The sequence below is a fragment of the Phoenix dactylifera genome, chromosome 18 (genome assembly GCF_051530095.1).
Source record: "Phoenix dactylifera cultivar Ajwa chromosome 18, Ajwa_hap1_PhDact_Kaust_v1.1, whole genome shotgun sequence".
In the NCBI taxonomy this organism is placed as follows: domain Eukaryota; kingdom Viridiplantae; phylum Streptophyta; class Magnoliopsida; order Arecales; family Arecaceae; genus Phoenix; species Phoenix dactylifera.
In genome coordinates, this window is record NC_143207.1 from 20,169,647 (window position 1) to 20,241,735 (window position 72,089).

General features: G+C 39.2%; 4 protein-coding genes and 1 long non-coding RNA gene across 14 annotated transcripts; 3 read left to right on the forward strand and 2 right to left on the reverse strand.

Moving 5' to 3' along the window:
• The first annotated feature begins 604 nt into the window (after window positions 1-604).
• Window positions 605-7,371, forward strand: LOC103713772 (uncharacterized). Its single transcript, XR_015974591.1, has 4 exons — window positions 605-744; window positions 831-886; window positions 6,920-6,961; window positions 7,087-7,371. It is a non-coding gene; the product is annotated as an uncharacterized LOC103713772 (long non-coding RNA).
• Window positions 7,372-8,382: 1,011 nt separating this feature from the next.
• On the reverse strand, window positions 8,383-23,150 carry LOC103713771 (uncharacterized). Its single transcript, XM_008800796.6, has 2 exons — window positions 22,780-23,150; window positions 8,383-8,904 (listed from the first exon to the last, which is right to left on the reverse strand). Exons 1-2 carry the CDS (start codon window positions 22,990-22,992, stop codon window positions 8,713-8,715), a joined length of 405 nt encoding a protein of 134 aa, XP_008799018.3. The 5' UTR covers window positions 22,993-23,150; the 3' UTR covers window positions 8,383-8,712.
• Window positions 23,151-24,714: 1,564 nt separating this feature from the next.
• Window positions 24,715-42,578, forward strand: LOC103713770 (crossover junction endonuclease EME1B-like). Of its 9 annotated transcripts, none has more exons than XM_088714135.1 (12): window positions 24,715-25,222; window positions 27,179-27,489; window positions 27,604-27,680; window positions 31,227-31,406; window positions 31,498-31,651; window positions 31,735-31,844; window positions 33,560-33,735; window positions 34,789-34,852; window positions 34,941-35,059; window positions 37,446-37,535; window positions 41,935-42,064; window positions 42,137-42,578. In XM_088714135.1, exons 2-12 carry the CDS (start codon window positions 27,288-27,290, stop codon window positions 42,308-42,310), a joined length of 1,476 nt encoding a protein of 491 aa, XP_088570261.1. In that variant the 5' UTR covers window positions 24,715-25,222; window positions 27,179-27,287; the 3' UTR covers window positions 42,311-42,578. The 9 variants fall into 9 exon arrangements, with proteins under 9 accessions (XP_088570261.1, XP_088570262.1, XP_088570256.1 ...); XM_088714136.1 differs by having other exon boundaries at window positions 41,950-42,064; XM_088714130.1 differs by having other exon boundaries at window positions 27,205-27,489; window positions 31,224-31,406; window positions 41,950-42,064.
• A 3,193-nt stretch (window positions 42,579-45,771) lies between these two features.
• Window positions 45,772-46,583, forward strand: LOC108511535 (uncharacterized). The gene has a single exon (XM_017844428.5). The coding sequence runs from the start codon at window positions 45,772-45,774 to the stop codon at window positions 46,039-46,041; it is 270 nt and encodes an 89-aa protein (XP_017699917.1). The 3' UTR covers window positions 46,042-46,583.
• Window positions 46,584-47,685: 1,102 nt separating this feature from the next.
• Window positions 47,686-68,622, reverse strand: LOC103713800 (putative serine/threonine-protein kinase At1g54610). Of its 2 annotated transcripts, none has more exons than XM_008800826.6 (7): window positions 67,941-68,622; window positions 66,189-66,473; window positions 65,206-65,523; window positions 63,617-63,838; window positions 53,406-53,503; window positions 52,246-52,354; window positions 47,686-48,163 (listed from the first exon to the last, which is right to left on the reverse strand). In XM_008800826.6, exons 1-7 carry the CDS (start codon window positions 68,424-68,426, stop codon window positions 47,816-47,818), a joined length of 1,866 nt encoding a protein of 621 aa, XP_008799048.4. In that variant the 5' UTR covers window positions 68,427-68,622; the 3' UTR covers window positions 47,686-47,815. The 2 variants fall into 2 exon arrangements, with proteins under 2 accessions (XP_008799048.4, XP_026663006.1); XM_026807205.4 differs by having other exon boundaries at window positions 48,028-48,163; window positions 52,209-52,354.
• Window positions 68,623-72,089: the final 3,467 nt, after the last annotated feature.

Sequence of the window (72,089 nt, forward strand, 5' to 3'; positions counted from 1 at the left end):
GATTGTAACAAATGATTGTGAAAATATTTGATCTGTCTCTTGACTTTAATTCCATTTAACTCCACGTTTTCTTTTACTTTTACATTTTTATAAGTCATAGTCATACTGACCTTGCCAACCTCATATGATTGCACTTATTGGAGATGAATAGGTGATTCTAAAATATATATAGTCCTATAAACTATGCAAACTGAAGGTCTACATGATTTGATATGTATAAAGCATAATTCAGTGGGATCATATGATGCAAGGATGATAAACTAGCAAAAGAATATGGTGCAAGGTATTGCATGATACTTAATCTTGATCAAGATTCTAAAATGTTAACTAAACCCGAACCAAAGATGGAATTCGGATGGTTTTCGATTGTTTTTTATGTAGATTGCAGCAGTGATCCACAGAGGCATGACTGCTGGCTCATTAATAAGGTTACAACTTACAAGTGACAACCATAGGCTGGAAATGGATCAGCGATGTTGGGCTCAGCAGTGTAGTTCTGGTCCATCACGGAAGCCAGATGAAGCCCAACGTGACAGAGGCCTGTTAGCCCAGCCAACACATCACACACATGACACATCTCCAGAATCCGTCGCCCCTTCCCCTGGCCCTATATAAGGAACGGCGTTATGAGCGAAGGTAAAGGCGCTCCGTCTCTGTCGCCCCTTCCTTGCTTTCGGTTGACGGACGTTAGGGTTGGGCTTCTTCCCTTCTCCTCCGATCCAGCAGCCATGTCGTCGAAGCAAGGTTAGGGTTTCGCTCTCTCTCTGGCCCCATCTTTCTTTTTTTTCTTTGGGGATTTGGAATTGACGTGGTTCTTATCGTTGTTTCAGGTGGAAAGGCGAAACCTTTGAAGCAACCAAAGGCTGAGAAGAAAGAATACGACGAGGTATGCTGGCTTCCATTGTAAATCTGATTCCGTGCTGTCGTTGTCTTCTGTTTGGTTCTTAAGATGATTATTAATTATTTATTTTTTTTGTTTTACTTGATTGCCTATGATATCTTCTTAAAACGACAAAACCTTGAACGATGTCTTGATCTAGTATGTCTTCTCGGGACTTCGTTCCCCATGGAAAAGGGGAAGAGGGGATTCCTGAAGGATTGGTGCTTTTCGTAATTTGTGCATATGTTATTGTCGAAGACTTCGTCTTTTGACAATTTTGGAGATTTTTTTTATTCTTTTTGGCGCTAAAATAAGTGTCAGTTGGGCAGAAATGGCAAACTTAAACTGTCATGGAAACAGTGCACTTCCTATTTATCCTAGGTTTGATTTCCAGATTTAATTTTTTGATTGCTCATAAACTTGAAAGATTGGACTTACTCCGAGTATGCGCATCTCTCTCTGTGCATCTAATATAATGCCGGGTCACTGTTCTTCCTGGACTGGAGTGGTTTTGCTTCTTTCCTTGGGCTCTTCTGCAATTGGCTTGGAAGAGAAAGAAGGACACCTGAGTCTAGGGCTTTTTTTATTTTAGTCATATAGTTCGTGATGGTCTTCTAATAATTTTAGAAGTCATTTCTATGCCATTTGGAGCCAATATAGGTGTTCAATGAGGTTGAGATAGTAAAAATAAATTGTCATGACGGGGACATATTATGTCCCATCGACATGTTCAGGATTCTTATTCAAGAATTATGAATTTTTCAAGGCAAAACTAGTTGTAAGACCGAACAAACTCTTCATGAGGAAGTTGAGAATATACGATGCAGATCCAGTTTGACTATCCATACCATTGAACTTTTTTAGCATCTGACTTTTGGGCATGAGATAGAGTTAGATATGGTTATCAACCATAACCGTGCTATTTTCTCCAAGCTAGATTGTATTGAATGTTATGGTGGCCAAGAAATGCATTGTTACTAAGCTAAACATGCTTTGCAATTTACATAATGTCTAGAATTAGGCGATCAAGGAGTTCCTCTATAAAGTGTCGTATAGCTTTGCACAATTGATTTCATTTGTTATTTCTTTTGGTCAATAGGGTAAGCGCAGACAATCCTATCATTAATTGGCGGACTACATACTTTGGTTGGGAGATAGAATTCTTTAAGGTGAAAAGGCTTTTTTGGGGTAAGGTAGATTATAAAAAGAATGTCAAAGTGAAATAGGTCTATTGAATGTCTTCAGGGTTGTCTGTAGACTGTAGATGGTGAGCTTTGGACAATGGTGTTGCTCTTCATCCTCTAGTATTGATGGCAAGAGAGCAATTCAAGGAAGAGGTGGTTTGTGCATTGGGATGTGGGATGTTGACGTCCCCCACCAACCAGTGTCGCATGCTTCTCTTTTGTGTTTTGTTTAGACGAGTGTTGTCTGGGTGTAGGCAAGGTCTGCCATACCAACTCATATGTCCCATGCTGATTATACCATATTGTACTAGTACAGTACCAAGGGTTGGTTCAGTATATGAGTTGAATTGGTCCAAACTGGTTTGAATCAAATGTAGCCATCTCATACTCTCCGGAACTGACCCATATCATCCAATTTCGGGCAGTACCGTAGTTGGGAGAGAAAAAAGTGCTGAGAGTTTGTCTCAATATGAGGTACATACTATATTGTATCGATCATAGTACCAAACTGATAACGTGAAGGTATGGTTTTGGGTATCAGTTCTGCGGACCATTTGTGTGGGCCTTTGCAGGATGCACTCTGTTTCTCTGGGCTAGGCTTTGGTGTCTTGCTCCACTTGATTGATAGTTTCTGTCATGGGTTGTTATGTTGCCCCATGTATGTGGACTTGTGCTTGTGTCCTTTATGGTTTGGGGTGGTTGGTAGCTGGGCTCTGCCCTCTCCAGCTACTTGGCCTTGGCCTGTGCTCAAGGCAGTGAGGGAGGCCTTGGCATGTACTAGGGGGCCTATTTCGGCCATTGTTTAAATCCAAAAATAAACAAAGAAAAAATGAAATAGGTCTAATGAAAAATTTTAAACCAAGAAAACAAAATATCATTATTACTTTTATTTTTTTAGGCATAGTTCTTCATGACAATTATTTAAGCTGACTGTTACCCTTTAGATTATGTACCCTGTTTTTAGCCCCTTTTAGGGTCCTTGGTTCAGTTTAATTGCCACTTGGTTGATTGAAGTGACTACTTTTGACCATTGAGTGGGCAACTTTCATTTGAAGTGCTTTATACTCCCTTCTTTTCAAGGAGATCTAGACTGGCAAGTATGAAATCTATATTTAACTGATAAGGAAGAAAATGATGAAGTTGAGTCTTCAGATGGTTCTTCCTAATTTGTCCCTTGATTATATGTCATTTCTATTTTGTTGTACTGTTTTTCTGAACAATATCGAAGTCGTGCTTCACTCTAATGGCAATTGATGTGTATCTGATCTAGTTGACTGGAAGGACTTGAAATTGATCATGGTGAAAACATGGCTGTTCTTGCAGCAAAAAAAAAACATGGCTGTTCATAGTGGAATCAAAATTTTCTACATAAAATCTGAAAAATATTGCATGCCTCTACCTTATTTTTAGATCTGAAGTAAATTGTTGATCTTTTAGCCCATTGCAAGATCGATATCTGTATTAAATTGTTTCAGAAGGAAATGTTCGGTGTGGAAGCACATATTGGATATCTCAAGAAGGTGATGCAACCTGAAATGTATTAGTTGCTTGATTTGATTTCATTTATAAGATGATGGATGAGTGATGCAATGACCTTCATAATTTCTTGGCGGTTTTGTAGAAGAATGACTTACTTTCAGGCATCGAGTGAAGAAACTATTGAAGATTTGAGCATGGGCAACCTGTTTGCCTTTTCATCACATAGAAGATGACATGAGGACTTAAGATTGACCATCCAAAGATCCGTTGATGAGAGGTCACAAAATCCCTTCAATCAAATGTTGATTTTGCAGTTTGGTTGTGAAAGGTCTACCTATGAAGTCTGCAAGCACCTATCACAAGGTCTACTTGTTGGTTTGGATGTACAATTTATGTATCGTGTGATCACATCTTCCAAGACTAAATTAGCCTTGCCTAAAGTTGATCAGATCTGTCATATTATCAGATTCAGAATAACTAGTACATCTATTTGCCATATCATCTGCAAGGGAGAAAAGAAAAGTTATTTTGGATGATGCCATGTGATTTTGCCAATCCAATAGCAGAGCATAAAATAAGGGACGATTTTTCGAGATGAGATCCATGGAGTAGAAACAAGTTGACATCCTAGGTTTTGAAATGGTTTGACTAGATAATTTTAGGGTCACTTTTTTCTGCTTTGTAGCTGTCCTTGGCTCCAAGTTTATGAACCTTACATGTTTCTTTATGTGATGAAAAGAAAAGGTTTTGCAAGCTAGGAGCTGGGGGATTAATTGTAAGTTTACATTTGCTTGATGCTCAAATGTTTTGGGATTAGAAATTTATTGTAGTCTGTAAGTTGTGGAGGTAATAGCCTGTCCAAGTCAACCAAGACTAGGATAATCAGTGTTCCATGACCTAGCCGAATCAACCATGTTGACCTGCCTAACCTGCAACCCGAGAGCCTTGGCAAGTCGGATCGGTAATGACCGAAATTTGGAGAAAATTCCCGACGGGTCGACCTGGTTGACCTGCCCCGACCCGCAACCTAAGAGCCTTGATGTGTCGGATCAGTAACGACCTGGAATTTGGAAGAACAATATGGGGTCGAACGGTTGAACCATTTGACCCAGCCGTGTTAAATGGTTGGGTAGTTTGACCAATCTTGTCGAATGGTTAACCATTCGACCCAGCTGGGTCAACGCGGTTTGACTCATTCAGGTCTGGATAAAAGCCTAAAAAGAAAACTAAAGCTTTAACATAGCAGCCCCTCTCCCAGCCACCAGGATACTTTCACTGTCTTATTATAAGAATTTATTATACCTATATATTTTTTAATTTACTGTGTTACAATATTTATTTATTTATTTTCTGTATGATGTTATGATCATTAGGTAGACTTGCAATCAACCTGTGGTCAAATCGCTGACCTATGACCTGGCAACCAAAATGGGCTTTTTCCAGGTCAACGGGTTTTGAATATTGGTGATAACTACATGAAGGGGTCACTATCACCATGGTTTTAGATGAGAAGAATTCTGTGTTCCCTTTCTATGATCACAGCCTAGAGGTATATGGGCAATGGGATGATTGAGCACAAGAAGATAGAGATAGTAGAAGAGTGAGACAGAGAAGAGAAAGGAAAAGAAAGAAGAAACAAGAAGGAAATTATGAGAAAGAAAAGTGGAACTACTGCCAGGGCTGACTCTGGCTGGACCTCCTCTCTCTGATCTCGCATCATATTGTCCTTTCATGTCTTCCATATCTGTCTGGGGTTTATGTAAATTCTCATTTGCTAATCGACTTGATTTTGGGGTTTGGAAAACAAGAGTTGAACTGAAATGTACATCATTTCATAAAGGGCAGAGTGACTTGCTAGATTTCAGACGATGCCCTAGATAGATCATTATAATCTTGTAGTTAGTTATGGGTAACTGATGACACAAGCTTCTTATGTTCTCTAGTTTCTGCTAAACCCCTCCCCACTTCCTTCCCCTGTCCCTTGCCCTCACCTTCCCCCACCCCTAAAATCAAATGAAGACCACGATTCTTGCTTTATTGTTGGTGCTGTCGCTGTTGCTGCTGTCGCAGATGGCTGACCAAAAACACAGGGTTCATTAAACCCCATAAAATCATAGGAATATAGACCTGGATACTTACAGAATCACTCGAGTGTCGACTGTTGTTGTTCCCAAACTTTATGCACATCAGAGTAGTAGGTTGTGCACCTCTCTTAGTTCTCAAACAGTGCACCTCACTAGGCAATAGGACATTAATTTGTTTGCTGGAATAGGTTATGGCTCAAACCAAAACACCCAGGACTCTTGCTGATTCTCGATCCAAATGGTGGACCAAAATCCCTTGAGGACTTTCATTAAACCTCATGAAATAGATAATATGAAATAGATAATAAGAATGTAACCCTGACACTCATAGAATCACTCTAGAATGTAGAATTATTTTGTGATGGTTTTTGAACTTTTCTTCCTTCCAATGTTTATGCTTTTAGGGAAATGGATGTGTTTTGAGCCTATTGTGCCAATGAAAATTCTACCAATGTGATTGTGCTTTCTCTGCGCACGCATGTGCACAAACAGAGATGAGGCATCATTAACCGTTAAATTCTGCAGGGTGAGAGCCTTAAAGAATTTTGGAACACATACCATCTGTTCTTGGCTCTCCTATTGTGATCCTTTTTGGGTTCTATTAAAATTGTCAAATTTGATTTGCGGTGATTTGCTGCAGTCATATTGAGTGATCTTAGACCGGATTCTCGAGAGAGGAAAAAAAGTTGAAGGTATATTTAGTTGATAAATATCAAACCTACATTGAGTTATAGGTTACATCAGATGATGGTCAATTCTGCTTTGCTGCTCTTCATTTGTTGAGTAGATGTATTTGCAGGTGTTCATGCTTCATTCTATGTGCCTACATAATGTTGTTGGTTCAGGTAGAAAACTTTGCTGATGAGATACTTGGTTTAGTTGCTAATGTCAAAGTGATGACAAATTTCCTGTGAGGGTCATTTTGGTCTTGTAATCAAAGTGCGAAATTGTTTGTGTTATTGCAGCAGGACTCAATTTACAGGTTGTCTTTATGAAACCTTCGGTCATTAAGATTTTTTATTGCGCACTGGGTTGATATGTAATTTGTTGTTAAACATAAGCAGATGAGGAAGAATCAGTGTTTTTGGTGGAATACACATTGTTCTGATAATATGTTTGGCTGGTTTAATCATTCCGTAGTTTCAGAAAGTTAGGCCATGTAGATTTCTCTGCTTCTGGAGCAACATTCTTGCTCTTAGTTGGCACAATTTGCTGTTTTTATCTATCTGTTTGTTTCGGCCCAGATGTCTGTATTGAATTTTTCTTCTCTTTTTTTTTCCTGCTTTCTTTAGGCGGATCGTGCAAATCTTCAGAAGAAGAAAGAAGAGGAAAAGGTAATGGCATTCTACCATTTGATGTGCACTGATTTCTCTTCTTCCTTGCCCACCGGAAAGAACAGGTAATTGATTTGGCATCATTGTTTTTCCTCTCTCTTTTGTTTCCTCTTTTCCCCAAGCAGGCACTGAAGGAAATGAGGGCCAAGGCATCTCAGAAGGGAGCATTTGGAGGCGCAGGTCTCAAGAAGAGCGGAAAGAAATAAGATCTGTTCCCTCGTCATGTAATATGCAACAATGCTAGTACCCGATTATCTTCTCTAAGATGTGTGTGGCTGATACGACCTGTGAGGAGGTGACTCATGTTTCTGTGGAAAATTTGCAATAACATTAAATTCTAAAGATTGGCTTCGTCCGATATGTAATATTGCGGAGACCGTAGTATTATCAAATCTTTTGTTTTCCAAGCAGATCGACAGACTTTACCACCAAAAGAAAGAAAGTGAGAAACCAAATCAAAGAGATATTCCTCCAGGATTGGTTTAGAAGCCTCGCACGTTTTATACAAGTGCCAGACGATGTATGGACATGAGGCTATATGCTCTTTCTTCTTAGCAGCCTACTCGACAAAGCTCATGGTCAGAATCGAATCGAAACTGTGCTGCTTTTCCATGACCGAAGATGACGTCTTTATTGCTATAGGATTGGTAGGTATTCAGATATATATTGGCTCAGCTAGTTGCATTTAATAGCATGGATGGTAAAACGTATGATAGCTGAGAATCTGGTGGTCTTAATAGCAGAGCGTGGTTGCTTGGGTTTGTGTCTGCTTGAAAGTCATGCATGGTTGGAAACAACTCTTTGGTAACATGTTGCCAACAACTATGGAGTTGCGTTTGCTAAAAATTTTACCCAGCTAGGTATTTTCTGTATGACTGAAACCTGGAAAATCACCTGCGAACATGACATAACCATCACAGGTTATTTCATGTACTAATAATATTAGGTAACCAAGCATCATCTAAATCACTCACTCTGAAGCCAACACCCTCCCCCTCCCAACCCCACCCCCAACAACACACACATACATGTGCACGCACAAAAGCTTTCATTTTTGCTAGACAACCGTGTCTGTCAGCATTAGGAGATCGCAAATATGGCATAAACTGACATCCAAAAAACAGAAATTGGCTTACCTGTTGAGATCTATCATTTTTACTATCGTACTGTGAGTTCTTAAATAGCTCGATGTCAAAACCGACACACACACAATAAGCAATCTCCTTTCTATATATCTCGGTCAACATGCATAGCCCAATGCAAGTATCTCAATATTTCTGAGGGTAAGCAAAAATATCAATCACTTTTGAAGTTCAGCCTTCCACATTAAACTGTGATAAACCAACAGCATGATTCATTTAGGTATCGGTCTCCACCTGAGATTGCTGTGATTTGACTGTACCTGATCAGTTGTTGCACAGTTATTGTAAGCAGAATATATTCACTACCGTCTGTTATGGTAGCAGCCCTTTTAACACAACTCGTAATGACAAAAAGAAAATTTAAACTGAAAAAAAAATCAACATCATCGATCTAATCTATAAAGATACATCTTTAGTCAACCAGCATAACCTCAAAATTTTGATATTAATATACTTTCACCCACAATAATAGCCAACAATTGCCGAAAGTCGGCAACTAGATGGCTGGCTAGTGCAAGGGTGCGGATGTAGCATTCCCCTCCGATTGACATTTGAAGTAACCTTCCTCACAAACTGACTCTATTGCTGGGCACCAATATCCTATTATTTCTAAGGCTGCTGCTCCGGTTTATCAGGATCTTCCTTATCAGGATCTTCCTCTTCTTCCTCTTTCTTTTCTTCTTCCTCTTCCTCATCCTCTTCAGGAGGGTCTGCCGGCAAGGGAGGTGGCAATGGAGTTTTCATTGGGCTAAATTGGGGGAATATATCGGGTCTCCTTCCAGGCTTTGGCCTTTCCCACTCCTGCATTATGTATTCAAACAAATAGATGATTGTCCATCCCATGAACGAACAAAACATTGTAGAAGGTAATAAAGAATCAATTTTGTTTATACAAAGTACACATAAAAATGTTGTTAGACTTGAAACAATAACTTGTTTGATTAGCACCTTTGCACCTTGAGCCAACAAAGTTCAGGATATGAGTGTTTTCCATTAAATTGTCTCATGAAATGATAACATTCTGGCATGTCAGCTTAATCACATAGATCTGGGTTTACTGAGCAAATTAACAGATTCCAAACCCATGTACTTTCAGCATTACTAGAGAAGCCAAAGTTTAGCTGCATCATTCAAGGTTACCTGAAGTAATCCTAAGTTCTGCAATGAAGTAGCATAAACAGAAAAGGCTGCCCAAACAAATCGCTTTCTTGATTGGCACACTGAGCCAACGAAGTTGATATAAGCATTTTCCATTAAATTGTATCATGAAAAGATAGACATTCTGACATGTCAGCACAATCACAGAGAGCTGGGTACTAGCAAATTAACAGACCACAGACTCATGGACATTCAGCATTACTGGAGAAGTCGAAGTTTAGCTGTATCATTCAAGGTTAAGATGCCTCTCTCTGAAGTGGTCCTAAGTTCTCCAGAGAAGCAGCAGAAATAGCAATGGCGCCCCTTTATGAAGCATTACCCTCCATCCTATATACTATATATATTATCTCTTTCTTAGAAATATATAGCACATCACAGTCACAATCACAATCATCTAGCCATTCCCTAACGACTTAGGATCGGCACTATGGATTCTTATTTGCTAGGTATTTGGTGGGGACACAAACCACCGTTTCCAGCATGTATACAGGCGTCGCCGGCGTGCATAGCACTTTGACCACCCTAGTTTTATTTTCATGCGTATTTTCATTTATTTCTTATGTATTTTCGTATTTTATTAGTTGCTGGCTTGTTTGATTGTATTTAGCTAGTGTAGTGGCCCATGATGTCGTTGGATCATGGGTAGTTACATGATCTCATTTGTGGGGATCATGGGTAGTTGTATTGGGGCTATATATGGCACCCCCTTATCTACTGTTGGGCAGAATATTTTGGATTAAAAAAGGACTTTTGCTTTGGCATCTGGTGGACTCCAGACTCCTCCCTCCTCCTTCCCCTTCTTAATTTCTTCTCTAAATTAGCTGTCCCGCATCAGTTTGGTATCAGAGCCAGCCAGGGCTTTGCCTCTGTGCCAACGCCCTGATCCTGTCAGTCTATTTCCTTCCTGACTCCCTCTCGGTACACCAGTAGCCGTCCTAATCCCCAAAGACCTGGTGTATGGACAGGCTGCCCCTGCTTCGTATGCCGCACGAGTTCTTCACGGAAGACTTTGCACCACGGACGCCGGAGCATGATGAGTGCCGACGACCAGCGCGCAGTGTGAAGAAGAGGAAGAGTCTTACGTCTCTGTTCACCTCCCTCTCGATCGGCTATCACCAGAAGGAGCAAGGAGAAATTTCTTCTCCTCTGATCTCTCCAACCAGTCAGGGGGTTTGTAACCAATTGCCATCCACTGCAGCAGGTCACAGGGACCACTTGACAACCGTAGCCGCAGAGCCCGGTACCACCTCCCGAAACCGCCGGGAGGTTGCAGAAACACCAGTTAACGGGTAAGTCCCTCACCCGTTACCAGTTCATTAGCCGGATCCGCCCCAAAAAAAAAAAAAAAAAAAAAAGGTCACATGACTCTCACGTGAGCCTCGCACGTGATTTCACACGTGACCGCCCCAGACGCAGCACGTGACTTGCACGTGCTGTTCAAGCAAAAAAAAAAAAAAAAAAAAAAAGAAGAAAGATACCAGATCGTACCTGTTGCTCGACGGAGAAGAACCCTAGATCTAGGGTTTCGCCACCACTGCCGCCGTCGACGCTTCGCTGCCACGCCTCCACCGCCACTGTCGCCGCTCCCTGTTGCTGCCGCCGAGCCGCCTCTCCCTTCCGCAGCCAGGTCCTTCTCGCTCGCCGCCGCTGCTTTCCTCTGCGACCACGCACCGCTGCTTCAATCACACCGCCACCCTCCCCTTTCCCCCTCTTTCATCTTCTCCGTTTCCTCAACCCTCGAGTTCTCCCATTTTTTCTCCCTTTCATCTCACCAAGACCCCTTCTTCTTCTGTGCCGCCACCTCCGACTTCCGCTGCCGACTCCATCCTCCGCCTTCGCCGACCCCCTCGCTCCCCAGAACGAGGGATCCACCCTCCGACATCGCTCCTTCCCTTTCCGACTCACCCGGTGTCTCCCTCAACTCCCCTCCCGATCACACAGAGGGATCCGAAGGACCGAAGCCATCCAGAAGCTTCGGGTCCCTTCTGCATTCGGGCGAGTGGGCCGGTTCAGCGCCTTGCGGGCCCAGCTAATCTTTCGGGTGAGTGGGCCGGTTCAGCGTCTTGCGGACCCAGCTAATCCTCTGGCCCAGTATCTTGCGGGCCCAGCTTTCAAGCCCTGCACCTGGATCCAGACCCTGCCGTGAGTTGGACTTCTACAACGACGCTGCAGTCAGCCATCTTCCAGCAGCATTTTCTACAAATCGTCGGGTTCCGGTTCTGCATTCTACATTTTGACATCCAAACTCATTCACTGATTCAGATCTGCAAGAAGAGGTCGTATCTTTCCTTTAAATAATTATTTTTCAGCCTTTCCCTATAAACTAGCTTATCTTTAGATTATTATTGTTTCACTTCATGTTGTCGGTTTGAGATAGGACCTTACTTTTAAAAAAGCCTATGCCCCTTGAAAACACATATTGAGCCTTACAAATTATTTTCAAATCCTCGAAAGGCAACTAGAAAATTTTACTTGAATCTGGTGAAACCCAAATCAATTTGAAGGACCCCACTTTCATTAGATTAACCTGCAAAGAATTTTGCATGATCCAAACCAAGGTTAGCAGTACCTAAGGTCCTGATATTTTGTTATTACCTGTGCTAATTCGAAGGTAACCGAGACTACGTCAAAAGTCGTCTTTTATTCAACATTGTTGATTTTATTCTGAATGTTAATTATATATCTAGGAATTTTGAATTCTAGAGTATGACAACTCGCAGCGGTACATCTTACTCACATGAGATGTCGACCAACCCAAACCAACAGGTATTAGATGCCATAGCAGCATTAGAAACCAGATTAGGAGCAAGAATCACTGACCTTGAAACTAGGCTGAATACTCGCTTGACTATAGCTGAAAATTCAATCACCAACCTCCAAGTGACTCACAACGATGGAGAATCTGAACTTGGTGAGATTGAACCGTCCCGCCCCAGAGGCCTTGGGCCACAACACCAAAGGGACTATCTAAGAGCACGTGAGACACCAGATGAGCATGTAATGCGCAGTATTAAGATCGATGCACCAAGTTATGATGGTCGTCTTGACCCAAAAGTCTTCATCGATTGGCTCGCTGATATGGACCATTACTTTGAATGGTATAGCTTGTCTGACGATCGCAGAGTTCGTTTTGCAAAAATGAAGCTCATTGGTCCTGCAAAATTACATTGGAACACAATAGAAAATATGCTTGCTAGAGCTAGACAACCCCCTGTGGTACATTGGGATTAAATGAAGGAGAAGTTAAAAGAAAAATATCTCCCAACATCCTATAAGAGTCGCCTGGTAGATCAGTGGCAACGACTGATTCAAGGAAACAAACCTGTGTCTGAGTACATCGCTCGCTTTGATGAGTTCTTCATGCGATGTGATGCACGTGAGAGTGTGGAATTGACCCTTTCTAGGTTTAGGTCCGGATTGCGAGATGATTTACAAAAAGAGCTTATTCTGCGTGAGGTCAATTCATTAGAACATGCTTATCAACTTGTCCAAGACATTGAGCGATATACTAATAAGACAACCTTTAGGCGATTTGATCTTAAGGAGACCAATTATAAGAACACCCACGGTAGTCAAACTAATACTTGGAGTAAGCCTAATATTAGAAATCAAGCGACCGAGTCCCCAAAAATTAATGATCAAAAGAATAAGGGAATTTTAAGTGAACCACCCAAAATTTCTAGAGATCAGTGTTACAGATGTTTTGGTTTTGGGCATAGAGCTAGTCAATGTCCTACTAAGAAAACACTGGTCATCGAAGAAGATAGAAATGATGAAGAAAATGAGTTGGTCTATGAACCAGAGATAGACCCTGAAGAGTCAGATGAAGGTGAGGAACCCGGCTCACTTGAGGGTTCCACTCCTTTAGGCGTAGTTAGGTGTGTCCTTACACAACCTAAGCAAGAAGATGATGACTGGAGACGTCGATCCATATTTCACACTTATATCAAATGTGGCGAACATAGCTGTAAGGTTATCATCGACAGTGGGAGTAGTGTCAATGTTATATCCACAAGAACTGTCAAGAAGCTACAGTTAAAGACAGTGCCTCATCCTAACCCTTATAATGTGTCATGGGTGGATAAAACTGCTATACCAGTCACTGAGCGTTGTCTAGTTCAAATCAACTTTTCTGAATATAATGATAAGGTCTGGTGTGATGTTATTCCCATGGACGTTGGACACATCATCCTTGGTCGACCATGGCTTTATGATTTGGATGTGACCATTTATGGCAAATCCAATTCCTGTTCTTTTGTTCACCAAGGAAAGAAAATTCGACTAAACCCTCTACCACCTAGACCTTCTAATGCTGGAAAGAAGGATGTGAAGGTTGAAAAGCGCCTTCAAATCATTAGCCCTAAGGAATTTGAGAAAGCAGCATCCCAAGGATCCCTAGTCCTTGTGTTAGTGTCCAAAGAAGTTGCTCCTGATTTTCAAATAGATTTTCCGAAGGAAGTTCATCATGTTCTGGAAGAATTTAAGGATCTCTTTCCTGAGGACCTTCCTGATGAGCTCCCCCCTATGCGTGACATTCAGCACGCCATAGACTTGGTTCCAGGGGCGACTCTCCCGAACTTGCCTCATTATAGACTAAATCCGATTGAACACGCTGAATTGAAACGGCAAGTTGATGAGCTGCTCCAAAAGGGGTTCATCTGAGAAAGTCTTAGCCCGTGTGCGGTGCCGGCGCTTCTAACGCCCAAAAAAGACGGCACTTGGAGAATGTGTGTGGATAGCAGGGCAATTAATAAGATAACGGTTAAATATCGGTTTCCAATACCACGATTGGATGACATGCTTGATATGATGGCAGGTGCCACTATCTTTTCCAAAATTGACCTTAAGAGTGGTTACCACCAAATCCGTATCCGCCCAGGTGATGAATGGAAAACAGCTTTCAAAACCAAGGATGGGTTATACGAGTGGCAAGTCATGCCCTTTGGATTAACAAATGCACCTAGTACATTTATGCGAATTATGACCCAAGTACTAAGACCTTTCATGGGTAAATTCCTTGTAGTCTACTTTGACGATATCTTAATTTACAGCAAAAACAAGGAACAACACCTTGAGCACCTACGTTTGGTTTGCAATTCACTAAGAAAAGAAAGCCTATATGCGAATCTTAAGAAGTGTTCATTTATGACTGATCGTGTAATCTTCTTAGGATTCGTTGTTTCTTCTGAGGGTGTTTCAGCAGACCCACAGAAGGTCCAAGCTATTCTTGAATGGCCCGAACCCACTACATTATTTGAGGTGCGAAGCTTCCACGGCCTAGCCACCTTTTATAGAAGGTTCATCAAGAATTTTAGTACGATCACTGCACCGATTACGGATTGTATCCAGAAAGGTGAATTTCATTGGACCATTGCGGCCTCATGGGCATTCCAAGAGATCAAGACTAGAATGACTGAAGCCCCGGTGATGCGCCTCCCAGATTTTACTAAGGTTTTCGAAGTTTCTTGTGATGCATCTGGTATAGGTATAGGTGGTGTCTTAAGCCAAGAAAAGCATCCTATCGCATACTTCAGTGAAAAGCTGAATGATGCCAAACGAAAATATTCCACCTATGACAAAGAATTTTATGCAGTTATACAAGCGCTGCGTCACTGGCGTCACTATTTGCTACCTCAGGAATTCGTATTATATTCCGACCATGAAGCTTTGAGGTACTTAAATTCCCAAAAGCGATTGAATTCACGACACGGAAAGTGGGCTGAATTTCTTCAAGAATATACCTTCGTGTTGTGTCACAAAGCAGGTATTGACAACAAAGCAACTGATGCCTTAAGCCGACGTGTAGCATTACTTTTGTCGGTAAGCATAAATGTTACTGGTTTTGAACGTATAATTGACGACTATGCAACTTGTCCAGACTTCGCTGAGATCTATGCAAGCGTCTTAGATGGTCGCACCAGGGACAATAGTGATTACCTTGTGGTTGATGCCTTTCTGTTCCGAGGAAACAAGCTATGTATCCCTCAAACATCCCTTAGAGATTTTCTTGTTTGGGAACTTCATGCGGGAGGAATAGCTGGCTATTTTGGTAGAAATAAGACCATTGATATGGTCGAACAAAGATTTTATTGGCCTAGTTTAAAACGGGATGTTGCAAAAATTGTTAGTCAGTGTCGTACTTGTCAACTATCCAAACAGCGCAAACAAAACACTGGTTTATATACTCCCCTTCCTGTCCCAGATCGTCCTTGGCAGGACATTAGTATGAATTTCGTGCTAGGATTGCCAAAGACTAGAAGTAAGCATGATTCCATTCTCGTGGTAGTGGATCGGTTCTCTAAGATGGCACATTTTCTACCCACTTCCAAGACTTCTGATGCCTCCAAAGTTGCGAGGATTATCTTTGATGAGGTTGTTAGGCTCCACGGGCTTCCAACTTCGATAGTGACTGATAGAGATGTCAAATTTGTTAGTTATTTTTGGAAGACCCTCTGGAACTTTATGGGTACTAAGCTTAAATATTCCACAGCCTATCACCCTCAAACAGACGGGCAAACTGAGGTGGTCAACCGCAGTCTAGGAAACCTTCTACGATGTTTGGTAGGTGACCACCCCGGTAATTGGGACCTTCTTCTATCCATAGCTGAATTCGCCTACAATAGCTCTGTAAACAGGACCACTGGCTTGAGCCCTTTTGAAATTGTCTTAGGCTATGTACCGCGAAAACCTGTTGATCTTATCCCAGTAGCCCCTAACAATAGAATCTCTGAGACCGCTAAATCCTTTGCGCAACACATGCAAAATTTACATAAAGAGATTAAGAAGAAAATTGAAATCAACAATGCGAGATATAAAACGGCCGTTGACTTACGTCGACGTTAACAAGAATTTCGAGCGGGTGATGATGTAATGATCAGAATCAGACCTGAACGGTTTCCACCAGGAGCCGTTAGGAAATTGCACGCCCGAAGTATGGGTCCATACAAAATTCTGAAACGGGTTGGATCTAATGCATATGTGGTGGATATTCCAAGTGATTTTGGGATTAATCCAGTTTTTAACGTAGAAGACTTAGTTGCCTACCGAGGTCCGACAACTATTCCTACAGACCCACTCAATGAGCCTGACACTGACTGCACATCCAATTTTGAGAACATATCTCCTGCTACTGCCTTGCCTCCTGTACCTTCTTCTCCGCAGATCACAGACACAGTGGAACAGATTTTGGATGATCAGATTGTTAGCACGCAGAACGGTGGTTATCAGCGATACCTGGTCAGATGGCATGGTCGACCTCCGTCAGATGATACTTGGATTAGCAGAGATGAGCTTCAGCGACTTGCTTCAGACCTGTTGGAGCATTACCAGACATCCGTTTCGCCAGAGGCGAACTCTTCTCCGCTGAGGGGAGTTGGTGGGGACACAAACCACCGTTTCCAGCATGTATACAGGCGTCGCCGGCGTGCATAGCACTTTGACCACCCTAGTTTTATTTTCATGCGTATTTTCATTTATTTCTTATGTATTTTCGTATTTTATTAGTTGCTGGCTTGTTTGATTGTATTTAGCTAGTGTAGTGGCCCATGATGTCGTTGGATCATGGGTAGTTACATGATCTCATTTGTGGGAATCATGGGTAGTTGTATTGGGGCTATATATGGCACCCCCTTATCTACTGTTGGGCAGAATATTTTGGATTAAAAAAGGACTTTTGCTTTGGCATCTGGTGGACTCCAAACTCCTCCCTCCTCCTTCCCCTTCTTAATTTCTTCTCTAAATTAGCTGTCCCGCATCAGTATTCCTATTTAGAATTATCTCTGACGTTATTTTAAGTTTTTCTATATTATTCTTCACAATCTCCATCAATATTAATTTAGTTCTACCTCCTCTTTTATTACATCCTTCAACATAAACTAAAGTACCTTTTCTTACAGAAGCATCCACAGATCTTCATTCTAGATGTCCATATACTATCTCAATCAATTTTCCATCAATTTGTCCTTAATTTGTGCACCCTACAGCTCCTTTAATATATTCTTCCTTAGTCTACCCTTTTAGTTTTACTAAACATTCATCTTAATATTCTCATTTCTACCATACTCAATTTGTTTTCATGTAGCTTCTTTGTTGCCCTACACTTACAACATTGCAGGCCATACTATTATTTTATAAAATTTTTCCTTGAGTCTCCAAGGTACGCACCAATCACACAATATTCCCAATACACCTCTCATCTCTGTCGAACCAGCTCTAGTTCCATTACATATATCTTCATCTATCTCCTGATTATTTTATACATAGATCCTAAATAATGAGATAGGTCACTCTATGGTATCTCTTGTCCATCAATCTTAATTAATATTACTTCTTCATTTTCATTCTCATTAAATTTACATTCCATATATTCTATCTTTGTTTGACTGATTTTCAAGCCTTTACCTTTTAAAAGTTTTCCTCCGAAAGTCCAATTTAATATTTAATCCAATTTTCTTTTCAGCAAGCAACACTATATTGTCTGCAAATAACATACATCATGGTACACCTTCTTGAATATTAGCTGTGAGTTCATCTATAACTAATGCAAAAAGATAGAGATATTGCTGACCCTTGATGTAAACATTTTGTGACTGGAAAATACAACTCTCAACAGTTGTTATTGCCCGAGCATACATGTCCTAGGTTATTCCAATGTACCATTTATATACATAATTCTAGCCTACCAAATCACTTTTATTGGCACCCTATCATAAGCTTTCTCTAAATTAATAAAGACCATGTATAATGTTTTTCCCTTTTCTTCTATATTTTTCTATCGTCTAAGTAAAAAGATAGCTTTTATTGTTGATCTTTTAGACATGCATACAAATTGGTTACTTGGAACAGTTATTACTTTTCTTGATCTTTGTTCAATTACACTTTCCCATAATTGTATAGTGACTCAAAAGCTTAATTCTTAGATAATTAGAAAAGTTTCGTACATCACATTTATACTTATAGAAAGGTACTACAATACTTCTCCAACCATCTAGCATTTTGTTAGTGTTTATAATTTCAATAAATAGGCTAGTAAACCAATTTAATCCAATATATCTTCGCACCTTTTGCAAAAGGGATGATCTAGTTATAATTTAGACTGACCAGTTTTGCCAATTAAATTGCTTGGGACAACTTATCCAAGGTAGAATTTGTCCTAGATGTCCTCGGACTTACAGGTATGCTTTGAATGGAGAAAGGTGATAAATCAGCAGGAGGAACAGGGTTGTGCCAGAAGTAGAAATTAGGCCTCATATAGGAATCTCTCAAATACAGATGTGATCAAAGGGTACAAATATTGAGGGATTGTCCTTTTATTTTGGAGTCTACAACTTATCCAAAAACTAATGAGAACAAGCAATAGCACGGATCTTAATTTCTTCTCAAATGCAAAGAGATATGCATATCAAATAGATTGTCGAAGTGTTCTGCCAGCCACAACAGATGCAAACAACTTTTGGTCAAGGAGAAAGCAGGTTATAATTTAACACCATATACACTTGGTGATGTGGAAGAGCCTTCAACAGAAAAAAAAAAAAAATTACACAGAAGAACCATTGAAAAGTGGATATTTTGGACCGTGTATGCCATATAAAGAAGGTTCACAAGGTCATTATCGACACTGGGAGTTACAAGACATGATATATGGGAAATTGTCACCAATATGAAGCTCAAAAATGAAGAATCCTCATCCTGACAATTTTCTTGGTCGAGTAAGAGTCATGACATGACCATAACATCATAGACATGCTGGAGCCTAATGTAGACAAAGATGACAGATGCTAAGCAAGCAAAGAAGAACAGTTATCGTATAATCAAATAAAACAGAAGAAATTTCTACAATTAGAACTCTAACAATATTCCTAAAGTATCCCTAAAGTCACTGCTCACCCAAAGACACCTTTCCAAAAGCCAGAAAAGTAAATCTTTTGGAATAACAGTGAAATAGTAGAGATGCGGTAGAGAGGGGGTGGGTCACCACATGATCACTATGGGGGGGTCCACCACATGATCACTATTACACTCTTGTTGATCAGCTCAAGTGGAGGAACCCGCAATAAGTAAGTGATATGGCATTTCAACTTCCGTTACCACATCATCGAAATTATCTAGATCATCTGATACTAAGAGTCCAGTGATCAAAGTGGCAAATATGATTTACTTCTTCCTTAACAAGTGCTAAAAATTAGGTAAAGGACAAAACCATGCATACTTTAAAAAGGAAGCAAGCAACAACAAATTGAAGCAAAAGAATGCCATAGTGTGATAATTTTAGATATGTGAGCACATTCTTCAGAAATAACAAAAAGACAAACCAAATCAAGTTTAATAGAATAGCAATGAGTAGATAAAAACCAAGGGGTGTCACTGGTTGTTGCACACAATCTAGATGATGAGCTTTTAGTAGTGCATTTAGACATACAATGTCATATGGATTGGGCTGTTATAGGCATAGATAGTGCCAAAGCAAATCAAATGTCTAATATATTACAAAATGATGGATTTATGTTGTTTTTTGCTAAAGCCATGACGTATGCAATTAAAAATAAGTAGAAGAGAGAAATAATGTCACTTTTATGAACGAAAGCTTAAGCGAAGGAGAAACAACAAATGTTAACAAGTAAGAATAGATGTTCAATTTCTAGGCCAAAGGGTTAAAATTGGTGTTCGTAAACATGGTCATATTTTGTGATGCATCTTTGTCCCACCCTCGTGTAATGTGTTGTAATGTTTTCATTTCCTTAACAAGGGTTTGGGTGGGCAATCTTCTGCTTATCTCCTACTATTTTACACAAAAAGATGTAACATCAATGGCAGTTGTAAAAAGCAACTTTCAAAAAAGGTTGAGTTGAGAAGATAGCAATTATTAATATAGGTGGCGAATTGTTCGTTAGGGTGATTTATGGATGGATCAAAATCTAATGAAGCTAATCATTCAAATTCCAAATAAGCATTTAGAGTTTAGTTCTAATCAATTCAATAACATGATAGCATAATGATACAAGTTGGAAACCCAATATCATAAGGCTACAAGACCTAGTCCCTATTGTATCAAATTTCAAAATAAAGGACCTCAATGGATGGATGAACAAGGTCAAATATCAACATGGAGGTGGAAGATGACATAGATACAACGAAAATTATACTAGAACACGACTAAAGGCTGAACCTACACCCTCATTGTCATAAGACCCCTGGATGACCTTCAGACCATCCTTAGTCTAGTTAAGGGAAGGATAGAAGGTGACGCTTGACTCACAAGTGTCCAACAAGCTTATAGTTTTAAAAGTTGAGTCAACTTGCAGCTTTAGTAGCAGTTAAGTGTACATTAGTCAAAAGATCACCATAATTCGCATAGACAAAGTTTTAGCATGAAATCACTTTCAGTGCATCCTGCATCAAGCAAGCTTTGCACCGCATCCTGAATCACATCAATGGAGATTGGATGACAAAGTTATGCCTAGAAAATTGAAGCTATGCTAGTATGTCCAAAATTGTTAACTGATGGCCAGAATCTACCATCATTAGGGTATAGACAGTGACAAGTGCACCATCGATGACTTTTGAGTCTAAGTTGACCTAAGAGTCTTTGGATAACAAGTATGCCATGTGTGCCCAACCAATGGCAGATAGATCACTCGTGGTTGATTTTTAGCATCCAAAACACCCTTAAGACAAAGATTTTGTTTCTTGAAACATTCTTTTGCAATTTTTTTTGAGTCCTAGTTGAGTTCCAAGAGATTCCACGAGTTTCTATCAATGTACCAACCCTAGAATACATTGTAAATACCCCTTGTAGATTCTGGAAGAAGTCAATCTAGACTAGGACTACAAGTGATCGCTATCATTTCTTCCTATCTTACTTTGTCCTTGTGCACCATTTTTCACTTGCAAATGGTGGATCCCATCACTCCTTCAGTTCATGCAGAGTCTCCTTTTTTGTATAAGCGAGTAAGCTTTCCCTAAAGTGGAAATCTCACTTGAATGCTCTTCTTGGGCCCATTTACTCCATTTATAAAAATAGTCTTAACTTTTTAGCTCTCTGAGAAGAGTTGAGTCAAAGCCCACCGACCTACTACTCAACGCATTTTACTCTGAGGCTTTAGTAGAGTACCACTCTATCATATTCTCCTTTTTTGGATTATATTGAGTACTACTGAATTTTGAAGCTTTCATTGAGTGTTCTCTTTGCTGGTGTGACTTCGTCTTGCTGTGATGCGACTCCATGATAACCTTCATGCAACTTAAAGGATATCTTTCCTTCTTCTATGATTCTGGAAGACCGTGCAACAAGCATGTGAGATGTCGATGGATATGTGAGAAGCTCAAGAAAGATCAGTGCGACTAGACGTATCGAGAGGATCGATCGGTGAGACTCCAGCTAGTTATCCTATTTTAGCTTTTTGTCGTTGCTTTTTGCTTCTAGATTAGCCTTCTAGTTGAATTATCTTATTTTCTTGCTTCCAAAGTTTATCATAAAATAATAAAATAATTTATTATATTTTTTGCGGTATTAAAGAAACCTAATTCCTACCCTAGAAGGATTGTTCAGGTCCTACTTGGATTCTCCTTGTGCCACTCACAGGCATCCTTGACCTGGTCGCTTGCACATTTGAATTAGGCAAACCCCTTTGCTTCGCCAGGTGCACTCTAATCTTGCACAGCCAGATTTTAGTCTCTATCAATTCTGGCTTGCATCATATAAACTTGGTGGTAAAGGGAATGTAAAATTCTTCTTTTTTTCATTTCTTTGAGGCAAACTGACTGCATCCCCCTACTACTCCATGCATCTCATGGTCTTTCAGAATTTTTTTTCTTTGGACTTCGTTATTTTGATAAAGGACAAAATATCAAGCCTGAAATCCAGTCCTCATAAACTAAACTTTAAAAACCAGATCTTTCTCTTGACTCCTTTTTCTCTTTCCTCTTTGAATCTGCATCTCCATATCAAACCTGTGCATTCTTAACTGCATCAGACTGGTTAGTCCAGTGGCAGAGGAAGCCCTCTCACATTAGCTACGAGCAGGTCAGGAATGAAAGCCGCATAATTCCTTGCATATCCAACCCCAGGACCACAAATCTCTTCTTGACCCAAAACCCTAACTATAGATAAATCTCTTTCCTTGGTGAAATTAAAGCAAAGACTCAAATTATAGCGTCGATATATAAAGCCCAAAAGAGAAGAAAGGAAATTGTAAAAGACAACTCTAACTAGATGGACTCCAGCTTCAACCACGATATAAATTGACCTATTAAATTTGTGATGGCAATTGAATCAGAAATCTGACCGATTGTTCATAACGCAGTACGTCTGGGAGTTAATTCTCCCAGAATATCAAGCAACGAGTTGTCCAGAGGAGGAAAAAGAAACTCAGCAAATAAAATCTAAATAACTTTCAAAATACTCGCCAAGGAGAAGCAGAATCAATGTCATGATGGCATAAAAGATGGAATTTTAAAGACTTTCAACAACTGAAATGATGGAATGGATTAAGGTGAGAATAATTGAAGGGGAAGACGTACGATGGGGAAATCGAGAGGGGAACGGCGGGTTATCTTCTCTTCCTCTGGGGCCATGCAGACCACGAGACTCCTCTTGACCCTCTGGAGAAGCGGGGAGAGAGGGAGGCCACCTCCGCTCCTCTGGCGGCGAACGCCCAGGATCCCGAACGCCGCCGGCGACGGGTAGGCGAGGGGGGTGGCGGCGACGGCGGAGAGGCACCACCACGATGCCATCGGAGAGAGAAGATTCTCTCTTTTCCAGGCGCGAGGGACAAAGAGGAGAAGGGGGCGTGCGCGTCGAACCGTATTGGAATTTGGCAGCGAAGGCTTTCGCACCGCCTCTCTTTGTAACGCAGCCGCAGGGGATGGGGTTTTTGGGGCGGGCGTGGTGGGCCGCAGACTTAATGAACCCCGGTGCCTACGTAATCCGCCTAAGCAAGCCCTCGCGCTGAAAGGTTAATCTGATCCCCGAACCAAGAACACGTGAACACGAATTAAACCAGTCCGGTAAGTATGAGCACGTGAAGCATATGGGGATAAATGTACTTGCATTCATAGGCATATGTACATACCTACATATATATTAGTATATGAAATTTTGTTCTATTAATAAAAGGTAATGGTCTGCTAGAATATGTTTGGATGGTTACACTTGACTCTTAAGTAAAATGTATCTTTTTAATTTTTTGTCAATTATTTTCTAAGTAAACCATCGAATGCTTGTTTCTATGATTTAATTTCTATAGTGTATATTAGATGTTTCATTAATAGATTTCTCAAAAAATAAATTATTTTGGGTTGATTAACTCTTTAAAAATATAATATTTAATACCTCAATGGGTACCTAGATCTTATCACCATCTCACTCGAACCAATATACATTTTAATGACCCAACCTTGAATTTTATCCGATCATTCAACAGACTGTGTTTGGAACAAAAGTCGAAGCCTAAAACCTTGAGTATTGGTTTGGGTGGAGCAAAAACCCAGACCTAACCTAACTTGATAGCACTCTTCATAATTGAATAGTTGAGGGTGTTGATGCTAGTACCCATGTGCTTCTCAAAACCTAATTACCTAACCCATCCTCATCTCCATCTCGTTCGACCCTGTTTGGCATAGGACAAGAGACTAGATCTAAAGTTGTGCCCTAAAAATAATTTTTTAAGAAATAAAATTTTTAATTGGGATATGAAAAAAAAAAACTGAAAGACTTCTTAACTATAAGTTTTTCGCAAAATACCAATAAGTCAAGAATCCAAAAGCACAACTACGACCCATGATCTTGATCCCATAATCCATATTTCTTGTAGTTTGATTGACAATCTATGCTCAACCATTTTTTAGTATAATCTAAGCATTTCATCATAACCCTATTACACACTACATGGCTAGATGATACATACTTGTCGACTTGCTGATGCATACTGCAAGCTTATTTGATATTCATTCATCAGCTATTCAATATACACCTCTAGATAAATCAATATATATTTTTCAAAACATACTTTTTACCACTACACACTATATGATCACATGATATACAATAAGTAAATTAGTCATTTAGCAAACTAATACACATTTTTAGGTAAATCGATACACAATTTATAAAACATAATGTTCATCAATACTAATACATAATGTATAATTTTCTAGCTTTTTCTATATAAAAAATTATATATATAACATTGAACTTGTAGGTACAAAAATTCTAAAAAAGAGAAAAATTTTGGATGAGAAAGAGCAGTGAAAAGAAGAAGAAAGATCTTATAGATGGGAGAGACTACTTGACAAGAAAGAGGACGTATGAATAGGCTTGACCGAAAAAAAGGATGATATTGTGCGTTTTTTTTTTGTTTTTTTATCACAAAATTGACGGTTATGTTGGTACGAAAAGTTCTTGATTTATAGGTGTTATTTATTTATTTATATATGATGGGTATTTATTTTCTTATCGGGTCCGCCCTAACCGCCTTCAAGGAAAAATTAAAACGGCGCTCCCTCCCTCTCTCCCTCTCTCTCTCTGCCAGTCCTCTTCCTTCCTCCCTTTTCCCGTTCCCGTTGCCGTCCCCAAGGGACTCCCTTTAGAGTTCCAGAGCGTCGGATGGGATGGGCCACCACTGCCCGCCGCCCTTCGCCGTCAAGATCCCATCCGATGACGACCACAATGACCGCGACGACGACGCGACCATCTTCTCTCCATCCCCTCCTCCTCTCAAGAAGAGGCTAGAGTTGGACCATGGCAGCGGCGCCGGTGGCCGTGGAGTTGGAGGAGGAGTGCCTCCACTCCTTCTTGTGATCGACGACGATCCCACCCCTCGGAAGCCCAATCGGGACCCCACGCCCTCCTTCGTAGCCGAAACCCCTCTCCCAGCCGATCACGACTTCGACTCCGATGCCTCCATCGTTCGGTGTACCCTTGCTCGCTCCAATCCAGCAAGCGGTTCGTCGGGGAAATTCTCCGGTTAGTCCACCGACCTGCTCTTTTCTCTTCTCTATGCTTGTTTGAATCAAACGCGATGTTTGTGCTGGGAAAACGATCACATCTTGGACCTCTTGCTCGCATCTTCTTTTCTTGTAGCGATATTTGTTTTTGTTGAAGATTTATGCTCTGTGGATACTTCTTGGAGTAAGATGCCAGTATTTGGGCAAGATTGAATATATCTAGAATTTTGATGTTTCTTTTTTCTTTTTAAATCTTCCTTTCACTGATGCATTCAGATGTGGATGTGATTTCTAGCCAAGATCATGTCCTCCAAGAAAGGGTTTGGGTTAGAAAATATGAGGAAAGAAATCATCTAAGTTGGAGTATGACCATACGGGTGTTCAGAATGATACCAGACTTTTAGAAAAATTTCGTTCAAGCTTTGCTTGTCTGTGCACGCTTATGGTTTCTTAGACAATCCTTCTCTGCAAAATGCTAGGGACACTAAGCAATAGGCTAGCCAGGGCAAGTCCAAATTCTTAGAGTTGCATGATAATTACAGAATGTTTTTCTTTCCTTCCTTTTTTTTCTTTTTAAACACATTGAGATTTCCACCCTAGAATCGTGATGTTTTCTTTACTCTTTTGGTTGTCATGTGCTGTTCTTTAGCAGGATAGTCATGGCAGACCGTTTCCTTCAGTGAGGATGTCGAGGTTGCCTAAGCTCACAAGTATATGCAATCATTTAATAGTGTGGTTTGATATATGAAGCTTTGATGGAAGAACCATGATACCTGAAATTTTGTAGACAATGCGTATTTGTTGGTCAGCATTTGCATTAAGGGTAACTCATGTGGATGTGTGAAGGGTCTTTCTGCATTGGCTAGCTCTGATATATGTTTCTTTTCTTTGTTCCCCTCCATTTAGTATGGTGTAAAAAGCAATGTTTGCATTGTTGCGATGCATAATTAGCTGGCTAAGTTAGGACTATATTAACTGAAAATTTGATGTTTATTTAAATTTGACATGCATGAGGATGGCCATGTTATAATGCTTTTTTGAATATTTTCAAAACTTGTTATTTTAACCCCTCTTCTTTACTGTTATCTGCTGAAATGGAATTTCATTCAAAGAAATATCTCAGTGAGCATGTATCAGCTTTAAAAGAAATAATATCATTATATTACTGTTTTGTAATGGTTTAGCGCTGCAGAGAATGCAACGCGTTACTCTTAAAATCAATGTGCATATGCTTCTTCTTATGTTTACAATATTTTTTCTTTGACATGAATGCACTAGTAAATTATTCCTTTACAAATTCCATGCTTTTAGAATTATGACATGCTTTGTCTAGACAAAAGTCTACTTGATTGCATCAGAGGTGGAGGTGCCTAGAAACCATGTAGCCATATTGACAACCTTGATCTCCACCTACCCTTAACGGTGTAAGCCGCTGTTCTCATTTCCTCACTGACCCATCTCACGATTGTAATAATGCCATTCTTCGTTTTGTTTTCCTCCTCTAGTGTAGTTATTCTTTTTTTTTTAAAAAAAAATCAAGATATGCACCCTACAGCATAGTGATGGTTGTCATTCCTCATTGGGGATCATTGTTCTTGGCATGGTTTTAAGTACTGACCTGTACTGGTTGGTTAGGGGCATACCGTATCTATCTGGTATGGGGTGTAATGACACCCCCAATATGGGTATACCATGCCAACTGTGTGCATACTGACACATGGTGCAACTATTATGCTAACTCCAACAGCATACCATTTGTCAATATGGGGATATTCTGTATCGACGTGGCCCGTACATCTACATTACTGGTACGGGGTCCTGTAATGAGACTTAAAACTTATATGTTTGTGAAGCATCCCATGTCATCAGGTTGTAAATCAATTATCATGTGGTGACAAGACTTGTTCCCCTCTATGTTTTGTTTGATATCTCTGCCCCATTCTATCTAAAGATGATTACCCTGTTTGATTTGCAGTCTTCGTTCATCACTATGTTTGACAGGAATTACTGGTTTAATATGTTTGGAGTCAGACAATGAGTCAGAAGGCAATGCCCATGAGGGAAGTCCAAAAAATTTAAGAACCATGACTGCAGCTTGTGAAGTGGCAGAGCACTCAGAGATAAATTCTGACTTCCCTGTGGTGGAAAGTCCAGTAGGTACAGGCTCCGGAAAAGACCATTCCAGATTGTATTTGACAATAGATGAAGCTGTTTCAGGCAGAAATGATACAAATGATGAAGTTATTCCTAGAATTACTAACCATGGATCGTTTGATGGTAGCAGAGGTATGTAATCTAGAAATTAGAGCTTTCTAAAATGTTTTGAGATGAAAGCAAATGGTAGTTCAATCATGTCTCTTGGTGGTTATTTTGATTTAGCGATGGTCTGTAAATTGTCAGGTGCCACAAACTTCATACAGATTCTTGGAGACAGCCCTCCACATGGTCATACCTTGGCAGAAGATTCTACTCTCCAGGTAATTTTATGTTAATTTTGTCCTCTTTGAATGTATAAGCTGTGTATTGAAGAAAAGTAAATGAATAATGATATCACTGACAGCTATAATTATGCCATTTTACTACTTACAAGAATGATAACTTCTCCTAGCATTGCTTCTCTCCCTGAAAACCCTTCCCCAAAAAACGAGTTCACATGAGTGAGAGTTTACTACTTAGGAGAATGCATTTTCGTTCATTGTTCAGTATTTGCTTTTTAGCTAGTGATAAGAAGCTTCTCTTCTCTCGTTTTGCTAGACTGAGACATTAATGTGAAACACTAGTTCTGTAAAAGAAAATATCAAGATCTTAATGAATAGTACTATCTGATTCCTACTATTAAATAATTCCATTAATGGTCCATGCGTAGATTCTCTTTTTCAATAATAGCATTAGCAACTCATCTCACTTTTGATTGCATTAACTTCTGTTGTTTCCTAAATCTATGCATTGATCAAACATATGCTTGGTATGTTGAAATTTATGTTTATCTGTATTGTTCGATTAAGTATATGTAAGTTGATGCCTGATAAGACATTTTGGTCATCAAATATTGATTATATTTGTTGTAAGGAGTTTAGGTAGGATTATTAATTGATTCCAATTTACACACCCAATTTCAGATTCAGTTACTAATTGACCTTTATAGTTAGGGTTCACTGGTCCCTGTAAACTTCATTCTTTATAATTATGATGTTGAATGATGAGATGAGGCCATTGGAGGTGTTGTTCACATAATTTTTCTTTCCATTCATTTAGATTGACTTTACTAAGCTGAGTCCCGTAATATGACAAGGAACATTTTGGTTGTGAGTTCATTTATTTTGGATTCAGAATACTGTTCTATTTGATTCTCCTAGGGTATATAAACTTCAAATGGATGTTCAATAAGGTATCAATCAACTGGCCTTCTAGGTACATGTCAAGTTCTTCTTTCTAGAGTTGCCCTTGACTAGTAACTGGTCACCAAGATAGATGGTTGATGCTAGTTTTGCCTTGGCTAGAAATTAAGCACCCTAAGCAGAATGAACAAAAATACAATGGCATCAGCCTTTGCCAGGGTTAGGAGGCGTAGAGGGAAGTGGTGGATCCAGATTGTGGGTTCGCCTCAATCATTGGTACCTAGGCTAGCCAGCCACTTGGTTGGTTACCCTCCCTACTATTGTGGGAGATACAAGCTAGGACCCCTGCTGCAAGTCAAGAAGTGATTGTTGGTATCTCATGGTTTTTCTGGTGAGTATCCAAGAACTAATCATGGCAGAGCCCCCCCTCAAACCAAGTAAATAATGAGTTCAGAACAAAGTTGTTAGCAGCACAGCTTCAGCAAACCACAATTCGACTGCGCTTGTCACAAATAATGAAGCTTGCATTGGATGAACCCTGCCTTACTGAGCCATCGAAATTGAATTTAACATTCTAGATGTCGGTGGATCCCGTTGGAAGAATGGTGTGTGAGAAAGGAGGTTAGGAGGAGCCAAGGAATCCTAGTGACCTAGAAAGCTGGTTGTGAGTTCTGATCAACAAATTCAGCATACCGATTATGAATCTATCTGAGCAACCATCAAAATCTTTGCATTTGAGAGTTGATGTCTTCGCCTTCATGAACAGTCATCGGTCAACTTTTTTGAATTTTGATGGATGATCTGTTGATTTATCACAGTTGGGTCAAGGGCTGGCATTAACACTTTAGCACTGCCAATGCCAATCCTAGGTCATTCTAGAAAGAGTGGAGGGTCATTAGGTAAAGAAAAGTATGTCAAGCTATAAAATTGATCCAAATGAGTCATGTCAACACATGACAAATCCATTTAGGCCCAACCTGACTCAGTTTTTCAGACCAGCAGTTTGGGTCCAGATTTGAAAATGGATTATTTCAAAAACTAGGTTGGTTTTGGGCCATTTTCTGCCTACCAGCTAGTTTAACATACCCTGTATTAACTTAGATCTAAAATGAGTCGTACATTAGATGACCTGTCCCAACGTAGCTAGGTTTGACTCAACTCAACCTACAAACTCATGACTTTGAAAACACTAACCCCTTGGTCACACCCTGTTGCAAATTTGTGTTTTTAGGTTGAGTATTTAGATTAAGATTATCATTCATAAGTCGACGATTCAATTACATTTGAAGTGCAACCTGGTGATTCATTAGGTTATTCAGGCCTGCAATATGGCTGAGAAACTACATGGTTTTTGGGGGGTCTCATACACATCTGCAATTAAACATCCCACCCGCGAATACAAATCTTTGAGCATATTGAGATACTTTCTTGTTGGTCTTCATAAATATTATGTTATCATGCCAGTATTTCATTCAAGATCACGAGGAAGCCACAGGTCCATTCAATATATCATTTGAAGGGAAAATTGTTAGATGTATCTTTATCCTTTGCAGCACTCATAGTCAGGAAATGCAGCATGTGACCAAGGCTTATGAAGCAGACTCCAGCTTGCATAAAATTGTGGTAAGTTAATTACTCAATTGCTGTGGGCTGTGCTGCACGCGCGTGCATGCACACACACAAACATGCATGTGTGTATTTGGTGCTGAGGGTTTAAGCTCAGTTGAGTTGCATGCTAGAGGACAAGATCAACATGGTAGAAGTGGCTGAAAGTATTATAAAATCTCCAGAATTTTGGGTTTCAAGAATTTTCTACCTTGGATTCTTATGTTGATAGATAATTTTGGTTTGTTTCTCTTATGACATATATGCATCACCATGAACAAATATCTGATGACGTTACATGTTAAATACTGTTCGACAGCATATATTAGCCATAAAACAAAATGATGTAGGTGTTTGAATTTTCTTCTTTTTTGTCAACTGAATAAATTTCACTGAGATATATCAAACGGTGAGTATTGCATTAGTAGAAAAGAACCATAAAAATCTCACAAAAAAGGTGATGAATCAAGGTGAGAACAAATAAGCAACATTAAATGGTATCTAACTAGTTAGCCCATTGGAAGATTCAAGGAATCAGATGTTACTTTAAGTTAAGCACTTAGGCCATCCGAAATCTTAACCTTAGTTGCCAGAATTGAGAGTGCGATCAGGAGCGGGTTGCTGGTGTAGGGAAGTGTTTAATTTAAGCACTCTTGAAGAAGCAGGGAAGCGCTTAGGAAGCAGGCGAAGGTTTAAATTTCCAAGGAGTTTTTGAAGCAGTTGCGTTGCGCTAGGTAGATGTTTCCTGCTACTAGTTCTGAATTTATCTTTCTATCAGCCTTTTTCTTAGTATCAATAGGGCACCATATTTCTGAGTTCATTGGCATTGATCTTGGTGGGTCATGGTTGTGTATCTCGGACGCTTTTTAAAGATGTCCCTAATTCCTTTGCATTTAGTGGATCTTGACTATGAATTGCACACATTGATTATGAATCTTGGTTGTGTACGAACCTGTTGTTTGACTAGATCAATTATTCTAAATATTATTATTAATTAAAGATTGTTTTCCCCCCATATGGAAGCACATCCTAGTTATAATACATAATAAAGCAACATGGAATCTTGAGTCTCTATAGCAGGCTGCAAGCTATGAGGAGGAGCACAACTTGTTGGGGCAATTAGATAGTACTGCAAAGCGGAAAGGAAATCATGCAGCAGTTGGTGCTGCTAAAGATAATAAGAATGAACCAGCTGCGAGGAAGAAGCAACTGAAAGAAGAAAAAGCTCGTTTAATTGAAGAACGAAAAAGAAAGAGGCAGGTCGGGCAGACTAAGCATTGTTGCTGAACTATGGAATTATGAATATGAATCACATAGCTCAAGGTAAGTGACTGCTGATTTTATTGTACAGCAAGATAAATTACAGAAAGAAGCTTTGAAAGCTGAAGAGGCGGAGACGAAAAAATGGGTGAAGGAAAAGCAGAAATGGGAAAGGGGGAAATATGCGCTAAAATCTGTTGTAGCTGATTTTGATGCTAAAGTTGTTGAAAATGGGCTAGTTGGAGGTACGGCAAATCCTTTAACTATCAGATACTTCTCTGAATGTTTGCATGAATTTCATCAAGTTAGTTATCTTGGTGTACTTCAGGACATCTTCTCACCAGGTTTGCGGAAAAAGGTCTTTCTTTTCGTATAACCTCTAATCCAATCGAAAGGTCAATTATGTGGAAAATGAATGTGCCTGACAAAATTGCTCAGGTACTTGATCTTAAAAGCTTGCTAAGTTGCTTGTGTTCTACCTTGTTTTATTTCATCTTCTAGCTACTAAATGGATTCCATTTTGCTGCAGAACAAGCTAGTTTGAACCTTTTAGATCTTATTTAATTATTTTTTTTCTGTTACATGTTCTTTATGTGCACATCTGTGCATGCGTAGAAATCATTTGTCCAATAAATATATATGCAGTTCTGGCTGCTGCATCAGTCATGGCTGGTTTGCAATACCTGCACTAGTACTTGCTGGTACATGGGTCAGTTACGTTAGTCTATGAACCAAGTTTGGGCATCTTGTGTTAAGCTGAAAATAATAAAAACAGAAGAGGAAAAGTATCAGGAAAAATGAAAAAAATTGACTTCGTTTAAGATGTCCTTTGATCAACTGTTCTTGTATGATCAATTTCACAAACATTTTTTTCTGATTATTGTGTTACACATGCATAAACACGTAAAAATACCTTCTTGGCGGTATGAAAAAGCTAATACATTTTCAAGTGAACCTTACTAAATTTGTCTTCTACTATATCTCCCTATTCTTCTCTTTTTCTTTCTCTCTCTACTTTCGAGACTGGTTTGGAAAGAGGAATTTGAGTGCTGGTGAAGAAGTCATTTTAACATAAATCTTTATATGTACTTTTAAATTCAAATGATATGCTTAGATGAGTCTTATAGCACTCAAATGACTCTGATTAGCTTGGAACAGTTTATACCGATACATACCAGGTCAAAATGGCCCATACCACCCCTTCATAGCGTCTTTTGACCAGCATACACAGCTAAACACCCCCTTTCCCCATGAATCAGTCAAACTTTGGTTCATGGTGAAATACTGGATTGGATACGATCGGTATTAATGCAAACTTGTATGAAGCCATCCTGGCCAGTGTTTAGTTCCATCGTGTGGTACTTTTGTTTGCATTATATCTGGTAAATTCCTTGGTCGGCTATAGGTTTTTCTGAGATTCTGTTATCATCTGGGAACTGATTTTTTTTTTTTTTAACAAAGAGTTTATATTGTTATATATATTGATAAGCAAGGAAATACTGGACTGATTGTGACTGGTGTTGATACAAGGGGACAGGTTTGGTATGAAGTGGGACTCGCTGATGTTTGGCTTCGTGTGTATCTTAAATTGCTGCTTGCATGATATCTGGTTATACTTTCTTCTACCATCATTTCCTTTTTCTTTGATGAATTTTTAGAATAGCAGCATTGATAATACAATTATTTGAAATGAAATTTGATTAAGTGATATGTTACGGTTACCTAGGATTTTCTTTTCTTTTTTCTTTTTTTACAATAAACTTAGCAAGCAATATCAGGTAGATTTAGTTGCTTTTGTACTCCACCCTGCTTTTATTGCATTATCCTTGTGTTTGCGGATCAGGTAGCAGCTTGTATTGCACTAATCATTTATTTTATTTAGTTAGTTTGATGTTTGATTGTTTCATTGTGTTGATATCTCATATTTACATATGCTTTATCCTGGTACCAATAGAGTCATTCATTATTTAACATTGCAAAAATGATTCCTCTTTTTTCTTACTGTTGTTATGTTCTCCAAGTATTATCTCTAGTAGGTATTGGACACTTTACATTCTTCTTCCTATTTCTTTTTTTAAATTATCCTGGCTTAGAAGCCAATTATTTCACACTACATCATTTTTCACTTATTTGGCACTGACTATAAATTGCAGATTTCATCGGCGCAATCGGAAGTGCCCTACATACTATTTGTATATCAAGCAGAGGAATTTTGTGATCTTGTAATTAGTGAGTCTCTTATTGATCACATCCATAGAGTACGAAGTCACTATCCATCATTCACAATTTGCTACCTGACAAACAAATTGATGAGTTACATCAATAAGCGGTCAGTCATTCTTGGTTCACTTGTCTATAATTTTGTTCTTTCTCTTTTTGCAGCTTATGATTTTTGACCTTGCATTGGTATTTATATATGCTCAACATTATTATTTCATTTGTTGCATGTGTAACGTATCAGTTAGATCAGTCTGCCTCTTTGATGTAATTTAAATTAGAATGTTGTACAATTTGTCATATTTTTTGTTTTGTACATGTGGAATTTTATTAGCGATCTCTCTCTCTCTCTCTCTCGCATCTGTTTCTTTGTCTGTCTTGGTTATGGCAACAACTTTGGACTGTATAAATCTAAAGGAGTGCCAAGGTAAGATACTCATAATAGATATTTAAACACACACTCAGATATTTGTACACGTGTGTGCCTGCCTGCATGCAAAGACAGATGCATGCATGCCTACACACACAAATGCGTACGCACGCACATGCATGTGCGCATGCATAAAATATTGATTTTTTAAGGTTTCTTTTTTTTGATATATCAATTTTCTAGTGTTTTTATTTATGAATCACCTAAGCCCATTGAAGCAGTACTTTCTTGACTCCAGAATTCATACCGTGTGCATTTTACAGGAATTAAGATGGATTTACTTTTCCTACATTTTATTAATTCCGGTAACTCACGTCTAATCTCCTTCACATGCATGTTTAAGTCATGGAATGGAATGACTTTCTAATGAAATTCTTTGTATTATTCATACCATGTTATGAGTATCTGATGCTTCATAGAATATTCTTTCTTTAAAGTACCTAGCTACATAGAGTCACCTGTGCCTGTATAATTCAGATTTTTGAAGTAAGAAAGTCAATACATTTGTGATCTACTGCTTCATATTGATTTTGGTTGTTTCTATGAGCTGCAAGATCGAATCTAATAATCATCTATGTCTTTAATTTTTGTAAAGATATCCATTTTCTGAGCTGCACGTATGTCAATTTTCCTTTTATCGTCATTCCACGTTCTACACAGCGCTATTATATTTATTTCCCTGATCTCAGTCTGAGTGCTACAGTCATTTGAACACCAGTTGTTTTCATTTTTAAGTGAACAAAGTCAGTACAAGAATCCATCAAATGTTAGTTGTTGGAAACGTCCACCAATTGAGGAGGTTTGTTTCTTTATGGAAATCTTGGCTCCTGAATTGCTCACAATGTAGTAAGTTATATGATAGATATCTAATACTTGGTCTTTTGCAGATTCTGTCAAAATTGACAACTCATTATACTAGAGTGCACTCAAGGCAATGCATAGATGAAGCTGACCTAGCTGAACATGTTGTTGGTTTGACATCTAGCCTTGCCAGTTGCCAATTTAGGTGAGTAAGTTTGACCATCTGACATTTTTGAACCTAGTTTTCAAGCGCATGTGCTTTTTTTCTACTGAAAATTACTATGAGGAATCTTGATACAAGTGAAAAGCAAATTAAGATGTTTTAAGTGTTGTTGATCTGCCTGGCTACCTTTTAAGTTCATATGATGGATTTGCTTCTATTATGCTTTTCCTTGAAACCTTTTTAGTCATTTTCTTAACATGTGTAAAAAGTTAAACTTATGTTCACCACTTGATAGGATTGGTAATTCTTGGCCATAAATTTAGTGTAACTTTCTCTATATGTGAAGAAGAAGATATCCGATACATATTGCAATACTCAGTAAGAAGTAGAGTGTTATTTAAACTACATGAATATCTACCTTTTAAAGTTGGCATTGCTATGAATTGCCTACACAGATCACTTTATATAATTGAAGGTACAAGTATGTTTGCAAAATATACTAGCATAACAATTTGTATACTGTTGTTAGGTGGCCAAGTCTTTTCTTATACTTTGTAGGTTTATGGTTGGTGCTTGCGAAGAGTTCACTGCAATAAGAACCAACAACCTTGCAGCTGTTTCTAGGCCTGTCAACAAAAAATACCCAAAAGATGCTCAAGAGTTCAAATATTGTTCTTTAGGCAATTGGATGACAATTTAAATTACATTAAATTTTATGTATTGATATGAAAAAAAAAACTAATCAGGTTTTGATAGAACTAAGGTTTGCCATATCGGTGCATATCACATACTGGGCATACCATGCAGTGCCGGTACCGAACCGAGACTTTGGTATGGGGGGTGGCCTAAGTCTCGGTACGCCGAATTGACCCCTACATCCAGCATACTGATATTGTACCAGCATGGTATTGGTATGGGGTTGTGAACCTTGGCTAGAACCAAAAGCTATATCTGCAGTAACAAACTAACATTAGATTCTTTGCCCCCATAACAATGTAAGAGCAAAGATTACTTGCATTTCCTATTTTTTTGGTGTGTTCTCTAACTATTCATCTTTGAGTCTAAGTAGAGGAAATTGCATGTTATTGTACAAATGACCAAGGACAGGTTGTTGCTACTCCAGTTTTTCTATCATCATGGTCATGATAGTCCCATGTCATTGTATCGTGGTTCTTTCTCTTATATATATGAAGCAATAGGATTAAGGTTTCCACCATCACGACCTTACTGAAAAATAGAGGGTCCTTGTGCAAAAAAATGGTGGAAAATTGGGAAGTGGGAAAACTGTCAACCATGTTCTTTTGTTCTGAAATTGAAGACTATGACCTTGATTACCTCCATAAGTTCTATGATATTTTGCCTCTTCCTCCCTTTGCTATATCTTTGAAAATTAGGGCTTCACCAAATCATGATAGCTAGAGACTTAATTGAGCTTTCATACGAGAGGTCAAATGAAGAAATGGAAGGATTTGAGATCCATGAATGTACAGCTTCTAATCATCACCAAGGGCTGTGAGAAGGATTTTGTACTGATCACTGGCAGCGGTGCAAAAGACTCTAAGCTTTTCAGTTTATTCTTTGCATTGTGAGCTTGTCCTTTTAGTTGCTCCGTGCTTTAAGTTGCATGGATTGTGCCTTGCTTGATTGAAAAAGAGCTTACCTTGAAGATGGCATATCCAATTGCTAAGGCCCTATCTCCTTCTTCTTCTTCTTCACAAAAGCCAGCCTTAGTTCCCAGCTGAGAGAAGAGACAGAGAGATGAATGAGTGAGAGAGAGGGGGTGGGGGAGGGGAGATAGAGTGAGAGTTGGGAGCCCATTAGGGATTGCTGAGAGGAGGGTCGTGGAGAGGACATGAGAGGGGGGATTTCTAAGGGGCATCTGTGCACCCAATTGGAAGAGAGGGAAACTGGGACACGTGTCTGGCGTATTTCAATATTGATTCTTGGCATGATTCGGTGTGGAAGGACATTCAATATTATTGAAAAGTACCCTGTGATACTTTAAGATACAGAAACAAAAACTCAAATTGTAACAAATCATTTCCGAAATTTGTATCAATTGGGAAATGGATTTGATGATTCTTTTTGGCATTTGCGCTACTTGTAATTACTTTGTATTCGTAGTATGAATCTTTTGAACACTTAGCAGGAATTTTGACTCTTTGGTTTTGTAGCTTAGGGAAAATGAAGACATATTATTGCTGGTGAATGAAATCTAAACATATGTATTGCATTATGTAAATGCCCTATCAACAAACATGCAGTTCAAAAAAAAAAAGACTTACCAACAAACACCAACTAGTACAAAGTTGGGTACTTGGACTAGAAATCCAAGAGAAGGAGAAAATATTTTTAAGTGAAAATATTTTAATTTGACCTTTTTTATTGAATTTTATCTGTGTCCTGACTGTTTGTGCAATACTTGCAGGAAGAAATTGACATGGCTAACTGTAAATGCAAATGGGTCCATCATTCCTAAGGATTTCATTGACAGGAATCTTGTTAAGAAAAATATCTGGTGAGTCAATCTTTATCTAGTATCTGAATAATCAACTTTTGATATTAATAATTAGTTCTAGTTGTTTGTTGCTTTAGCAACATCTGAAGAGGGTAAACTTTGTAAAGTTGGTCTGTTCATTAAACTTTTAATGGATTTGAAATATGGAGATTGGACATTACCTGATGATCATCATTGTCTGGTGTATAGATACCATTATCTAGCCTCTTTTTTCAGAGAAAAGGGTGGGAATGATTGCAGCCAATTCAACTATCATTGAGCACCTTAAATTTTACACTAAAATTTGAGGCATTTGAAAATTTAAGATCCATTCATTTGGGTAAAGTGCATAGGTCAACTCCTTTATACATATGCGGGATCTAAATTTTTCCTGTGTGTGTGTGTGCATGTATTTTTCTTCAGCATATGCAGCATTGAGTCAAATTCTACTCATTGCTGGCATTCGAAAATGCATTGTAAGTCCTACAATTTGAGAATGTACTCTGTAGAACATGATCAACATTGTGAAATGCTTACAGATAAAAAGTTAGTCATCTAATATTGGTTTCAGCCTGTTTCAGTGCCACATGCTTTATCTTGTGAAGGCCAGATTGAGGGTTTGAAACTAGTATTGCCCCTTAAGCCCCCAAAACTTACTCATTTCATGCATTTCTAAATCGCAAATAGCTTAAATTTTTTATTCTATGATTGACAACTATCCATTTCTGGTCATTATAAGTACAGGTTATAAACCTTTGACATTTGATTTTGGGTTTTGGGGCAATTTGGACTGTTTTGTCATGATGAATGGTGTTCATTTTCAATGTACATGGCCATGTTGTGTGTTTGCAACTGTAGGATTATGGTGGCTCAAATCCATAGACCATAAATGCACGCTTAAAAAGTGTCTCGGTTTATATATATGAATGTACATGACTGAATAGCCAGGGACAATTAATGTTTTGTCTTTTTGAGTACCTAAATTATTTCAGCTAGACTCTTATTTAGTTATGTACTTTGAGTGTCAACCTTCTCTAAACACCTTTTAGTTTGGTGTTGCTTACAGGTGGGAACTCTTAATATGCAATAGGCTGTAATTAACGACTCAAGGATGGATATTAGTTAATATAGTTAATATATACTTTACGGTTGATTAATCTTTATCTTGAAGTGGATAAATGTTCATCAAATTGAGATTGTACTTTAGGAGCTCAAGCGTGGATGTGAGGTTCATATAGTTATGAACACTTGAGAGTTGTTTAATATTTCTCCTTTAGGTGATAAACCTTCCCAATGTGGTTAAGTGGTCCACATAACCAAGGGGCGATGGCTTTGTCTTTTCACTTGCCCTTGTTTCTATTTTCCTATCTTTTAGACCTCCATCATCTCAAAGGATTTTTGCTAAATTAGAATAAGAAAGTCTAATGTTTTGTTTGTTGCTAGAACATTTAAGCGATAGCTATTGACATACTGCTAATAATGAGACATGTTAACCTAGTTCTGAAGCTAGGAATTTTTTCTTTTTGATATTAGTTTAACCAAGGTCCACCGGACTGGTATCAGGGCTCATTCTGGCTGGCAATCAATTCAGTACAGTATGGGTTCATATTGTGCCATGTCGGGGCATACCGAAACATAGAGAGGGAGGCGAGAGAGAGAGAGAGAGGGGGGGGGAGGGGAAGGGAGGGAGGGAGGAAGGTTGAGAGAGGGGGGGAGGCTTATTGGTTATGGGTCCATTGATGAGCTTCTTCTCCTAGTAAGACATCATGGAGAATCCGAATGTGAATCGCAGCACCCCTCTTCGATCAGGTAGGGCCTTAGAGCACTCCACTGCAGGGGATTGGACAATTCGAGGGATTTATCCTCCTTGATTGCTTGACAAGAAGAAACCCTAGCTTTTGAGAAAGAGAGGATGGGAGAGAGAGAGAGAGAGGAGGGAGGCTTACCGGTGATGGCTTTGTGGCATGAAAGATGGAGGGAGCAAGTGGCGTCTAGTGGAGAAGAGAGAGAGCAAACGAGAGAGCCCTTGAGGTTCTCGAATCATCAAATCAAGGAGGGATATTATAACTAAATCGACCTGACTTGTTGAACCGTCTCAGCTTAGTGTTAGTTTGGTTTGGCGATCGTTGAATCTAACCTTTCTTGCCTCTCATTTATATCTTAAGGGGTTTGTGCCGGTAGAAGATAATTAAACTACCTATATATATCAAGGTTCATTGAATTGGTATTGGGGATTGTACCAGCTGACATCGGTTCATATAGAACTAGCACGTATCGTACCGACTTGAAGCATATTAGAACTAGGGGAGAGGGAGGGAGAGAGAGAGAAAGAAAGGAGGAAGCAATCTATTTCTCTAGCTTCTTATTGCTGTCAATAAGCTCACCATAAATGTTCTTCGGGTTTGGAGGATGTACACCGGGACTAACAGTCTGTATGGAGGAAATGACAGACCTGTAGTATGTATTGTCTGCCACATTCGCTGGAATGTGGCTAAAGTGGAATCGGAATTCAATAACTCGCCACATATCCTTCTTCTTATCCTTCTTCAGCGTTGAGTCAACCCTTTGCTGCTTCAATTCTTTACTGGAAAAGGCATGCAAATCTAAATCATGGGTTGCCGCTCCTGGTGAAATCTCTCTGGATGACATTTTTTTGCTATCAAAAGCCTCCAGTATAGATGCAATCCGGCCACCGCCTCTGCTGACGCCCTCTCTGATTGAGGAGGTCCTCGTAAACTCTGAATTTGTCCTACTGCTCGTAGAACGAGAACCCAAATCGAGCCCTATGCCTAGCCACCTTCTTCTACTGCCACTGATCATCCTGGCTCGCCTGCATGGCAGCCTGGATCTGTGCCTCCTTGTCATCTAGAGCGGATATCTCCTTTGACTCCCTGAAGTGATAGGAAGGTGGCCAGATCCAATCAGGTTCTAGCCTCTAGGTGGCCAAAACCATTTTCTAATAGCGAATTTGTGCTGAACCGGTCGGTTCGGCTCGGTTCAACAATCCTTGGGTGTAATTTTGTTCGTGCTAAGTTGAGGGCCCCCCTACCAAAATAGGGTTGTATGTTTCTCTAAATGTGCTTTAAAGAAAAGATCAGGGTGTCATGTGAACTTGTGGATAAAATAATGCAGTTATAAGACCTGTACAAATCTAAGGTCCATGACATAAGTTTATTCATTAGAAAGATCAACAAACAGATATCAAAGTGAAAGTAAGCATACAGTACCAAACCAGGTCCTTCAAGTGGCAGCAATGCTTAAACGATGTTTTAAAGAGACACAAAGGGTTAATTTGTTCTGATTGATATTTAGTCACTAAAATCCTTTTCTTCAAAAAAGATATTAATTAGTCACTAACCCCATAAAAAACAAATAGCACACCCACGTGAGAAAAGTTAAGGTTGTGAAGAAATTCCAAATGCAGTGAAATATTTAAATTGTCTGCCAACTTTGATGTGCAACAACTTTTTTATAACACGCTCCTATTTTTATACCACAAAAAAGCATATAGTCTCTCTCTCTCCCTCTCTCTGTCTGCTTAAATATATACGGAAAGAATGCAGATGACAAGAATTGGCAACTTCCAGAAATAATTTAAATAAGAGTTGGAACTTCTCATGGATGAAGTCATATTGTTTTTCTAATGAAAGATCCCAAAAAGTGCAGAATTACTATCTTATTTTCAGTTTGATAACATATCAAACTGAAAATAAGATAGTATAAGATTTGTGTACAATTATATAGTATGTGCATGGTTGTCTGCGCAACTATATGCAGAGACATGTATTTTTCTATGCATATGCACATGTATGTGTTAATTTATGTGGGTGTGTGCTATTAGACATGTACATCTTGACGACGGCTGAAAATTGAGATGTATGCATACAGGTTTGCATGTTTACATGTATCAAAAGTATTTGTTGGTGCATATTTAATCGTTGTAGTAAGAGGGCATGATAACATGCCATCTTATTTTTGACAGTTTTAGAGTCTTTACTGTTCCTTTTTTTTTTAAAAGTCCTAATAATTGATTTTGTCATCATGTATCCAGAGTTCTTTGTGAAATTGGAAGATTTTTGAATTCTACAGCTTCAGCATTCATTGTTGTATGCTTTTCGGAGTTCTGGCTATGTTTGTACGTTCAGCCTAAAAGCTGCACCTTTCATATTTATGAATAAAATGCTGCAGCTTTCAAGTTTGTCATTGTGGTAATCATTGTATATGTCCTAACTGGAGTCAACATAGCAGTGAATATTTTTTGGCCCTTCCTTTTTTTCTTCTTTGGCAAAATGTTTGCAATTTAATTTTGTTTTTGTTAATACTTCCGTTTCAGTTCACTGTTTCTTCATATTGATGCACCAGTAAATTTTCTTTGTTACCGACCAAATGCTTAGCATAAAGGATGATGCTCATTTTTCAGCTGCTTCTTACGTAGGTTGAAGGCCCTAATATCCATTCCTAAAGTGCAACCAAGATATGCAATTGCCATTTGGAAAAAGTATCCAACTATGAGATCTCTTTTGAATGTATACATGGATCCAAATAAATCGGTAAGTGCCATTTGAAGACAAGAAATGGCATTACACTGAAAATATGCTGAACTCTTCCTCTGCATTTAACAGGTGCACGAGAAAGAATTCCTTCTTAAAGATTTGATGATTGAAGGGCTTTTAGGCAAGGAAGACAGGAGGTTAGGTGAGATCTGTTCTAAGAGAGTGTATAGAATACTCATGGCACAAAGTGGAGGCATCAAAACTGAAGATGTTGAGGAAGGAGCTGACTTTTTTGGCTGCTAACTGTCTATGAATGACAGACAAAATGAATAGCTCGTCACCATTAGAATACTGAGACATAGATGTTGTTCGTTCATTTTGTTGTTGGAAAGAACATTGTAGTATGAGTTATTTAATTAATTTCGTATCTCCATTTTGATCTGAAGCAACCTTTACGATTACGATCCAATGTTTTATACTGTCTATTACTAGAAGAATGCATTTGCTGACTGATATTTGACTGGAAGAGATTATGATGCATAACATCTTTGTTGCTAAATTTTATATCAAATATAATTGGGCTCATATCTGATGGTGAGCTGCACATTACGCGGCAAGTGACAATTGTACCTTTGTGAGATCTTTGTAAGCAATACTAGTTTTTTTCCCATGTGAGAGGTTTCAACAGGTACTAATATCGAAAATCCATTAATAATGTGATGTTAACTATTATCTGCTTGTCTGCCTGCCTATGAGACATGATTATTTCTCGGTGTTGTCATTTTGTATTTCTATTTATGAATGACAGTTTTGCTGCTGATACTGGGCTGTCATGGGATCTAAATTGAATGGACCAGGTTTTTGCTGTGGTTTGCATTACAGGTGATAATTTTTTCCTACCTTCAAAATGTCAATGCCATGAACATGTTTAATTGAATGTACATAATGATCATCATACATATTATGATCATAATAATGATCTCTATTAGCCTTTTAACTGTTTTCAGAATTAAGACTTTATGGAATAAAACTAACTATTTTATTTTAATCCAAAAAAGTTATTGCTGTCACAGGGTATCATATGCTGGGTATATTCAGTAAATTAACAGTTGTTTTATAGATAAAAGTAATTTTAAAATTGAATTCTTAAAAGTTTGAGCTTCATGCTGGCTTGTTTGAATTGTTGCTAGTGTTCCTAATGGTTTTTGGTCCTTGAATTAATCTGTAATTGAAGATCTTCAAACTATTGGTGAGAAGAAAACATCTTGACTAATGCGACAACCTTGATTGGCAGATTTTTAAAAATAATAAAAGAAAGAAAAATTCAATTTTTGCTGACAATAATTGGAAAAGTAAAGGGAAACATCAACTAGGATCTAGCGCTAGGGACCTAACAAACTGCACATTCCACTGTTCATGAACTTTTGGAACATGTGAATTGTTAAATATAGGGCAAATTGCGTAGCCATCAAGCTAGTAGCCTTCTACCTTTCCCCTAGAATAGATATTAGGCTAGATTTTTCATCATTCACGAGAGGATCTTAGTAATGGTTCGCAAACAACGCCAAAATTAGGGAATTTGGCCATTTTTAATCTCTGCTACAGCTTAAATTGAACGACTTTCCACGTATTGTATTTTGATGCTAAGCCTTGCCAGATATTTCATGCCATAATCGACCAATTTCTCAGTTGTTCCATTTCTTACATATGCCCAAATGGATTTATACATTTTGAAGCCTATAATTGAAATCGTAGTTTCCAACATTTCAACCTCATTTATATGCATTGAAGCCCAACATTTCAACCTCATTTCAAGCCCTTGATTGACAGCATTGGTGGTTAGAGTTTGGGACTTTGGGTGGGTATTCTAGTTCATTTCAGTGGGCATAATGAACGAGAACGTGTTGGTTAAAAGGATCATGAATATAATCATGATAGGGGTAATATAATGATAGGGCTTTGGCTTAGGCCCTAGCAACTTAATTCTTAATCATGAATATTTAAAAAAGATCTACATTATTGTATTGTATTACAAAATGTTACAATTTAAATGTAAAGTATTCCTCGAAACTTTATTTTGCAGATATTATAATGGATAATAATGAACCTTAAAAAGGTTTCTTTCTGTGTTGATGATGAAACATTAGATAGATTGATAGATAGGCGGCGTAAATTATAAAATCTTGTAGCGGAGGCAACGTGCGTGGGACCCTGTGTTTGGAAGCCCGTATCATGCTCAACTCAAAAGCTTAAGCTGCTGCTAGGTAGAGAGGATCGACCTGGGGGTTATCGACCCATGCGACACTCCTTCTAATGTTGGAACTATGACAGGTCTGGAGCGGTCCATCTTGGTAGTTTTGGTCACTTGATTCCGGCGAGCTAGACGCCATTAGGAGAGAGGTGAGAATTTTAGAAAGAGGACCATGCGCTGGTGGGATCGCTAAGAGAAGTGCGGGTGTTGGGTACGATTGGGTTGGGACCCCGGGGGGTGGGCCGCTGGAGACCTCACTCGCCGAGTTATTAAATCCGTGCTCCTTTTCGGCCTGAGATACTGGGCAGCGGGCACCACCACCACCACCAAAAGACCGAGAGGAAAGGCAGCAGAATTTTAATCCAAATATGTCCGATATCGCATGCATACGAGCGGATATATATCTGCAGGAGAAGGAGTGGGTGCGTGCGAGATTGAGAAAGAAATGATGATGCGTGCAGGGCCCGCCACCATGTGAACGCACTCATGCATCGCCAATTGACAAGCAATCAGTGCCCCCCCTCAGCTGCCGATCGAGCTCTCTTGCATGGTGGGGATACGGCAGGCTCTCTTTTTCCTCGGATAATCCTGAATGCGTTCCTTATCACATCAAACCCCACCCCCCTCGCTTCCTTATTCTCCTTTCCTCCACCACTTTACTGCTGCATACTTTAACTCGCGGAATACATACAACGCCTTGCATTAGATAATGCGACGCATTGCAGATCGCGAAACAAAATGTGGCTGGATAAGGCTTTTCGCAACGAGACCTCAAAGGTGATTTTTTTTTCTTTCTTCCTTCCTTTTCTTAAAAAAAATTCCTCCGATGTACTCAGAACAGACTATATATATATATATATCTATATAATATAACGTGAGGGCCATCTCTCCTCTACAGTCTTTTGTGTCGAAGAACTGAGAGGTCCTTCAGCAAAAAAAAAAAAACTGAGGAGGTCGACTAGAGAGAGAGAGAGAGAGAGAGAGAATGTGGAGTAGGTAGCCAGTCATGTCGCGCACCATACATGTGAAATGACATGCCAACGGGTGGATGCCTGGTGCTTTACTCTCGATGAACAATAATGCTAGCTTCTACCTGGAAAATCTTCAAGGTGTAATGCAAGGGGACCCCACCAAAATTTACTGAGGTAATGAAAGGGGACCCCGGATTTACAAGCTCGACGTCGATATTTTTTTATGAAAAAAAAAATATTGAAGATTAAATGCTGAGTTAGAACCCACGTCTGCGGACATAAATATCAAGGGGTGGCATGTGGTCTGGGAAACAAAAAGAAAGAAAAGAAAACCCTAGGTCCAGCGAGGGGAAAGTAGAAATATAAAGAGAGCGAGCCCCTTCCAGCATTGCGCGTGGGACGACCCCACTAACGATCGATGTCCAGGCTCCACATTGAGCCATCCATCATTCTTCCTTGCAACCTCAAATTAAGCCATCTCTTGCTCGATCTCAACACACACACACACACACACACACACACTCTCTCTCTCTCTCAAACGTATGGAGAAGAGCAGGTCCATCCCCGAGTATTCGTACTCGTCCTCGAATTCCGGTGGGTTCGGCTACGAGGGCCGCTGCAACTCCTACAGCTTCAACGGGCCGAGCGGGAAGAGCGACTGCTTCGCCGGCTCCAGCGATCCCGAGCTCAAACGCAAACGCCGGGTGGCGGCCTACAACGTCTTCACCACGGAGGCTAAGCTCAAGTCCTCCGTCAGGAACAGCTTCAAGTGGATCAAAAGCAAGTTCACCAACATCGGCTCCGGCCTCTGAGCTACGCCTCTCTCTCTCTCTTGTGTCTTAAAATCTAGCTATATATGGTGTTTGTCTCTTGTCGAAGGGGTCCGTGCATGGTTTTGGGGTCGTGAGGCTGGCTCCTGATTGAAGGGAATCAGGTGCTCGTCGGACATGGCTTGAATTAAATAATTGGATTCACATAATATCGAGGTGACGTGTGCCGCTGCTCTTTGTCCCGTAATAATGCTTAGAAGGTGCAAAGGCCAGCTAGCCAGCCGTCTCGGTCTTATTAATTAAAGTCGTGCTTGCTTGATCTCAGATGACGGTGGCGGCAGGACATGGTGATGATAGAATTGTGTGTGTGTGTGTGAATCAAATGATCTGTTTCGGTAATTTGCAATATTGGAGGATCATGCATGCATATGCCATATGTGAGATTATATCTTTGGATCAAAGGTTTTGGCTCTTTTTTTTCTCTTCTTTTTTTCTTTTTCCTGTTGAAGCTTCATGAACTAGAACATCTAAGCAAATAAAATATGGACTGCCCGATATCTTAGCCTTCCTCCAAAATTCACAAATTCCTCGCGGCCCTGATAAAGGTTTTTGGATTGAATTAAAAACTGGAAGTGCTGCTAGCACCTTTTTTATGCAAGCCTTCTCCAGCTGCGGAAAAGGATCCATGCCAAAATTAAGAGTATAAGATACCACGGGCTCTGGAAGGTAGAAAGTATTAAGGACTTAATGGCACAAAATGATTTAAAACAAAAACTGTGTAAAAGTAACATGGACGATCTAATTGGTTTGCCGCAGAACTCTTAGATCATGATATGTGCCAATCCCTTTGATCGTGGTCCATCTTCTTTTCAAGGATTGTTTTTCTTCAATTTTTTTTGGTAGATTCCTACCATTTATTTTCAAATAATTTTGTATCCCTTTTTTCCCCTCTGTAACCAATAATAAAAACTGTTTTGTTTTCTAGTGTTCTATACTCAGCCGAAAAGAACCATCATTATCATCATCTTGCCATTGAGATGGTAGCTCAGTGGAACAGAGCCTTACTTCCATTCAAATGATTCCGAGTTCGAAACGCGCGGGCGTCGATTAAATTGTGAAGACCGGATGCTCCTTACTCGGACACGGAATTTGGAAGGGCTACTGGTCCGCTGGTAGCCTCGGTGGTGCTAGGTTTGACATACTCACACGGAGGGTTTGTGCCGAAGCCCAGAGAGGTATTTGACATACTCACACGGAAAAGAACCATCATCTTTCTGCCGCATCCGTGTGATGTTAAACCCACTCATGCGAACATCAATTTTTATAAAAGTATATGCAGCGCATAATGAATCTATAAGAGTGAGCATGTTCAAAGAAAATAATAATTATAGATTGCTCTGAATTTGACATAAGAATTTTTTTATACTAATGAATGACTTGGGGTGTTAAATATTGTCATGGCAGATGCATGCATACCATGGTCATCTTTTCAAAACAGTTCAAAGTAATTAGCTCTTTGATTAGTAACTCCAAATTGCCCAATTTTTATCCCTGCGTTTGCGCGTTTTCTTTTCCCTGGAATACCCCTATCAGAGGATATGCAAACATCCTGCTAAATACATCATTTATCTGATTCTGCTTGCGTTTCCAGTTTAAGGACAACCTCTAAACTACTAGGGAAATGAATTATGCTAATTGGACATCATATTAATTGCTATTAACCCAGTCTCTACAATTGAGCAATGACACATAAGGGAGATTGCCTCAGGGAAATGACATAGAAGCAGCAAAACAAGAAAAATTTTGTAGCACCATTCTAATCAACAAGAACATAATGTTTAGCTGTATCTTGTCCATCCAACCTGCGGAATTCTGAAGTGGAGGCAGACCTCTTTTCTGAACCATATGGGTGCATGCCATCAATGCATTCTTTCTCGCCTCCAGCATTTGCCTTCATGGATGGTGGTGGAGGCAAGTTCCTGGTAATCCCAGAGGCTGAAGGATGGCCCTCTGTTCTGCATGATTGTCCTTGGACTGACGATGTCACTGGTGATAGGGATGCAGGTGGAGCCACAGAGACTCTGGGCTTTACACCAGAGGAAGTGCTTCCTGTACTGTAATCCAATTCTTGGCTACGTGTTGTCCGATCTGCAGCCTTCTCCTCCTATATTCAAAGATTATAATTATTTTTTGACAATCATTATCTTTGTGAACCCATAGCCAAATTGTAACAGTGTGGAGGATTGAATATTGAGGGAATTCTCATCATCCTTTTGTGGAAAGTAATATTAGACTAAGCTTTATGGAATGCTTAAGTACAGTCACAAAGATCACTTCTTTTTTAGATGGCCTTTCTACAGATTTCATAGACACTGCAAAACAAATCCTTAAGTACTGTAGGAGGGAGATGCCCATTCCATCTCTATAAACAAAAAGTAAACAAATGGTCATTCAAAATGTAGCACATGTGCTCAACATGCCAAGCTTTCAGTTTATCGTTATTCTAATTCATTCACTTTCAGCAGACTTTGAGGTGGATATGATAATATGGTATCCTCAAAAACATATCATATACTTCTTTCTTAAAAAAATATGGTGGTTTTTCGCCGCCTTAGGTTTGAATGTGAGACCTCTCACTTAGAGAGATGGGTGCCAACAATGCCCATCTTTATTTACGAACAAAAAGACACAGCATACTTGGAGCATCTGTGGCGTTTAAAGATCGTGCATGGGGTTCAGAACATGAAGCACCCTAGTTCTCTTTCTCCTAAAACACAACTCATCTTGAATCACACACTGAAATGATAGTTTATTCAGAAGCCAAAACATACAACATAATTCATCAACATATGCACAAACATGCAAACGCATGCACATCATGGAAAGAATGAAACAGAATCTTAAAAGCAGGAACTACAAAATTATGATATGGAACCCATAATTGAACTCTGCCTCTGTCTCATGATCTTAAGTTTCAGCTGAAACCCTCGAACCAAAACCAGAACTTTTTAATTTTGCTGGCAACCTATTCAAAAATGACATCAATTTCGAAGTTTCTATCAAAACTGACCTAAGGCCACATGCAATGAATATATGGCAATTTTTGTTTGAGTCATTAATTTATTTACGGTATTCTATTAACAGTAGACTTGGGTTTTGCAAGTTTCCAGAAAAACTTGAAGAACGTTAATGTTTGGTGGTAAGAAATTTAGGAGAATATATTTTCTTTTCAAGTTTCAAGAGATTTTTTTATGTTTTATGATAGTTCTTCAGAGGGAAAGAAAATTGAGGTTAAGAAAACAGATCAGAGCTCCTAAACAGTTGTTTTGCAAGATCTAAACTTGGATTTGTGACATTTGAGCTCAAGTCTCTTTTGTAACAAGTCATGCTTGAAAATTTTATAAGTTATATTTATTTCTTAGTTTCTTTCCATAAAATTTGTATATCAATAATATTTTTCTACAAATTTTTTGGATCTACAATGAAAAGTTTCAAATGGGTTTTTCAAACCCTTGACTTTTGGGTTATTTGGCAACATTATACTTATTGTCATGGTCCATCTTGCCTTGGTAACGAAACTGTAAGTCAGTTAAATAGCAACCATCTAAGTTAAATGAAGAAACATCCTCAATTTTCTCAAGAAAAAGGTCTAGGGGTGTTCATGCAAATATTAATTTGCTAAAGAACAAAATGCAAAAAGGCAATTTTTCAAGAATATACATGCAAAATTCATTTTTTTAGAGAAAATCTTGCAGCTTTTTTTTTATTTTCTTTTTAAGAAAAGATTAGCTGGCATTTGGTGACTCAAATGGGATCACCAAAATAATCTTAAATCACTGGTAATTCTTATCTCAAAGTAATCTGACCTCTGGTGATCTAAGATCATTGCATTTGCTATTCTATATTCTAAGGATTAAGAATTTTTAGATATCCACGAGTAACCTATTTGGTATTCCATAAGAATCCATTAACACTAACCATGTAATACCAAAACTACCCCTAATATATTTCATAAAAAAATATTTATTAACATATAAAAATATATTATAATAAATATTAACATATTTGTTAATATATTAATTATTAATATATTCCATAAAAATATATATTTATCAATCCTATAAAGATACATTAATTGTTATTATAGAACTAATATTTTTATTTATACTTATAATATATTATTTTATTATTAATACTTATTTTGATTAGAAAAATAAGGCAAATAGAAGTGATATATTAAAAAAATTTATTATATGAATAAAATACAATAATATATTTCTATTAGAATTTTAAATTATCATAGAGTAATAATACGACAATAATATGATTAATAATATATTATAATATAATACATAGCATAAATACAATATATGAATATAATATAATATATATAATATTAATATAATTTTTGCTAGACTAAGGGGCGTTTTTGTCTCAAATTTTTAGTCCAAGATCACTGCTATGGGGTGATCTTGGATACTTGACCTCAAGGACAGATATTCCATCACTAGGTTGGGCGGTGATTTGAGGAGTGGGGGTGATTTGTGATCACTGCCATGTAGAATCACTATGGTGCAACTAAATGCAGTGATCTTGTTGCCTCCACCTACATCATCCTTGATCTTGGAATGATCACCCCACATCAAACGCTTCCTAAGAGTCTAATCACTTTCATTCAGCAAATGGAAGAGAGAAACATACAAAAGATCCAAAGAGGATTAATAAGAAGAAAAAAGGAAAAAGAACATAGAATAATCAGCAGACAAGACCAAAAGATCTAAAAAAGTTTTAACAAAACAAAGAGAGGTTGCAAGTTTCTTAAAGTCTAATAAATGAGAGACCCACTCGCTTATGAGGAAATAAAATACTGTTGAAGTCTCCCATTTCTCTGGAGCCAAATTAACCAATAAAATGAGGACATAAAAGTTATCTAACCAAAATGATATTTTCTTCTAATATTGGTGTCCATCCAAGTTAATCAAAGTTCATTCATCTCAGCTGGTAGAGAATAGATATTAACAACCTGGAGGAAGTGCAACCAAATCAGTTTTCTGAAGAAGAGGATAAAAATGGGTGATCTATACTTTCTTCTTCCTGTTCATAAAGAGCACAATTATCTGCTTCTACTCAGTTTCTTTTCTTTAAATTCGCAGCAGTAAGAATTCTGTGCTTATACATATAAGAAGATATTGAAAAATATCACCTTCTCATGGATCAGAGAGTTCCAACTATTCTAATAAGAGTAGAAAAGGTACCTCAAAGAATTGCAGTGTTTATGAAAAGTATGGATTTCCTTTTTCTATATGGTCCTGTTTTAGATTGTAATCATGCAACTCAAGAACATATCCACTATAAAACAATGTAAAAATTATTTTATTTTTATTGATCAATCACAGTTACATGCTGACTCATCCATTATATACTATCGAATTGACATACAATTTGGAGTACATTCGATTAACTCGTTTGTGGAATTATTCTATATATTGGATTTTTATTTTATATTTAAATTTTTTCTGGCAAAAACTTCTGGAGGCATACCAAAACAAGCGCAGCCAAAACTAATGCAAACCTAATTTTGGAAACCCTGCTCCATTGCTTCTGTTCACTATACCATTTTGAGCTTTAAAAAATATAAAATTCAATGGTCCCTCAATTAGATTTCGTTCCCAGTCCCACTCTGATCCCAATCCTGGACTGCTGATTATTAAAATAAGGAATGCCCTAACCAAATAAATAAGAAATCAGCCATGGACAGAGAAAATAAATAAATAAATAAAAGCATGGTCAGAATTTTCAATCAGTGCATTCCTTTTTGTTTTATTTCTTTCCAATATTTATTTCCTTAACAAGGTTCTTTTATATTGTTTTTTTAATTGCTACAATGGGAAATCTTGCTGATTTCTGCTGGACTTCTGGCACATTGGAGTGGTAGGTTTAGACCTTTGAGACCTCTTATATCCTTTTTACAAACTATAACTCATTGACCATAAGTTTGTACCAAAAAAGATTCAAATGCATGTTCTATAAGTGAAAATGAGTGATAATATGGTTAAATTTTTAATACAGTACAGAATATAAGGGCCTCCGTTTGAGCCATAAGCTCAAGATTTTGAGCTAGAAGTTGTAGAGTGTTCACTGGCTATCGAATCAAAAATAAAACTACTGGCTAAAAAGCAAAATGAAAATGCTAAACTAAATTAACTTACCAACAAGCACCAAATTGATCTTGGACAAGACTTATACCTCTTTGGAAGATCCAGAATCCGCTTTTGTTTTGACAATAGTTTGTTCCATATTTTTTTGGTTGTCTTTTTGTGTGCGAGACCGATGGTTCAGTTTGGAACCTTTGCGCCTATAAGAAGGATAACTAGATTTATCAAACACATGGACACACTTGGTCAAATAACAAAATTAAGGTATTTGTCACATATAGAAGTAAATACTCAAAATTGAAGCAGCAATGATAGTCTAAAATTTTTACAAGACAGACTGTAAGCAACTAATCATATGCACAACTAACATGGGCCTTGCCAAGTGACAAGTTAATGCAGCCGATACCATTGTCTGCAAAATTTTTATGTTGAAAAAATACTTTTTCATACCTAAAATTTCTATGTTATGAAATTGGCTATTAACTCTGTTGTTTAAAATGAACAGCAATCTTGCACCTTTTGGAATGTTGGGAGTAGGGAACTGTAATCCTATGATGAAGATTCTACAGATGAGAATGAAATCTGAGGGCAAAGTGTGAGAATTTTTTTTTTCTGATTGGTTTGTTGGGGGTGGGTGGGGGGTGTCCCGGGAGGTCCAAAGGATCACTTGATAGAAAAGTTGATAAAGTAGGAGACAGTACTTCTCAGTGTTGTTGAATCAATGGATGCAATTGAAACTAAGAAAATCTGAAATCTAGACAAGCATCTGCTTATTGAATGGATCGGAATGTCAAGCACTAACAAGTAGCAACAGCATATGATGAGCACAACTTTGATCAGGATGCTAGATAGATGATAGAGTTCTTTTTATAATATTAAAGAATGAGCATTATAAAAATAAAAATTACAAAAAAATTTGATATGAATGAAAAGTATAAGGGACTTTTGCACTATCTCTCTTCTTTCAAAGGAGCATATTCCATCTTAGATACAAACGCATATATATCAAGTGGATAACCTTTTGTTTTTTGTGCTAAGGTGGAGCTTCCTCTTTATGTGTCACCATAGCAATAATTTCCTTCACAACCAAGATAGGATATACAAATGCTCTGTTCAGACCTAACACACCTTAATATTATGATAACTTCTAGATAATTACCACAAGTAGAATGTTGACTTTAAAATATAATTATAATATTACCTTATTAAGGAATATTGATTTAACCATCAAAGAGTAAATATGTAACTTACTTTTGCCTTTCACGTGGTTGAGCTGGTTCATCATTTTCTTCATTATAAATTACAGGGAGGCCTGAAATGTCACAAGCCAACGGGCTTGAGGTAAAGAACTGCAATTAAAAAAAAAAACATCATACCACATGGAAAAAAATCAAGATTATCAAACAACAATTAGATGTGCATATTTATACATGAGTTAGTTATGAATGCTCGAACCTAAATACATGTGAGACTAAGTTTCGCTGAATTGATACTGGCCCGTACCGGTCGGCGGACAGTATGGTTCAGTATCAGTTTAGTACCATACCATGCCCGGTACAGGTAGGGCATGCTAGTTCCGTATCGGCACATCCAATTTTTTTTTAGAGTTTTCTGTAATATTTAATTGGTAATCACTCTTTTTGAAATTTTTCATTAATTTTAAATCTAATTTGATTTTTTTAATGTTTTCTTGACTTTTTTTTATGATGTTTCTATGATCCCGGTTTAGCCTAAATGTTGTATCTTACTGTTTTAAAATAATATAAATTATAAAATAATTAATGAGATGTTGCATGCTATAAAGAATGTTGCGCAGAATACAGGATCCAAACGGCGAACAGAATAATGCACAGAATTGAAAGAGAGAGAGGAAGAAGAAATTGAACACAGGAATTTACGTGGTTCGGCAATGTGCCTACGTCCACGGGAGCGAAACGACCGTAACTTTCACCAAATAACAAGGGTTACAGGATATTTATAGCTAAAACCTAACCCTAGAGTCTCAATCCCTATCAGCATCCCTGGTAAAATAAAATATTACATAATTATCCCAAAGAAAAATATATCTCGTCGCTTCGCTCCACTCCGTTAGAATACCAGTGTACCACTCAAATAAGAATACCACTTAATATGAGCCACTTATTCTAACAATCTCCACCTTGGCCAATATTCATCCCTTAGGAGAAAAAATAACCTGGGACACCACCTGACGCTGATAGGTTGGAACACATCCTCTCTAGCACCTAGAGATGTTAACCAAGTCCAAGCAATGCTTGAACTTGTCTGCAGTAACGGATTTTGTCAACATGTCTGCTGCATTTTCAGAAGTATGAACTTTCTCAAGCAATATGTCACCGGAAGAAACCAACTCCCTGATCTTGTGATACCTCACATCTATGTGCTTGGTTCTTGCATGATACACCTGGTTCTTTGCCAAATACATCGCACTCTGACTGTCACAATGCAACTGAACTCCACCTTGCGGAACACCCAGCTCTTTGACTAATCCCGTCAACCACAATGCTTCCTTGGCAGCCTCAGCCACTACCATATACTCGGACTCAGTCGTAGATAGTGTAACTAGAGACTGAACCATAAACCTCCAACTGATAGGCCCTCCTGCAAGAGTGAATACATAGCCTGTAGTCGACCTCCTGTCATCCAAGTCCCCTGCATAATCTGCATCAACATATCCCACGACTGAAGGATCATCTTGCTGTCTGACAAACATGATACCATGGTCTGTAGTACTCCTCAAGTATCTGAAAATCCACTTGACTGCATCCCAATGCTGTCTCCCTGGATTCGTCATAAACTTGCTTACTGCGCTAACTGCATGCGCCAAATCTGGCCTAATACAAACCATAGCATACATCAGACACCCCACTGCACTAGCATATGGAACCTTTGACATGTCTTCAATTTCTTTTTCTGTCTTTGGGCACTGTGAGGTAGACAATCTGAAATGATTCACTAAAGGTGTGCTTCCTGGCTTCGCATTACCCATGCTGAACCTCTCCAACACCTTTTGTATATAACTACCCTGAGATAACCACAATTTTCTGGAATCTCTGTCCCAAGAATCTTCTTGGCCGCGCCCAAATCCTTCATGTCAAACTCTCTACTTAACAAAGTCTTCAACTTGTTAACTTCATTTATACTCTTTGCAGCAATCAGCATATCATCCACATACAGTAACAGAAAAATAAAAAAACCATCATCAAGGCTCCTCACATAAACACAACAGTCACACTCACATCTCCTGTAGCCAATCCGAATCATGTAAGAATCAAAAAGCTTGTACCACTGCCTCGGAGACTGCTTTAGCCCATAGAGTGACTTCCTCAATTTACAGACTAAGTGCTCTTGTCCAGGTTCTGAAAACCCTTTTGGCTGCTGCATGTAAATCTGCTCCTCCAACTCACCATGAAGAAAAGCTGTCTTTACATCCATCTGTTCTAACTCCATATCGTAATGTGTTACCAATGCCAACACTACCCTGATGGAAGTGTGTCTGACCACTGGGGAGAAAATCTCATCATAGTCAATCCCAGCTCTCTGTGAGTATCCCTTTGCTACCAGACGTACTTTGAACTTTTTTCCTTCTTTTTCTAATACTGCTTTCTTTTTCTTGAACACCCACTTGCATCCTATCGCTCTCTTCCCCTCCGGAAGCTCCACCAACTCCCATGTCTGATTTTTATTTAAAGATGTCATCTCCTCCGTCATAGCACCCATCCATCTACTCTTCTCCTGGCTGTGTACTGCCTCCTAAAAAGTAGTAGGATCTCCACTGCTAGTGATTAATGCATAGGAAACCAAATCTTCAAAACCATACCTGGTTGGTGGCTTGATAGTGCGCTTGGGTCTGTCTGTGGATATATTGTGATGCTCTTGATCTACTGAGGTAGAAGTCTCTGTATCCTGAACTTTACTTTCCTTGACAGAACTCTCTAACTCCACCTGCATCACCTGCTTATTGCTGCTGCAACTTTCTGGCACCTGCTTCTCTTCTTCCTGAGTACTCTTCAATATGGCTTTCTCATCAAAAACCACATCTCTACTGATCACCACCTTGTTTGCCTTCGGATCCCAAAGTTTGTACCCTTTCACCCCTTTCTGATATCCCAGAAAGATACACTGTCTAGACTTCGGGTCTAGCTTTGACCTCTCCTCACTGGGAATATGCACATAGGCAGGACATCCAAATACTCTCAAACCTGAGTAGTCTACCTCATTACCTGTCCATACCTTCTCTGCAACCTTACCATCTACTGCTGCCCTCGGTGACTTGTTAATCAAGAAGCATGCCATATTCACTGCCTCTGCCCAGAAGTTCTTTGCAAGCCATGCATTTAACCTGAGACACCGTGCTCTTTCAGCTATAGTCCTGTTTGTCCTTTCCGCCACACCGTTCTGCTGAGGTGTCTTGCGTACTGTGAAGTGTTTCTTAATCCCATGTTGCTCACAAAACTCTATGAACTTTGAGTCTGTGTACTCAGTCCCATTGTCTGATATAAGACATTTGACCTTTGTCCCTGTCTGATTCTCTACTTCAGCTTTCCACAGCTTAAACTTGGCAAACGTTTCTGACTTGTGCTGCATGAAGTACAACTAGACCTTTCTCAAAAAATCATTAATGAAAGTTACGAAATATGTATGTCCGCCTCGTGATGCTACTCTGACTGGTCCCCAAACATCTGTATGAACATAGTCAAGAATACCCTCTGTCTTGTGCGTGGCAGTTTTGAATTGAACCTTGTTCTGTTTTCCAAGAACACAATACTTGCAGAAATCCAGTTTGCAAATTTTAACACCCTTCAGAAAATTTCTTTTATGCAATTCCAGCATACCACGTTCACTCATATGACCCAAACGCATATACCACAAGACTGTATTATCAGACTCAGACTCTGCAGCAGCAACTCCACCTACAACAGTAGTCCCTATCAACCTGTAGATGTTCTCTGCTACTTTCTGCCCCTTCATCACTGTCATAGCACCTCTACTAACCTTCATTACTCCACCTTGAGACTTGTAACAACACCTGTTAGAGTCTAAGGTACCCAATCAAATTAGATTCTTTCTCAAATCTGGAACATGTCTAACATCACACAACGTTCTAACCACACCATCAAACATAGTAATTCTGATATTCCCTATTTTAATGACTTTGCAAGATGCATCATTACCCATCAAAACAGAACCAGAATTAACTAACCTATAGGTGTCAAACCAATTTTTATTGGGCATCATGTGATAGGAACATGCTGAATCCAGAATCCAAGAATCAGCGGATGATCTGAACTGGACGAAACTGAAAGTATGTCATCGTCACTGCTCTCTGTGTCTTCTTTTACTATATTTGCAGACTTGGACCCTTCAGATCTGTCATCATCTTTACCCTTCTTTTTCTCAGGACAATTCCGTTTTATGTGACCCTGTTTTCCACACTTGTAGCACGTTATGCTCTTCTTTTTTCTGGATTTAGACCGAGATTTACTGCGATTTGATCCATTCCTTGTGTTGCTTCTTCCACGCTCCTGGTTACCCTTCACCACTAAGCCTTCTCCCTGAGAACTCTCAGCATTGGCTTTCTTCCTCTGATGAAAACCTAACAGGGCTCCAATGACGTCCTCTAACTCTAGGGTCTCCTTTTCCCATGTCAGAGTTGTAACCAAATTTTCGTACGTAGGAGAAGCGGGTAAAGAATGCAATAACATCAACGCTTTGTCTTCGTCTTCGAACTTCACATCAACTCGCTGCAGATCACTGATAATCTGATTGAACACGTTGATATGTTGGCTTAAATCAGCACCCTTTGTCATCTTAAGACCGTACAGTTTCTGCTTAAGATAGAGCTTGTTCGTCAACAACTTGGACATGTACCGACTCTCCAATTTTGATCAAATTACTGCCGGCGATTCCTCGTTCATGACATGATACATCACGTCATCAATCAGACAAAGTCGTATATTTGAAACAGCCTTAGCCTCCAATTCCTTCCACTCTGCATTACCCATGTCATCTGGTTTCTTTCCGTACAGGGCCTTTACCATACCCTGCGATACTAACAGATCCTTCACCCTCCTTTGTCATAGCCCGAAATTCCCAGTTCTATCGAAATTTATCACATCGAACTTCGCAGAAGACATCCCTACAACCTTATCTTTTTGCAAAATAAAATAGAGAAAAAAATAGGATCTGATGAAAAATAAAAAATACCAGAAATGCCCCTCTTCTTAGGTCAGAACGCGCGCACGGGAGAGACTCCTCTTCCGGATCTGTCACGCGCGGCGTTGGAGACGCGGCAGAGGCGGCGCGGTCACGGGCGTGGGTGCACGACGGCGCAGCAACCGAAGGACGCGGGCAGACATAGGCGCATAGGGGCTTCTTCTTCCTTGCTCGTGGACTGCAACAGGGAGTTTTTCCTTCCTTCCACGCGGAAGCCGCCGCAAACAAGGAAGAACCACAGGGAGAAGAAACTTGGGTTTCAATTTTGGGAAGAAGACGCCTTGGGAGAGACAACCCACCACGGGAAGCAAACCTCCCATGGCTTGGAACAACCCCTCCTGTGAAACAGAACGCCCAAAAAAGAAACCACTGGACCTTCGTTCCTTCTCTCACGCTCCTTCCTCTATTCTTCTTCTCGTTTTGGGAAGAGAAGACACCCAAAAAATATAAGCCTTCCACGTGAAGCAAAGTTTCCCCCTTCACGTAAAGCAGAAATCACCCACAGCACCGTGGGGATTTTGTCTTGGGAAGAAGACGCCCAAAAGAACCCACGCGATGGGAAGAAGAAGTTCCTCATTTTTTTTTTTTGGTTCTGTGTTGTTCTCGGCTTGGGAACAACCCTGAGATCCCACAAGAATTAACACCCACGGCTTGGGAAGAGAGCCTTGGGAGAGAGGACACAAACCCCTCAGCCCCCCACGTGAAACAGAGAGAAAACAAATCCCCCCTTCCTTCACGTGGATCAGAAATCGCCCGCAGCACCAATGGGAGATCTCTTTTCCTTTCTTCGCGGCACCGACGTGAACACCTTGCAGCTCTGATACCAATTGTTGCGCAGAATACAGGATCCAAATGGCGAACAGAACAATGCACAGAATTGAAAGAGAGGGAGGAAGAAGAAATTGAACACAGGAATTTACGTGGTTCGGCAATGTGCCTACGTCCACGGGAGCGAAACGACCGTAACTTTCACTTTCACCAAATAACAAGGGTTACAAGATATTTATAGCTAAACTCTAACCCTAGAGTCCCAATCCCTATCAACATCTCTGGTAAAATAAAATATCCCGTCGCTTCGCTCCGCTCCGTTAGAATACCAGTGTACCCCTCAAATAAGAATATCACTTAATATGAGTCACTTATTCTAACAAAGAACAACATAAAATATTCTCAAATCAAGTAGTGACATAAAAATTATAAAATAATACAATCAATTATATACATTTAAAGTATATCTAAAATCAGATCGAGTGGCAATGACTCTCCTAGATATCTAGATCATCAGCATAGTTAGAAGGTACATCAACCCACTCCTCTAACCGAGCGGCATTGTAGTCTTATATATTCATCTCATAAAGAATGCACGCCAGTTTATAAGCACTTTCAGATCACTCATTGAAGCTCTGGATTTGAGAGGTATTCTTTGGCTGATAATACGGCTGTGGAGGAGCCCATCCGAATATGCTGACAACAAAATGCAACAAGTGAGATGCTTCGGGCTGAGTAGGATAGTAGCCATCGAAAGATGTTTCATACGCACTATATCCGTATCCGTATGGGTCATAGGCTATCTGTGATTATGGATAATAGGATCCAGTATACGACTCGAAATCTGATACGACTATGGATCCTACTCCACGTGCGATATTATATGCAGCTGCATCGTGTCTAATAGCCTTCACTATCGCAGTGGCCCGCTACCAGAATATTTACCTTATCACCAAGTCCTCGACACTGCTCCCTTTAGCAGTGTCGGCCCTCGTATATCTACTTTTTTGTCACTCGGAACTGACAAACATCTGACGTAGGGCTGCTTTCTTCTCAAGAAGGCTATCAAGTACAACGTAGTTGGTAGCAAACTATATATCTCCTGGTCTCAAGATTCTCTTTCTTTGCATACCTCCTCATCAGTGAAAGGACCCACATATGATTATAAATATACTTGGTGATGGTTTGGGTTGTCTTCACTGTCTGTTACACCCTACGAATTTTCGTAATGTCCGTCAACATGAGGTCGATACAATTTGCAGCTTATGGAGTTTAAAAAATGTGGCCGCCGTTCCATCAAGATCTTTCCGGCAGCCTTATATTGTGGACTATTATCAGTAATGACCTGCACGACATTCTCCTCTCCTACCTGATCAATCACCTCCTCCATCAGTTTAAGGATGTACATGGCGTCGTGCACTTGATCAGAAGCATCAATCAACTTATGAAAGAAAGTTTTTGTATCACAATTTATCAGAAAGTCGATGATGCTCCACCTGATAGGACCAGTCTAACCATTACACAACACCGTCAGTCTATATATGGGCCACTTGCTCTTGTAGGAGGCAATTTATTTCTCTAGCTCCTTTTTATTACTGTCAAGAAGCTCACCGTAAATGTCCTTCGGGCCTGGAGGATCAATACTGAGACTGGCAGTCTGGATGGTGAAAATGGCAGACCTATAGTACGTATTGTCGGCCACATTCACTGAGATATGACTGAAGTAGAACTAGGGTCCAATAGCTCGCCACATATCCTTCTTCAACATTGAGTCAACCCTCTTCTGCTTCGAATCTCTGTTGGCAAAGGCATGTAGATCTAAATCATAGATTGTTGCTCCTGATGGAATCTCTCTGGATGAATTTTTTTGCCACCAAAAGCTTCCAATATAGATGCAATTCGGCCAGCGCCTCTACTGACGGCCTTCCTGACTAAAGAGATCCTCCTAAACTCTGAATCTACCCTGATGCTCGTAGAATCGACGTCCGACTCGTAGTACGAGGATCCAAATTGAGCCCTATGCCTTGCCACCTCATCCTGTTGTCACTGATCATCCAGGTCTGCCTACATTGCTTGGATCTATGCCTCATCATCATTTGGAGCGGATGCCTCCTCTGACTTTCTAGAGTGATAGAAAAGTGGCTCTGCAGCTCAGCGGTCTACCTCCGCCTTCTTCTTGGCAATTCTCTTCTTCGCTACTCTGAAATAAGCGAAATACTTATTTATTAACTATCGAACCTCCTGTCGGCATTTCGACACATAGATACATCAGAGTAACTGCCGGCTAAGTGCTGCTTCAACCTAATTACGCCTTCTTAAATTTTGTGTTGCACTAGTGGCACTTCCAATGGTGCCGACCTGAGAGTATTTGCCCATAATCCCAGCCAATGTCATGCTTTGGCTTCTTTTTTCTTGATGACTCAATTCTTGTAAGTTTATCAAGAACGTTAGTTTATCAATTATTTAAAAAATACAAAATTTTGTTATGATGAAGATATTTTTTTTACCTCAAAAAATATATCTGGTTTATCTAATACATAATACTAATTTTTCATATTATTTATTTATATATTTTTAATAATTTTTAAATTAAAAATATGTTTAAATATTATAAATTCAAAAACATAAGATTTTTTAGCTCAGAAATTACTTCTGAATTATGTAATATATACTACTAATTTTTCATAATTTTCGTATTGTTTATATATTTTTAATTATTTTCTAAATTTAAAAATAATATTTAAATATTAATATTTTAAAAAATTGATTCAGCTAAGATCCATGTAGAACCCAACAATGGATGATACATATATTTTTCTAAGCCCTTGAGCATACATCAAAGGCTTTTATTTTTCAATTTTTTCTAAATTTAGGCATAGGCCACTGTACACATAATCGCATAGAAATTTAAATGAATGGACACCAAATTTTTATGAAAAATAGGTCGCATGCCCTTAAATACATTTCTGATTTTACAGTTTTTTAATTTTTATTAATTTTATTTTTTTATTTTTTTAATCCAAAAATATATTTTTAATTTTTAAAAATGATATATAATCCGAAAATTAAAAATTTTTATGTCTTCGTGTAAATCGTCTATAGATCTACAGCATATAATAAAATCAATCCCAAATCAAAAATTTTGGCATGATTTCTCTTTATTTTGTAAATTTCGAATTATTTTTCCAAGCCCTCCCAAAAAAATTGAGGGAATGGCATAGAGAAGAGGAAGCGCACCTGATTTAGGCTTGAATCTTTTTTTTAGGCTGCTGAATCGGCGAGTTTTTGATGTTTGGGAAGGGAAAGCGGCAAAAATCTCTCTACCGCTTTCATTTGCTGTTGGGAAGGCCCGAATTTGATGCTTTAAAAGCATCAGATTAGTCCACAGTGATAACTCGGCTCAAAAGCGAGTTGACTCGGCATGAACCGGCTAGTTTGCACCAAGTCTGGACTGAACTGGCCAGTTCCGACTTGTTTCGGTTGGTTTAGAATTGGTTTTGGTCGGTTCGGGACTGGTTCGAGACAGGTTTCGGCCGGTTCGGGATGGATTCCGGAGAGTTCGGGATGGGTTCCGGGAGGTTCGGGACAGGTTCTGACCGATATGGGACCAAAACTGAAAATAAAAGGCGAATCGACCCGGTTTCGCACTAGGTCGGCTCTGCACTGTCCGAACCGGGCAGTTCGGCAACGGGCCAGAATCGAAAATAGAAGGCGAATCAACCCGGTTGCGCACTGGGTCGGCTCGGCACTGCCCGAACCGGGCAGTTCGGCAAACCACGTGGGAGACATAGAGACGAATTCATTGCTAAAAATTGTAAAAAATGTATGGAAATATGTTTCTCTAAATAGAGCACCAGCCTGTAAAGCAATCTAACATAGGCATAAGTGTTTGAATCAACCAGATGAGTCAAACTTATGGTCTATATGTTTTAAATTTTAACACTTCTATTTATCATAGAAATCAATCTAAAATAATTTTCAGATGTATCTAATGATTGGCAAAGCCTTATATTATCAACATACGTGACATAATCCTATGCACCCATACCTCGCAATGTGCAGTAAGATACACTGTGCTGTGCCATGGTGAGTATGACCAAAATCAGCCTAATACACAAAATATCATGCTTTCTTTGAAACACTAAGCACAGTAATCAGAGAAACACAAGTAGCCAAATGCTAATAAAACATAATACATATTGGAAATCAATTTGTTTATATGGCTCAATTATCCTTAGATAACTGGGATATGATTGAAGATGGCATTTAATTGCTGAGAAAATGCTCAGCAAATAGTCAAGTCAATGAGAAATGTGCAACAACGGCACTATCAAAAAAGACGAGCTTGCAAAATAATTCCCGATAAAAGTCCAATAGTTTATGTATTCATACTTATCAATGCAGTTTTACAGTATAATATATAGGAAAAGTGAGTTTGAGAATTATACTTTTTAATTTACCTCACTTTGCAAAGCAGAAGCTGCAGTACCACGACATGAGGGGTCCAGTGCAAGAAGTATGGTCAGCAAACGCAAGGCAGAAGAAGGGAAATCTTTAAAAGTTTCCAAGACAGTCGGTTTGTAAGTTTGTGCAGGTCGGAAGCTAGTAGACAACTTTAGCTTTCTCGAGTAGTCCTCTGGTGGGGATCCACAGAGCTTAAATATCCTATCGAGTTGCTCACCCTAAATGTGGTAAAATATTGATCAAGAGAAATTCTATAATACTTGATCATCATATGAACCAGTTCATAGTATATAACAAAGACTTGATGGTATTTTCTCAGCCATGGTATTCAGAAGTCCTAATTTATTCATGCATATTATTACATCATAAGTTCCATGAATATAGAAGAACAAGGAACTAATGCAAATTGCAAGCTGAAAAGTCACTACAACCTACAAATATATCATGAATATCTTGCAGTACTTCCCTGATAAATAACATTCTACCAACAAAAAAAGCCAAAATATATAATGTTGTTAAGACAAAGAATGCTGGCATTTTCTCAATGCTTAGAAGAATGTAGTATAACTTACTAATCAAAATATCCCCTCACTGAGGTGCTTTGATATGCTTTTCCAAGACTTGTTTTCTACAACATCCCAAAGCATATCAAAATAACAACAGGAATATCGATTAAGAAACAAAATAAAAAGACAAAGCCCACTCCTCCATATATCACCATTTCCCACACAAAAAATGGAATGTATAACAAGTGATGAGCTAATAACCAACCCTTAATCAACATAAACTGGGGGGAAGATCAGGACAAAGATGGTGAATGCAAGAACTTGAATCTTATTTTCAATTACCCCATACATTCATTCCAAACCTAGGCAACTTTAGTCCATAGGTACAAACAAATTAAAAAGGACAAGTGAACAAGAGAGTGGTATCCACCAATAATTGAGCATGAATCTAATTTTATCATCTTTACTTGTTGAAGCATTTGCATTTTAAAACCATCAAAGACATTGGTAACATCTTCCCAGATTGGTAAAGTTTTCCTAATCACAATCACATTCTACTCATCACTCAATCCAGACACCTTCTACCAATCTCCTACTTATCATCTTCCACAATCAGTCTTCTCATCTCACAAAGCAGAACAGAACCCTATTCGTGGCTTTCAAGAAACTGATTGTGAAAGCACCTAGTGCCTCGGTCAAGCAAACAATGTAACATTGACATGATAAATCTATTTACTGAGGTTCAAACCTCTCCCTCCTGAATAAGGAAAAGTTTTTTCTCACAAAAATTGCGAAGGCTTTCGATGATGGATAATAAGGTAATCATGTGATTGTTTGGATCATAAATTGTGGAGAAACATTCATAAATTTAACCCCATGCAAATACTTTAGACAATGTTAGTTGTGGTTATGAGAATTTGAGGAATGGCGAATGCTAAGAACAAAAACCACATGAACAAAAATTATAAACATGCAGTGTAAACAAGCTTTTGTTGCTTGTGCCTTGTTGTCAAGTACTATAACTAAAAGAAAATGATTCATCAACACAAATAATTAATAAGAGTAGATAGGTATCTCACCTCAGACCTACCAGGCAAAATTGGCCTCCCAGCAAACATCTCAGCAAGAAGGCAACCTGCACTCCAGAGATCAATACCAATGCCATAATCCGTAGTGCCCAGAAGCAGTTCTGGTGCCCTATACCAGAGTGTCACTACTCTGCTTGTAAGTGGCTGTTTGTTGTTTGGATTGAAATAGTTTGCAAGGCCAAAGTCAGCAATTTTCAGCACTCCATGCTTGTCTATTAACAAGTTGGAACCCTTAATATCTCGGTGTAGAATTCCCCTCTCATGGCAGTGCAGTAGACCCGACAACAACTGCTGCATGTAGCACTTAACCTGCAAAGAAATGATCAAGCATATAAGAGCAACCTATCACTTGTCTTGGATTTAAAATTTTAATTCAGCTAAAGGGAAAGTGACCAGGCAATAAATGCAAGCATTGTCATAAAGTGCAATTCCAGGATAAAATTTGCAAGATACAATTTTTTTTAAAAAGCAAATGTAAAATGATAAGAAGAAAAGGCTTGGGAAGGTGAAGTAGATAATGGCATTCGAAAAAAAAAATCCAGAATTTTGAGAAAAAATCCAACAGTAAAGACATACTAATCTTCAGAAAAGATACCTATAATGCAAGTTCAGGATTAATTTCACAAGAAAAAAATAAAAGTAAAAACATGAGAGAAAAAATGATTTAAGGAAAAAATTTAAAGTATAAGAAAGACACTCAAAAAGGCAACATCTTCCTAGTTAATAGAGAAAAATCCAACAAAAAAATCACTTGAATTTCTGAAGAAGAAGCTCAAAGATACAAGTTCAGAAATAATTTTGCAAGAAAAATTGGGAAAAAAAGACAAGGAGACAAGATTGAGTGAAAATGAGTTCAGTGTATCAAGGACACAAAAGGGCAAACTCCATTAAAGTTTTTGAGAAAAAATAAAGCAAATCTCCTAGTAAGATTAAGAAAATTAAAAATTTACTTTTAACTGGGATAATGTAAGAACCTGTGGTTCAGTGAGCCTCCCACCAGTGCGAGAGATAACCCTTGCCAAGTCATATTGCATAAAGTCAAAGACCAAGTAAAGGCTATACTGCATTCTTGAAGTAGCCAGCCCTTCAAGCTTAATGACATTGGGATGATCCAGCTTTTGCAATATCCTAATTTCTCTTGCCATAAATTTCACACTCTCAGATTCTGATGTATCAAAACGAACCTTTTTCAGAGCGACAATTTTTCCAGTATCACGGTCTCGAGCTTTATACACGTTGCTATAGGTCCCCTGGCCTACCTAAACCAGCAAGAGCAGTGTTCTAATTTAAACAAGCAGCATCTAAAAAAGCAAATGCACAATAAAGTCCATTCAAAAACAATAACAGTAACAGATGGCATGTGTATTTGTTTTTGAAAAATTTTAAAAAAGGTATGAAATGATACATATATCAACAATTGTTGTTCTTATATAGCCAAGGTCTATATTAATAAAGTAAGGGTGTTTTACAAAGAGATACAAAAAGCTCATCATAAAAGCTATATCCAATTGTAACTCAAATATGAGACCCTACAAACTGATGGTGGTCGTAATTGTTCACAGAGCTTCAGGAAGCGGTCTACTAAAACTCATCATCATCATCATCATCATCATCATCTAAGCCTTCTTTTCCATCAAAACAGGGTTATAAATGGAGCTTAGCTCTAAAATGGAAAGGCTACATTGGATGATTGAGCAGAATTTTAGGACTAGCAATCAATTGATGCCAACCCTCACAAATCGGTGATGAACACAACGCGACATTGGGCAAGAGAGGGACCTGCCATGAAACACCAAAGGCCAGCTCACAAGCAGGTAGGGCCATCTTCATGGACACAAGTTCATGCAACCAAGAAACAACCCTTTGAAATTCTAACGTGCTTTGAAAGAGTCTGGATAAAATGAGAAGATGACATGCATAAGGAACTGCTCATCTTAGATGCAGAAAGCATAAGCTAGTACAATTACAAGTGACAAAATTTATAAATAAGCATATGATGGATGGATCCAAGATGCAGTGCTGAAGATTACCAAATCTGGGAGTAACAAACAAGAGATAAAAAGTGAATTGACACCATCTACTTCGTGCGTATGGACGGAAAACACTATGGTATGAAGAGCAAATCAGTTTTGCGCGAGTGTCTGAAAAGAGGAGGCAGATATGCATGAAAATTTGAAAACTTGGACAGAAGCTGCAATAACAGCCGCCCTTTAATAAAGAATCTTTGATTCATCATTAATAGAACCTTCAAGAAAATGATTCATGAAGAGCTGGACCACGCCCCAACAAGAACAAGGCCCAAAAATCAAAGATCTCTAGGATGTACGGACATCAGGACATACCCCTCCCTGTGCAGGTTTATTTTTCTTCTTCTTCTTCTTCTTCTTCTTCTTCTTCTTTTAAAAAAAGAAATGTCACGAGAACTATGCCAAAATTTTTGAGGAAAATTATATGAATCGCTCCATATCAAAAGAAGTTAGTCCGCCAAAAACCAATAAATCAAAAAGAGAGGTAACATGAAGTAGCAAACGCCTTAAGCAGTCCATTAATTTTTTCTTTCATCAATGAATAGCTGAAAAAAGAAACGCTATAATTAAACTCCGTGATCAGTAGCTCCAAAAGTAATTATCATTTTCGGATTATAGCATTCTTAAAAAGAAGCATTCTACCAAACTAGAGTTAAACGATGCGGACAAAGAAAGGAAATCGATCAAGAAATGGAAAACCTTATCGAGCTTCTCGTAGGAGTCGGCGCTCCTGGGCACCAACCCGGCCAGCACCGCCCGGGGGATATTGTCCGTGAGCCAGCGAGGCCAGCCGTCCACCTGCTCGTCCGTCGGCCCACCGCCCCTGCCGGCCGGCTTCGACGGAGGCGGGACTGCCTCGCTCTTGCTTTCCTTCTCCCCTTCCCTCGTGAGGGTCCTTTCCTCCCTTCCCCTGATGTATGGGCGGTGCGGGGCGGCCCTGTGCTGCTGCCTCTTCGCCGCCGGCCCGCCGCCGGCGTCGTACCCGTAGACGTGTTTCCTCGCCTCGAGGTGGGAGGGAGAGCTGGGAGAGGAGGGTTTGGCCTGGACGCAGCCCATGGCTTCTTCGACCGTCGAAGGAGGAGTGTGGGGGAAACGCCAAAGAAAGGAGTTGATGATCATGGGGGCGGGGTAGACGATAGCATGGAAATTCGGCCGTCCCAAGACGGCCTTGAAAAAATCTCCCATTTCTTTTCTTTTTCCCCTCCTTTTCTTTCCTTTCCCTTTGCTTGAGTGTGATGCGTGTGATTTTCTATTCCTCCGGCTGCCAAATCTTTGCTCTCCCGCTTGCTTTCTCGGTCGTTTTCTTTCGTACGCGGAGAAATTGAGAATGGTGGAGGATCCAAGATGACGGTATGCGCTTGGAGTTGGAGGGAAGACAACCGGCCGTACCGGCCCCGACGTCGCGACCAGCCTATATATATATATATATATATATATATATATATATATATATATATATATATATATATATATATATATATATATATATATATATAGATATAGATATATAGATATCCAACTTGGTGGTGGGCCAACTCTAAAACCGGTAGATGCGCTGGGCCCAGTATTCCCTCGATCCAGTCATAGGCCCAATTGTCCAGCCTGCATATATGATATGATCAAAGGAGTTGTGTGCATGTACACCAAATAATAATATATGACGACATACATACATACTTAAGTTCGTTCCAGATGATCAAGTATATATGCTAGGGATGGTTTATGCCATTACAGTTTGCCGCATCACAGTCCCAGTACTACTGCACACACAATAACATGCATGTGCTCGTGGTCTCTTAGCGGAGTCGTACGTACAGGTAACCTCGGTGTGAGTATATGTGACCATCCAATCAGCACGACAGCACAGCATGTATTATCCTGTTCGAAGTGCGGAACATCATCTATGGTAGTGATCCAGTGATCAGCAGCGGATCACCGATCACGGAACGTGCCTACATAGCGGTAAAGATCACAAGCTAGGCATGCATGGTAGCGTCAATACCGGAATCCAGAGGGAGACAAACCCATGTTTCCGGAGTCTAATAATCTCTCGAGAGATTTTAGCTGCATGGCTCTCGCATATATGTCGACGTTAGGGGCGGTTCTGATGCAGCGCCTCATGTACTGAAGAATTCGCATGTAATGTTCCGGCACGGTCGGTTAGTTTGCCACCTTTCCCCGGCCAGAAATCAAGCAATTCGCTTTCTTATATAGGATGTAATAATTCTGTCTTACATTAGCTCTCTCTCTCTCTCTCTCTCTCTCTCTCTCTCTCTCTCTCTCTGTGTGTGTGTGTGTGTGTGTGTGTGTTTCTCTCACCCACGCATGCAAACACACGCGTGTATATATATATACGCGTTGGATCAATCAACGGTATGGTGGGAGGGTTAGGGAGGAGAACAAGTACGCGCAGCCCCCCCTGGTGGAGTGACTCTGCTAGCTAGCTACGTCCCGCATGGCTTCCATCTGATCATGCCACCTTCGAAGATGACCTTGCAAGCCCATCTAATTTCCCGTTCCGGAGGACGGCACGTTGCTTTCGTCGTTACAAACAACCGTCTCTTCCTCCCAACTCCGACCGTCATGGTGAGGTGGCCAGGCTTGGCTGCTCTTCCTTGGGTGGGTAGAATCGCCGTCGAGTCACGTCCAATCGTAACCACTGACGTTGTCGAGGAAGCACGGTAGTTATAGAGGATCATTAATATTGGCCTGTGATGGGCATTTAGCGTGGGGCGATTAGCAGTCTCAGCACACATCTGACAATTGACATATGGACCGATCGATCGCTTGTGCATGAAGGAAGCAAGCTCTGCATAGGAAATGAGGATGATGAGGCTCACGAGGATGCGTCATCTTCTTGCTGCTTTCCTCTTCTTGTGTTTGCTCGCAGCTCAAGGTAAGGACACCAAGGAAAAGTTCATACTTGTGCTAAATAGATCATTGGTTCATTTGCTTCGTATACATTTTTTCATATATTTGCATCAGCGATAATAGAAGTTAACTGATAGGAGGAAAAATAGGCCTTGCCCGGATGGTCCCTGATGAAGCCCATCAAGGAAAGCATCGGAGCTTCAATGACGGAGAGGGCATAGATGACGTGGATTACAACCCTCCAAGAAAGAAATCGCCCATACACAACTGATGAAGAAGGGGTATGGAGAAATTAAGCATTTGCAGCTTCTATTCATCTATTCGACTACTACTTTATTGAGGATGGAATAATGGATGCAACAAGTAATTGTGTAATATGATTTGAATTCCTACATATATATGGGGCAAGCTGTTGATGGGACAACTGAAACAAACAAATTGTGTGATGACCTTATGCAGAGCCAAACTTCTCTCCCTCCCTCCTTCCTTCATCTAGTACTAATTTACGGTATACTATTCCAACTTCCACACACTCAAATTAGTGTAAACAAGATATATCTAGCTAGAGTCTAGGTGCGCTAGATTACGCATAGAACAGGCTTATTATTGAAGTTTGAAATCTATTTACCATTTCCGATCAAGTGCAGAAGTAACCTATTCCTGTGGCCCAAATTGACCACCATGCTGCAACAAGAGAGCCATTTCTGATGATGCACACGTCGACTGTGGGATCTCCAAGAAAACCGTGAGGTGGAAGTGATCGATCAATCATGGTGGCACCACATCTTCAGGTCGATGGAAATTTTGAAGGCGCGACGAGTCAAATCAGAATTCCGCTTTAGCAAGATCTCTCAAATTCTGAAAGCCTTTCTTGATGGGGTCCTCAACGCTATTTATAAGCAATTAATACTTCGATTTAAACTAATCATCTCTTTGGTTTTCCAGGCGAGAGAGATAAGAGGATCACTTACCACCTCGTCCCATGGTGATGCCAAGGTATAATATCCATCTGATAATATATAGCTTCCATGTAATATACCCAATACTAAACTCCAACCAGATTCCCATGCAACACCAACTCAAGCAAAAGACCTATACATACACCAATTGTATCCTTAAGTTCAACTGTAGTCCTCTGAAATTAAACCAAAACCAACTCCAACAGCAATCCCACATCCGTCAACGACCTCGAATCATTTAACTTTATTGATTGGGCAGTCCTATAACGGCCACTGCTACTTAACAAGCTCAAACAACTCATTTCATCAGACTTCACATGCTTACTACCATTGTTCTTTTTAATCATATCCCAAAACGAAAATTGGATCATTGTAATCTAAATTTGGGTTGCTACACCAACATCCTCCAACAAAAATTTCAGGTCGAGCCACAAATACAATTACTAAAGCCATCTTTACATAGATAATAGAACGTGTGATCTTTTTTCCAAACCATTAATCGGTCATGCTGTAAATCTGTGTTGGGATTATTGTTTTATTGCCGTGTCACATAAACAAAGTTCGAGGGGGAAAGTTCGCACTTCCCATTTCCTGTTAAGAGAAGAAAGAGATGTCATATACCTTGCTAAATATTTTCTAACAAATGCAGGAGAGATTTATGGACGAGATAGGTAATTTTTTGCCTTATCAACCAATGTATAGCCCCAAAACTACTCGGCAATGGGTTCCGACCATTGCCTATATATTGCGTTCTCTGAAGCCCTCCAGATAAGTTCTTTTTTTGACTCTCGTGCGCTACCCCTCTGCCCCTCTCAGGGATCTCTTTCTGCTCTTTAAGAGTTGTGTTCGACTTAGACATTGGAGGATCCCTCGTCGGACATGATCCGATGGGTAGACTTCTTTAGTTTTGCTATTTCAAGTCTCAGCCGCCGTCAGAGCATTGCCCAAAATTGTTCCTCCACCATCCAACTCCACCATAGTATTGCCAAGCAGAGGCGTAAATCAATCCTATCCGATC

Excerpts from the sequence above, each read along its gene's own strand:
- LOC103713771 (XM_008800796.6), bottom strand. The coding sequence starts at position 22,992 with ATGGCATCGTGGTGGTGCCTCTCCGCCGTCGCCGCCACCCCCCTCGCC. Across the intron at positions 8,905-22,779 it reads CCCCTCTCGATTTCCCCATC|GAGTGGGAAAGGCCAAAGCC; the intron begins GTACGTCTTCCC and ends TACATAATGCAG.
- LOC103713770 (XM_088714128.1), top strand. The coding sequence starts at position 24,868 with ATGGGCCACCACTGCCCGCCGCCCTTCGCCGTCAAGATCCCATCCGAT. Across the intron at positions 25,223-27,204 it reads TTCGTCGGGGAAATTCTCCG|GAATTACTGGTTTAATATGT; the intron begins GTTAGTCCACCG and ends TATGTTTGACAG. Across the intron at positions 31,652-31,734 it reads TGAAAATGGGCTAGTTGGAG|GACATCTTCTCACCAGGTTT; the intron begins GTACGGCAAATC and ends GGTGTACTTCAG.
- LOC108511535 (XM_017844428.5), top strand. The coding sequence starts at position 45,772 with ATGGAGAAGAGCAGGTCCATCCCCGAGTATTCGTACTCGTCCTCGAAT.
- LOC103713800 (XM_008800826.6), bottom strand. The coding sequence starts at position 68,426 with ATGGGAGATTTTTTCAAGGCCGTCTTGGGACGGCCGAATTTCCATGCT. Across the intron at positions 53,504-63,616 it reads CTTCTGCTTTGCAAAGTGAG|TTCTTTACCTCAAGCCCGTT; the intron begins GTAAATTAAAAA and ends TTTTAATTGCAG. Across the intron at positions 48,164-52,245 it reads ATTCTGGATCTTCCAAAGAG|GAGGAGAAGGCTGCAGATCG; the intron begins GTATAAGTCTTG and ends CTTTGAATATAG.